Source organism: Rhinichthys klamathensis, unplaced genomic scaffold, assembly GCF_029890125.1.
Source record: "Rhinichthys klamathensis goyatoka isolate OS25496 unplaced genomic scaffold, OSU_Roscu_1.1 h1tg000018l_1, whole genome shotgun sequence".
Classification (NCBI taxonomy): domain Eukaryota; kingdom Metazoa; phylum Chordata; class Actinopteri; order Cypriniformes; family Leuciscidae; genus Rhinichthys; species Rhinichthys klamathensis.
The window spans coordinates 2,116,938-2,182,242 of NW_026606569.1; the positions used below are offsets into that span (position 1 = coordinate 2,116,938).

At 42.4% G+C, this 65,305-nt stretch overlaps 1 protein-coding gene and 1 long non-coding RNA gene across 4 annotated transcripts in view; both read right to left on the minus strand.

Moving 5' to 3' along the window:
• Nucleotides 1-4,823, minus strand: part of LOC130070178 (myosin heavy chain, fast skeletal muscle-like) — a 10,973-nt gene extending 6,150 nt beyond the window's left edge. Inside the window, exons 1-21 of the mRNA XM_056234484.1 lie at nt 4,609-4,823; nt 4,371-4,514; nt 4,131-4,287; nt 3,997-4,024; nt 3,734-3,836; nt 3,492-3,584; nt 3,303-3,366; nt 3,111-3,209; nt 2,931-3,034; nt 2,710-2,848; nt 2,386-2,504; nt 2,140-2,289; nt 1,882-2,052; nt 1,489-1,789; nt 1,326-1,390; nt 1,142-1,229; nt 915-1,032; nt 714-837; nt 473-609; nt 129-384; nt 1-38 (exon numbers count right to left, since the gene is read on the minus strand). The exon at nt 1-38 is cut by the window's left edge and continues 205 nt beyond it. Coding sequence (XP_056090459.1) covers nt 1-38; nt 129-384; nt 473-609; nt 714-837; nt 915-1,032; nt 1,142-1,229; nt 1,326-1,390; nt 1,489-1,789; nt 1,882-2,052; nt 2,140-2,289; nt 2,386-2,504; nt 2,710-2,848; nt 2,931-3,034; nt 3,111-3,209; nt 3,303-3,366; nt 3,492-3,584; nt 3,734-3,836; nt 3,997-4,024; nt 4,131-4,287; nt 4,371-4,514; nt 4,609-4,815 — 2,705 coding nt within the window. The 5' untranslated portion in view covers nt 4,816-4,823. The remainder of the gene's footprint in view (nt 39-128; nt 385-472; nt 610-713; nt 838-914; nt 1,033-1,141; nt 1,230-1,325; nt 1,391-1,488; nt 1,790-1,881; nt 2,053-2,139; nt 2,290-2,385; nt 2,505-2,709; nt 2,849-2,930; nt 3,035-3,110; nt 3,210-3,302; nt 3,367-3,491; nt 3,585-3,733; nt 3,837-3,996; nt 4,025-4,130; nt 4,288-4,370; nt 4,515-4,608) is intronic.
• Nucleotides 4,824-14,702: 9,879 nt separating this feature from the next.
• On the minus strand, nt 14,703-32,552 carry LOC130070707 (uncharacterized). 3 transcript variants are annotated; one of them, XR_008803909.1, is made up of 6 exons: nt 32,410-32,552; nt 31,661-31,773; nt 30,487-30,817; nt 28,756-28,852; nt 28,544-28,598; nt 14,703-14,874 (listed from the first exon to the last, which is right to left on the minus strand). It is a non-coding gene; the product is annotated as an uncharacterized LOC130070707 (long non-coding RNA). The 3 variants fall into 3 exon arrangements; XR_008803908.1 differs by lacking the exon at nt 14,703-14,874 and having other exon boundaries at nt 28,479-28,598; XR_008803907.1 differs by lacking the exons at nt 14,703-14,874; nt 28,544-28,598 and having other exon boundaries at nt 28,631-28,852.
• Nucleotides 32,553-65,305: the final 32,753 nt, after the last annotated feature.

A 65,305-nucleotide genomic window follows, 5' to 3' on the forward strand; every position in this document is an offset into this window, starting at 1 on the left:
TCACACCTCTCCTCAGCGTCTGAGAGACCCTCAGATTCCTGTTAGTAAAAAAGATTGCTATTTCATTGGAAACAACCTTGCTCATTTTGAATGTAACCAATATTCGGTTAATTATAAAATATACTCACAGATGCTACTTGCAGCTGCAGATCATTTTTCTCTTGCAGCAGTGCTACCATCTTCTCTTCAAGCTCCTTCTTTCTGGCTTCAGCCTTAACCAAAGACTCTTTGCATTTGGTAAAGTCCTCTTTCATGGTTGCCAGCTCCTTCTCAGTCTCTGCACTCTGAAGCAGAGGCTTAATCTTGTAATAAACCTTCATCCATGGCCAGTGTTTGACATTCATGAATGAACGGATGTTGTATTGGATGGTGTAAATCGCCTCCCTGTGAATAATTCATCATTAAATGGCATAATCATCATTAAGTTTGCACATTTATCATTGATGTCATCTTTACTCATGACAATAATCACCTCCTCTCCATCATTTTCATATACTCCCTCCTCATCAGGAAACCACGACAGAGAGCCTGAGTCATTGTGACCAGAGCAGCCAGTTTCTCATCTCGCATCTCCTCAAGAAGACCCAGAAGACCAGCTTTGAAGAACACCTGAATTTATGTAAAACAGTACATCAAAATATATTAATTTAAACTGTCTAAGCTAAATGACCATGATCACTGAATCTTTGAAATTTGTAAAGCTAAATATGAACCTTCGTATGTCCAAATCTGTAGTCGTCATGATTAACGTCGATGGATCCCAGGAGTTTCTCACTGGCCTTCTTGTTATCCATAAACTGTCCCTCTGGGATAACACCGGCATTCAGCACCTTGTATCTGTGGAAAATTTATCAAAATACTTATTTTAATTAGGAGCCTTCTAGGAAATGTTATTTTCATGTGGTCCCATTTACCTCTGCTTAAAGTCTCCATATTGGATTCTGCTGGGGAAGCCCTTTGTGCAGATTCTGATACCCTCCAGAACACCGTTACACCTCAGCTGGTGGATAACCAGGAAGTTCTGCATGAGACCTACAACGAACAGTTTACACCATGAACTTGGTAATTTAACTTCATCATGTATATTGAGAACCAAAATATCTGTAAGGTTTTTTTATATATATATATATATATATTTTACCTGGAGTCTTGGACTCATTAGGAATCAGGCAACGCACAAAGTGTGGGTGAGTGGCCCTTAAGTTGGTCATCAGTTTGCCCAAGTTCTCCTGTGGAGAATAGAAAAAGGTTGGCATGCTTTGTATTTCTTTTCTTTTTTTTCCTCAAATAAAGCAATATTGCTGTGATGCCATCTCTATACATACCCTGAACTGAGAGGACACAGTCTGCATGGAGCCACCCTTCTTCTTGCCTCCCTTTTTAGTAGCATCTATTGAGATAAACATACAAAGGACAAGTATAAATGCAAAAACAAGAAAGAAAGTTCAAAACTGAATCAAAGTTTTGTTAAATATATTTTTTCTTTACCCTCAACAACAGGTGGGTAGAGAGTAGCCAGCAGTTTGATAGAAGACTTCTGGTACAGCTGCACAACAGAATCATTCAGTGGATCCTTGTTCTTTTCCAACCAGCCAGTGACATTGTAGTCTACAGTTCCAGCGTAGTGAACCAGGGAGAAGTGGGCTTCAGCCTTGCCTTTGGCAGGCTTTGGTTTCTCGAAAGCTTTGGTCTTGCCAAGATGCTGATCATATAGCTTGTTCTTGAAGGAAGCATCTGAAGCCTTAGGGAACATGCACTCCTCTTCAAGGATGGAGAAGATACCCATGGGCTGTTTATAAAAGAATGTTGTTTATTATCAAAAATAGGCGATTTTGAGAATAGGATCAATGGAAATTAATAAATTCATAAACCATTGATAACCTTCTCGATGAGCTCAATGCAAGCAGCCAAGTCCATGCCAAAGTCAATGAAGTCCCAAACAATGCCCTCCTTCTTGTACTCCTCTTGCTCCAGCACAAACATGGTGTGGTTGAAAAACTGTTGCAGTTTCTCATTGGTGAAGTTGATGCACAGCTGCTCCATGCTGTTATACTGGAGGACAAAAAATGACAGAAACATTTACTACCTTCTGAATATCATTCATTTTGACATAAAAAGAGATAAAAGAATCATTCTTACATCAAAGATCTCAAAGCCAGCAATATCCAGCACGCCAATGTAGAAATTTCTTTGTTGTTTTGTGTCCAACATCTGGTTGATACGAATGACCATCCACAAGAACATCCTCTCATAGATAGATTTGGCCAAGGCGCTAACAGAGTTGTACACCTGTAAGTAGAATAGAGTGGACATTTTATTCTGTTTCTGCAATAATTAGCCAGAATTTTAGGTTAAACACATGGCATACTGGAAATGTTACTATACCTGTGGCACGGTCTGACCTTTGGTCACATACTCATTTCCGACCTTGACTCTGGGGAAGCACAATGCCTTCAGCATTTCAGAAGAGTTCAAACCCAGAAGGTAGGCGATTTTGTCAGCCTCTGTTAAAACATTTGAAAATAAATTATCTTTGCTCTATAGAGTCTTTTGTGTAAAATTATAATAAATCAGGCACCAGGTACTTTCCATTTTATTTTCAGATTTATTGATATCCACGCAACTTCTAGTTTATATTTACACTAAACATTTTATACAAAGTCGATGCAACGGTTACTATTTTAAAGCCCAGGATAACACAAGTCTCACCCTCTGTGCCATCAGGCTCAGCCTGCTCCTCGCGCTGCTTCTGCTTGAACTTCAAGTTACCATGATGAAGAACAGCTCCAGTGAACTTGTAGATGCACACTTTATCCTCACTTGTGAAACCAAGAATGTCAATAGCTTCCTGTAAATTACAGAGAATAATAAAATATATGATTTGCCATATTTAAATAGAATATGTCAATATTCAAATAGCAATGACTCACATCAGTAGCATCCAGCTCAACTTTATCATCAATGCTGGCCACTGTGATCTGACCCTGACTGCACATGGGGAAGTCATAGGGGTTGGTGGTGATGAGCGTCATTTCTGTAAAATACACAGCATTTATGAAAGAGCATCTTGCAATATTATCTGAAAGATTTAATGAAATATGTGCACCTACCAATCAGCTCAGGCTTATGGTTGGTCATCATTTGGTAGAAGATGTGGTAGCCTCTCTCATCTGGAAGCTGGAATGACACTCTAGACTTCTCCAGCAGATCTGTTGAGAGAATGTACTTGAGTCACAATCATCTAAAGAGTGGCAGATAAAGACAAATGTTCAGGATGGATCAATGAAATCATGTCCACCTACATGTCTCAATGTCAGCACTAGCCAGTTTTCCAGTTGTGCCGAAATGAATTCTGATGAATTTACCCTGTTTAAATCATAATAGCATAATACATAAATAATAATTATTATAATCTCTTTATAGAAAACTCTGTACAGTAAAATTGAACACAACTGACCATATGTACTGTAAATAAACAGTGGTTAACTTACAAAACGAGAGGAGTTGTCATTTCTCACAGTCTTGGCATTACCATAAGACTCAAGCAGAGGGTTGGCAGCAATGATCTGGTCCTCAAGAGAGCCCTGTGATGTTTGAAGTGTTTTCATTTATTTTCAATTGTTTTTCTATTTCATATGACTAAACCCAATTTATAGGCATTTCACAAGTTTGTGAGATGAGTGTAAATAATCATCTTTTAAAATAAAATATATGACAGTTTTGTATCTCGTACCTTTATTTTACTGGCCTCTTTCTTGATACCTGACACTGCAACTGTGGCAAAGTACTGGATGACACGTTTCGTGTTCACAGTCTTTCCAGCACCAGATTCTCCACTGGGTTATAAGAGATTAGAAGACAGAAAATTGAAAGACATGTTGACTTTTCAAAGTGTATTCAATCTTTAATTTTATTTTGTAAATATCTCCATAAATTTTCCATCTATGTTATACTTTTCATTTTTGTCATGGTCTGAAATTAAATTAAAATACTTACGTGATTAAGACAGACTGGTTTTCTCTATCTGTTGATTGAAATTTGTAAAATATCCGGTAAATATTTATTATATTAACAGCAACATCTAATTCATCTTAATGAATTCTATAGAATTCAATTCCATAATGTCTTACCAGTCTGCATGAACTGATAGGCATTGTCAGAGACAGAGAAGATGTGGGGTGGGGCCTCCATACGCTTTTTGCCTCTGTAGGCAGACACCACTTCTCCATCATACACTGGGAGCCACTTGTAGGGGTTCACAGTTGCGCAGAAGAGTCCAGAGTAGGTCTGAAATGAGCAGAGACATGGTCAGATTCCAACAACACAGAAAAAATGAACTTAAATGCTTTTTATGTCGTTTCAGAACTCACGTAGATCATCCACGCAGCATAACGCTCTTTGAGGTTATACAGCACAGTGGCTTCATTGAGATGGGTCATCATGGCCATGTCCTCAATCTTGTCATACTTGGGAGGATTCATTGGATAGACATCTTCTTCCTTAGCAACTCTCTCCTATAAATTTGATAAATCAGATATTAGATATAAAAGAAAACAATGTAATATGTAAGTTAATGAGCCTCTACATGAAATGGAAATTCAAATTTACCTCCTTAGTATCAAGCAAAACAACTGTGACTTTGCCACCGTCTCTGCTCTTGATTGTTCCCTTGAGGTACAACTCTTTGGGATCAGTCACATAGCAGGCAGCCTTGGCATCAAATGGTCTGGCCTGAGCCTCCATTCTCTCCCTCTCAGGCTTACGAAGGTAAATGGCAGCTTTGCCATAAGCGGCCATCTCTGCGTCCGTACTCATGGTGGCGGCTTACTAAAGAGAGAAAATACCAACTTATCCATTACAAATTTCATAAATATTCAACAAAGGCAAGACATATAAAATATAAAACACATGAATAGTGTTAAGAAAGAGGCATATTCCTAAGTTTAGGCTTACACGTGAATACAGACACATAAAACAATAATAGATAGACATTTAGATAGCAAGCAAGAAGCAGGTAAGGGGCCCATTAATGGCACAAATGTCGATTGAACATGTCTTTCTGGTGATGAAATTGAAATGCTGGTGTCAGGGGACGGCACATACAGTGCAATATGAATTTTGGCATATATGAAGTTTCAGGACAATACAGAGATTTTCACTGCCAACTATTAGTCTTTCTTGTGGACTCTCAGCCCAAGTGCATCCTCCTGCTACAAGTATATACTGAATGAAACGGACATTACATTGCATGTGTGTACTCACTAATGCTCACAAAGAGAGCTAAAGAGAAGTTTTTCTCCTCTGTAGATATGTGTGCTTGAATTTTTTTCTCTCAATGGATGTATAAGATTTCCTAACAAATATTAAGAAATTTCTGTGACAGATTTTTTAAAATTATTAATTCAATATTTTATGATAAAATTTAAGACATTTCTAATGATTTATATTTATTCAAATGTCATCATGGATTATAATACCAACACTGCATCCCAGTGTCGAATGTCCTCTATATTTGGGCCAAATTTGTATAACATTCCCAAAAGGGGTTTTATTGCTCTCATAGACTCAAAAGTGGAAGAAGAAAAACAGAATTTAATTCAACACAATAAAAAACAAATACAATAGGTGCCTATGTTTGGCACCTAAAATAAAGGGTCAAAGGGACCCCTTCCTTAAATTCATCTTACTAATACATTTTAAACACATTTCTATGTAAATAAATTACATACGTTTTTAAAAACAGCATGCTTCTCCAGTTTCCATCTATAAAACAGACTATAACAACTGTTTTCATCTACCATAATCCACACTCTGAATTTAAAACTCACTTGCCTTTTGTCCTTGAGACCAGATGAAATGTTCACTACCCTTGGATTAAAAAAAATCAATTCATTAAAATGTATTAGTATAAATAAAAACACAATTACTTTGAGTACAGATGCATAAGTGGTGATGTTAAATTCATTTCAGTCACAGTCAGCATAGGCTCTTACCTCTTGATGGAACTTCTGAGGTCTTCTCTACATCTCTTCTGTTCTACCGTCTTGGCTTTTATAGAAGTTGATCATGCGCACTAAGCAGAATCTATTCATGGGCAACCTCATATATTTTGATTTGATGAACTTTCTTGACCCATTTTTTTGACCCATGAACTTTCTTGACCCATTTTTTTGACCCATGAGCTTTCTTGACACAATAAATGTATGGACAGACTCACAGACATCCTACCTAATGAAATCAGTTATAAGTCAAGCATTTAATCCTTCAAAATATATGCGCCACACCTTCCATCTCAAAGTTCATGTGTATTATAATTATTTATTTTTAGTCTATTAATATCTTACTCTGACATATGACACACACTGAAGTAAATAAATCCTTTTTTGGGATGAGGGTACATTCAGCCACCCCTCCCCACCCCCCTTTTTGAATCGGAAAACATTTCACCTTTACACCCATGGAAGTTCTTGTAGCAGGCTAATGTGGCTAAACAATAAAATATGTTACAGATCTGACAAGATATCTAGTTCAAGAATATAGAAGAATATAGAAAAATACTGTAAAATATGTCTAATGGAGTGAAAACACACAACAAGTGTCCCTTTCAGTCAGTCACATTTGACATTTGACTAAATGGGATCACGCCAGGGAGCTAGTCATCTTCGAGAAGTATATAAAAGAGCCAATGGACATTGGCCTGCGTGAATTGCATCACACGCTTCGCCCCGCATCGCGGGTATAAAAACGGAAGTGGATGCACGCATCAGTTGTCTTTCGCTTCGGAGCCGATCGGGTTACTGATGTAATCAGTAATCAATCTGGGTGCGGTAGGGCTCTGTCCCCATCTGACGGTCACAATAGATGCATCACGTGTTTGGTACTTAAAGCACGCTGAAGCAGCTTTCGTCGATGATTCATGTTCTCATTGTGGGGACATGATCATATCAGTGTTGAGATCAAGACTCGCCTTCGTTAAAAGCGAGGGCGCAGTCCCCACGCCTATGCCCCTCTCTAGAGCATCCTCTGGGTCTACCTCCCAGGGGAAGCGTGGAGCGCGGCAGGGTGCGGTGATCTGAGGATCACGGTGTGGGGAAATCCGCACGGCAAGCCCAGTGGATCCCTCCCTCCTTGATTATACCGCAGCTGGTGGAGCTCCTCGAGGAACGTGCTGGTCCCTCTGTAGTGTACCGACCAGTCGTTTCATTCGGGGACCCTCCAGAGGACAGGATGTCCATCGCAGCATCGGAGGGAGAGTTGTGCTCTGGAGATGATGACTCGACTCCGTTGCCTCCCTCTGGGAAGGCAACCCTGCTCGAGCCAGATCCTGAGATTTCAGCTATGCTGAAAAGGGGTAGGGCTCGTCTGGAATTCTCCACCATGTCCCGAACCGTCTCGGTTGGATGATTGGTTTCTCGGGGCGGGGCGGGCCGGGCTGGTTCTCGGCCCAATGCCCCGGTGCCTTTCTTCCCTGAAGTGCATGAGGAGCTTACTAGGTCGTGGACGGCACCTTTCTCTGGCCGAAACCACCTTGGTAGTTCCTCCTCCCTCACTACCTGTGATGGAGGTGCAGCTAAGGGTTATGAGGCGATCCCGCCACTGGAGCGGTCTTGCGATTCAACTGTGTCCGGCGACCGCCACCTCATGGAAGGGGATCCTTGTCTCCCCTCTAAGGCCTGTAAGTTTTCGTCTGTCCTTACGGGCAAGGCGTAAAGAGCTTGTGGGCAGGCTGCATCTTCACTGCATGCTATGGCGCTGCTTCAGGTCTACCAGGCCCAATCACTCATGGATATGCACGAGGGTTGCTTAGACCGTGAGCTCATGAGTGAGCTTCGCACTGCAACCGATCTTGCCCTACGGGGCACGAAAGTTTTAGCTCGTGCAGTCGGTCTGGCGATGTCCATATTTGTGGTCCAAGAGCACCATCTCTGGCTCAACCTGGTGGATATGAGGGAAGCAGACAAGGTTCGATTCCAGGACTCCCCCATTTCACAGGTTGGGTTATTCGGCGACGCAGTGGAGAACTGTTCTTTGCTGTCTAAAAGCAGACATAGGCCATCCTGAGTTTCCCCTGCAACTAAAGTTTCGGCTTCAAGTGCGTTCGAGGACCCGTTCACGTCTTCTCTGCCGCTACCTAGAGACAGGTGTTTTACAACTTAGGCCTTCAGACCTACCGAGCTGGATCCCTGTCTCTAACCCGCTGCCTCACTCTGAGTACGTCTCTGATACATTAGCCCCCTGTGTTGGTCTGTTGTAGCATCGAGAGTGCTCCCGACCAACTAAGCCAGTTCTTGTGTCATCAGACTCGGCTAAGACGATTCAGTTCGTCAGGCACCCGCCTAAGTGCACATAGTTTGTTACACATCTGTGTACAGATAGTGCTGCCGTATGTACGGTCATCGCTTCCTACTGGTGAGGGTTGCGATAGAGCCGTTCCTCCAGCCAATATGAAAATACGCTTCTAAGTGAGGCCTATTTTTCATTGTTCTCAATGTATAGTGAGTTAGACCATCAGGGATCTGTGTGCTTGTTTCGGGCCCTTTTTCTAAGCCCCTGTTCAGGTTACTACACAGTACACATTACTAATGCCATCCCTGTAAATGGTCTGCAGCGTGGGACCTGAAGGACACGTATTTCAGATATCCACTCCTCCGTAAACATGGGCCATCCTGTGTCTTGCATTGGGGGGGTCGAAATCTCAGTACAGGTCCCCTTCCTTCGAGTGCTACATAGCCAGTTGGGTCTACAGGTCAACTGGGAAAAGTAACTTGTCTACGGACTGAGCTTTTTTCCAGTACGGAGGGGGACTTGGTTTTCACGTTTCTCATGAAATGTGTCCGGTCAGTGCTAGCGGTGAGAAAGGGTCTCACTAAATACATTTACATGTATTCATTTAGCTGACGCTTTTATCCAAAGCGACTAACAATTGCTATATATGTCAGAGGTCGCACGCCTCTGGAGCAACTAGGGGTTAAGTGTCTTGCTCAGGGACACATTGGTGTCTCACAGTGGATTCGAACCCGGGTCTCTCACACCAAAGGCATGTGTCTTATCCACTGCACCATCACTAAATAGATTTCAGAGGCTCCTGGGGCATGTGTGAGACGCAGCCGTATATAAACAGCTTCCTCCATATGATGACCGCTTCAGCACTGACTTTATAACCAAGTTCCTAGGTGGCCGTGGCAGAGCAGAACGCTCTGTGTGTATTAACAACAGCTGGTGTGCTGCCAAACTCTCAGCAGTGTGCAGACTTTTTTGCTTCTCCGGGCTAATCGTCCCTAGAACAAATGTCTATTAACACTAGCTAACAGGGTCCACGTATAACGGGCATGCAGTCAGGAGGGCTTGGGCATACCTCACACTGCATTGGGATTCAGTTGCCTCGAGTTGTTAGCAGTTTCCTTGCTTGATGCTGCTGCTCAGCAAGATGCACTGCCCAGTACAGCGACCGTTGCTCACAACGCTTCCCTCGCATGTCACAACTCGCCCGCCATCTCCTCCTTTGGGGTCATAAGCTCCTGAGGTCGCTTCTTCCACTTAAAATTCCGGCCTGCTCAATTGTGCCGCCCAGGTGGCTTTACGATAGCCAGGGTCTATGCAATGTGTGTTAAATAAAACCCCAGTGAGCCCTCTTGCACATCACTGTGTTAAGTACAGGTAAGAGGAACAGGTTCTTTAGTTGCCCCGTCATGGCCCAACTAGGACCTTGTCCCCTAGACAGCCTTCCTGACCCATTCCTCTGAGACTCCAGGTTACATTGTGGTGGTTCAGCTATCTACCTCTGAAAGAGCCTAATTACTATTACTTCTGCGAGAGCTCCCTGTAACATGAGGCTTGCTTACGATCTGAAGTAGAACTTGTTCGTTGTTGGTGTTCTTCTATTAAGGACCCCCTGAGAGTGTTCAATCACTTCTGTGCTTCCTTCATGCAGAAGAAGGGTCAGAGTGCGGCTGCTCCGCTACACCCTCAACTGATGTTGCCCTTAAAGCACATCAGGATGCAGTTGAGATATATGGAGTACGACTTGGTTGTCAGGTTCCTGAGTGGTGCAAGGAGAGGAATCTTCCTTGTGCCCCCTCTTACCTTCTTGGGACTTATCTCCAGTGCTACTGCACTCTTGAGACCTCCCCTGAGTACGTCAGGTAGTTGAGTTAAAAATCTGTTGTAAGAAACAGTTCTCCTATTTGATTGCTCTATCTAGAGCAGTGGTTCTCAACCCTGTCCTGGCGTACCCCCAACACTACATATTTTCCTTGTCTCCCTAATCAAACACACCTGATTCAACTCATCAGCTCATTATCACATGGGTTAATGAGCTGATGAGTTGAATCAGGTGTGTTTGATTAGGGAGACAAGGAAAATGTGTAGTGTTGGGGGTACGCCAGGACAGGGTTGAGAACCTCTGATCTAGAGGGTGAGGAACATTTTCGTTAAACGAATCGTGCCTGGTCTCGGGCTGGCTAACTCTCACTATTGAGACCCTGGCCTGAATATGTGCCCAAGGTACCTCTCCTTTAAACGGGACCAGGTGGTGAGCCTGCAAGTGCTTCCCATGGAGGCTGCCCAGCCCTGATTTTCTCTGTTCCTCCCACACTGCGGTTATTAGGACAGAATACAAAGTCGCAGGACCTCTCCGGCTCTTGTCTGTCCCGGAAAACCAGCAGTAAGGAAGGCGGTTTCCATGCTAGGATTAGTGTGGCCTTCATCTTGGTGAAATTCCAAGGTGCACCGTGCCCACCTGGGTAAGGAGCTCCTCCATAAAGAGAGTTTAGCTCCTTCCTGGGCATTGACATGAGTGCCTCGCTGACAGATTAAGAGTTGTGGGCAGGGCGACACAGAACATTCGCTAAGAAGTTAGCTTATGTGTTTAGGCCGGTTGCTTAGTAGGCTCCCTTCACTCGAAGCCAGCTTTACCTTAGCCCGGTTTTTAGTGTCGGCTTGCTGCGCCATTCCCCTCCTATGGACTTTGATAAGTGAGCCTTTTGCTCCAGTGAGTTCCCCCTCCGAGCCCTGTTGAGTTCCTCCTCACCGCCTTCGGTGTTGGACATGGTGTAGCTTCTGATACTAGGCCTATCACTTGTATGCTTGTGTAACTTGTGTTAGGTGGGGCCCATATGTTGTGATCCCATGTGTTCCTTCCATGGTTTACTCCCTGCGGCTAGCCCGTGTCTTCCCTGGCAGAGCCCGCTCTGCCGTCACTGACCGGTTGCGCCTCCCCCTGTTCTGGCTGGAGCCACCTCAGTGACATGCCATATATTGTTCTGCCCGCTAAGTCCATATGTGTATCTCCACATGTACCTCCTTAGCAGGTTGTGGCTTCCGCAGCGTAGACCTTCCAACGAAAGGTACGCTTTCCCAGTGATCCTGTGGAACAGCAGTGACTTCCTGGCCTGAGTAGTGGTAGTGGCGTGTTAGTGGGATCCCATTCAGTAGTAGTGGCGTGTTAGTGGGATACCCTTCAGTCGACATGATTGACTACGTCGAACGTGACTGACTGAAAGGGAACGACCCAGTTACTTGCGTAACCCTCGTTCCCTGTAGGAGGGAACGGAGAGGTAGTCCCATTGACACTACTACTGGACCACTGCTGACCGGGTTCCGCTCGGCTCCTCAGCGAAAAACAACAGATGCGTGCATCCATGTCCATATTTATACCCGCGCTGCGGGGCGGAGCGTTGTCCATTGTCTCCTTTGTATACTACTCGAAGATGACTGGCTCCCTGGCGTGATTCCATTCAGTCGACATGATCGACTACGTCTCCGTTCCCTCCTTCAGGGAACGAAGGTTACACAAGTAACCGAGACGTTTTTCTTTGTAGAAGAAAGCCAGTAGTGAAAAAATTGGCACATTCCCATCCTGCAAAAATCCCTTTGTTATAATTTCTGCAAATATTCAAAGATTGTAGACATTTCTTGGTCTTCAACAGCTACAGTCTAAGCCACATGAAGACTAAAATGATTAAAAACCACAATATGTTCACCCTTGTGTGGTCAAAGCCAGCAAACAATGCTAATTACTTTACATGTTGTAAAAAGAATATCTGGTATGCCGTCCCTTATATCTCTCGTAGTACATCACTAGATGTTCAGTTTTTGTAAAATGTTTTTAAATGCAGTTGTCACTACCTTAAATTACTGAACTTGGGTGACCACAACCATCCTCTCACTTGCAGATATCCCAAGTCTCCCGGAAGTTCCGGGAATCTCCCACATATTGATAACGGCTCCTCTTCTTTCAACGCTGGTAGTAGACGTTCTGGAATACGGTAGCACTTACGTCGAGTGGCAGCCCCTTCATGCAGGGTATCAGAGTGGTGTGCCCTGGTTTCTCTTGGCACACCCCTATGCCACAAATCTGTGACTGTTGAAGGGGTGAGAGGTGATCGAGGTCAACAGTGTTTGCTGAAGGAAGTGTGTAAGTATTGTTCTTCCACCTCATCTTCATCCTCCACCTGATGAATCATACACACCTCAGCCACTTGGGACAGCCTCTCATGCCATTTCTTGAGCAAATTAACATTCAGTACCCGACGTGAGTGCTAATTTCCTGAGTTGGCAAACTCATAAGTGGTGGGTCCAAGCTTACGGACCACTTCAAGGGACCCTGCCACTTAGTGAGCAGCTTTCACCAACACCTTTTCTCCAGTCTCAAAACTTCTGACCTTGGACTTTTGACCATAATATTGCTGCTGACATTGCTGTGCTTGAACTAGGTTTGACTGGGATAGCTGTGTCATGCTCTTCAGCTTCTCCTGCATCTGGAGAACATAAGAGAGAACACGTTGAGTCTCTGGGGCCTCCCGGCCTCCCATCCAGCTCTCCTGCAATAGGGACAAAGGACCTTGCACCTCCCGGCCATATAGCAACTCAAAAGGTGAGAAGCCAGTAGAATACTGAGGGACCTCCCTGTAAGCAAACAATAGATAGGGAATCCACTGATCCCAGTCAGGTCCAGATTCACTAACATACTTTTGCAGCATTTGTTTAAGTGTTTGATTGAATCTCTCCAAACAGTCTGAGAGTGATAGGGTGTGGTTCTTAAGCCCTTGACACCCAACAAGCTGTTGTTGTAAAAGTTTAGACATGAAGTTTGATTGTTGGGCCCAGGGAATGGAATTTCCCAACTCAAGCACAATATCCCTTGCCTTCCAGGAGACCACTATTCTGGCATCTATTCCCTTCCCCATTATACACCACACCATCTTTAATAAACATCAGATTCCCCGAACTACCTGATGTCGAGCCTTTGTCTTATATTTCTACCTGAGCCTGCTTATATAGGGGACCAATTACTGAATCCTCTTGCTGCAACAATCCAATCTCCCGAGGGATTTTTACTGGGCCTAAACACTCTTCTACAAGAGGTTCCTCACCAGGTGCCGCTGCAAAACGGAGTTTTTCTAGTCTCTTTTACTTTTTAGATTTCCTAGGCTTACCTGGCTGAGCTTTCAAATCTGCCCCAAAGTAAGGTAACATACTCAGGTCCTCAACATCTTCCTCTTGTTTCTGAGCCCTACCCCGGATCAGAGCTACACTACATTTCTTACCAATGCTTTCATTGCCATCAGTGAGTAGATCTACTAACACCGGTAAGTCTCGGCCCAAAATCATTGGATATGGTAAACCATCTACTACACCTACATCCAATAAATAGGCCTGCCCCGATACATTAACCATAATACTAGCAATGGGGTACTGCCTTTCCTCTCCATGAACACAACAAATCTGTGATACAGACGTATGACTCCTTAAAACTACAGGTACCAAGTCAGAATGCACCAGTTATTGCATACTTCCTGTGTCTACCTGTGCCCTAACCTTTTGTCCATTAAGAACTACATCCACATATGGCAATAGCACTTGAGTTGCCAAACAGCTAGGTCTTGGAATGGTACACACATTGGCCTGGGTAGAAGTGTTACTAGGGCACCTTGACTGTTTGTGACCTTTCTGTCCACAATGATAACATAAAGGTTAGGGTGTCCTACGCACACCAACTTTAAAACCAGGGGTTTGTTTGACTGAACCAACCTTATCACTCACAGACTTGCCTTCATTGATGGCTCGAACTGTAGTCAGGAAGGAGTGCAGGAGCTTGTTTGAGTCTTTACTCCCCTTCCACCGGTTGAATGTCCATGGCCGAGTCTTGCGTCAAGCTGCCACAAAGGTGTCTGCTAAGCTTCAGCAGCAGAGCCAGGATCTCATTCCCTAATCCAGACTTGAAGGTCAGGTGCCAGCATGTGCAAAAACTGCTCCAAAACAATTATCTCTCAAATCTTCTCCTTAGTATGATGCTGTGGCTGCACCCACTTGGAATCATGTTCTTTAAGTCTGGCATACAACTTCTTCGGGGTTTCGTCCTTCTTCACTTCGGTAGACCGGAACTGAAAACGATACGTCTCTGAGTTGATATCATACTTAGCAAGAATTGCTGCCTTGATCTTTTCACAACCATGTCCATGTGCACATATGCTGCTTGCTTGGACTACAAGTTGCTTGGACCATCCTGTAGAAATGAGGGTACTCGCTGGACTTTTGGTTGTGATGGAAGGCCATACTGGGTATCAATGACTGGCCTTGGATCTGGTGTCGTTTTTACGTGCACTTCATGCTGTAGAAGAGAGAACTGATGCTGCATTCCTCTCCATCGAGGCTCCTGTCTGCCAGCCTCTTGCTCTATGCGGCGGTCTTGAGCCTGCGAGATGTAATCGGAATATGTCTCTCAGCTCTGCCAGTGAGACATCCTCAGAGACACTCCCCAACTCAGCATCTGATTCACCATCGTCTCCCTCCATCTCAGCTCTAACAGGTTCCTCAGCCTCTGCTTGCACCGCCCGCACCTTTTTAGGAGCCATTCTGGGCCAACACTGTTGCCTGCATTGGAGAGTAAAAAAAAACAAAAACAAAAAAACTTATTTTTTATTTTTTTACTTATCACTACTGCACTCGTCAGCCACGTCCAAGTGATCTGAGGGAGCTTCGGTATGCGCAAGCGCTGCAAGTGATCTCTCGCGCGTGTACGTCACTCATTGTTTACATAGAGATTTCGGAAGTGTTACCTTTCACTGTGAAGATCTAAACATATTTAGATATACAGGAAATCGCAATGGAAGACGATTTCGATATATCAACAGACAACGTTGAATTTTTTTCGCAACTACGCGAGAGATTACTTCCGGCGCTTTCCGGCGCTTGTGCAGACCGAAGCACCCGCGCCCTCAGATCACTTGGACGTGGCTGTGGTTACAAGAGGTAAAAGCGATATAAATACTGTTCGTTTTCTCACACAAACCGCTCGTTTCGTGTCTTAGGCCATCAATGTGTACTTACATTTACGAGTCATTAAATCATGTTTAATTTGGACTTCTCTGTGCATGCTCTTTGAGGTGGTGACCATAGACCTGCATTATTTGACTGACAGACAAGAACGGTTTGACCTAAAAATATCAAAATTTAAACTACTGCGAAAAACAAAGACACCTTCATTTTGGATGCCCTTGAGGTAAGATAAAACATACCAAAAATTAATTCCAAAGTGAACTATCCCTTTAAATATGAATACACAGACTGTGTTAACTTTTTTTTATTAAGTACAGTACTTTTTTTTACTTAATATTTTAAGTCCAGTACAGTTTTTATTTCACTTTTAGGTGCAATACATTTGAATTGAACCATTATTTAAGTTTTTTATTTATCTGTATGTAAGCAGCACAGTTCAGTGTAAATATTCAAACGGTTTTTACAATGTTTAAAGTTGCTGACAATAATAAATATTCTTATTAGAAATAAAACTGCCTCGTTTTTGATCTGTGCATAACTGTAGCTGAATAGTTAGGCCTACGGCGCTACTGTATTTTTATATCGGTCATTGTGGTGGTACTTGGAGAGCCAAATATTTTCTGAGGTGGTACTTGGTGTAAAAAGTTTGAAAACCAGTGGTCTTGAAGAGACATTTTGTCATACTGTTCAAAATATTTAATCTATTCTCTTATGCAACAGTTTATATCATTTACAATACATTGAAGAGGAAGTAACAGAAGCAACTCAGCCGCGTTGTCCCTGAAACACCCATGCTTAATTAATAAGTGGTAGATTACAATCCTTAGTGGAACCAAAGATTCCCGCCACAGTTTCCCCGTCGGACCTCTAAAATTATGGGACAAACAATACTGCATAAAGTCAACAGGTATTTTATTCACTCATTTCGATCGATAATCATAATAAACTCTTATGTCAGTAAACAGTATCTCTCCCTCTCTCTCTGTGTGTGTGTGTCTGTTTGTGTGCGCATTTATTAACTCAAGTCTATATTAAATGTGCGGTCAATCAAACGATTTCATTTGATGACCTAATCTAAACTGCTTTTCATAACAAAAACATGTTGTCCCATAACACTCTACACCAACAGATACCTTCCCCTGATCCTGCTGGCAAGCTTACCTCATGCAAATACTCAAGAGTCATTACCCTTAGCCTGACCTTTCAGTTAACAAAGCTGTAATTTCAGTCTTCTCAATATGCTTTTCCACATCTTAAGATTCATGTCTGGTATTTATATATTTTTAGTTATTTTGAATTAGGACTTTCTTAAATAGAAACATGAGTTTAGATGCTGGAAAATCCCATTTCTATTCCACCCAGTGAAACACACATGGTCCCTTTGGACTGCTTTAACCCACAGTGTGCCCTTTAACCTACTAAAAAAATCAAGAGAGATTATCTCTGCTTTAATGTATTATCAGCTGTTTCCCACATACAGTATGTGTGCCACATACTGTAGGTTATTTATTTTTACACCCAAGTCATCATTTAACTTGAAGTTTAATGTTGTGTAACTGTGTATATGGAAAGTTATGAGCAAAGACAAGGGATGGTTGTACTGATCTGGGTGTCATCAAGACAACCTATAAAACAAGTAGTAAGCTAATTAGAGAAAGGTTGTTGCCAGTGAGAAGTAGTTTTGTTGATATTTTCTCTTTGGCGGTTCTCTTGAGTGTAATAAGTATTGTCTTTCATGTGTGTCTAGGTCATGGGCTGATAATCATCCCTTTTAAGGTGGAGACAGAAGCTATCTCTAGTAGCTACTCTATCAAGACCGTTAAAGGTACAATATGTATGATTTTTGTAATAAAATATCCAAAAATCTGCACAGTGTGATTTATTTCCTGCACTTGTGTACTTACAAGTTCCCAAAGATTTTTAATTTCAGAGAAATTCCCATTTTAAATAATCGCAAGTCCCATTTTCGCCTGTCAATGACGTAATATCCGCATTATCCCTGGTTTCCGCTTGTACTGCCATAGTAACCATGGCGACAGACAACTGCATAACATCTAGCGGCACGCTCACGCTGTTGTTGTTTCGTTCCAATATTATGGATCATGGCAAGCATACTTTGGGACAAAAGGAGAAATAAAACGAGGATCAATATCGTCGTGGCGTTTTCGAGATGCCGAGAGCTCCACATCCGAGACTAACTTCGACTTGACAGAGACGCCGGTCTTGCATGTACTTTATTAGACAGGTGAGCAAATTTACATAAAACGAATCAATGTTATATAGCTCAACATGATGAAATGTTTGAATATGATCAGTATGTTATTCTAATGTTGATCTAGCTTACTGCTAGTCTCATACAGCCAACTAACTAACACATAGAATAACTTTATAACTTTCAACTCACTCAAATGCAGTGTAGTATTATAGTGTAGTAGACCAAGTGAAAAGGCGCTGCGTTCCTCACACGTTTAATTCATCAAAGAAACTGACCTGTGTGAGTAGTCAGCACTTGCAGGTAGTTCGGAAGAATGAAATGTCCTTATTCCTAGTGATGGCAATTTCAAAACAATGCTTCATTAAGCTTCGAAACCTTTTCAAATCTTTTGTTCCTAATCAATGGTTCGGAGCATGTATAAAACTGCCAGAGTCACGTGATTTCAGTAAACGAGGCTTCATTACTTCATAACTGTTTCGAAACACTTGATGATCTCTGTCAACCCATACTGTAAATCATGAGGAGTCACTGAGAACCAATGAACAAGTGTCTGTGGGTTTTACCTGATCTATGATCAGTTTTATACATTTGTAGACATTTTAATTAGACATTAGTATAATTCAAATTAATAATGGTAGTTATTAGTCTTATTGGCCTGTTTAGCTGAGCCATTCATAGAAAAAACAATTGTGATTGTTAAACCCTGACAATTGATAAAATAACATATATACACTTGATAATTTTATTAGATGATTAGATAATTGCATTTGAAAGATTTTACTTTCAATAAAAAATTTGCAATAGATTTGGAAAAGGTGTTTTTATGCATGTTTGGCCCGGGTTTCTGTTGCATTGTTCTGACCACTAGGGGTCACTGTGGAGACAGGTGTCGGATTGTTTTGAAGCGGCACATTTGCTTCAAGTGTTTCAGTGTTCCACGATGCCTCGATCTGCCCACCACTACTTATTCCTTTATATCCGCTGGACTCGCGTGTGGCGCTGACATCTGTCTCTCATTAGCAATCGCGACCTGCTTCCACAGTCATGTTAAAAACATCAATGTATTCACTCATCCATAAACATTATTAGATCCATAGGCATGACGACAAGTTCCATAATTCCGCTTATGCATCATCAACCTATGCCTTTGTTATTGTAAGAGGTTAGCGACCCCTAGCGGTGAAAAAAAATACATATTGTAGCTTTAAAAAATTGGATTCAGTAAACTACTGTATTTGTTGATAATGATACAGGAAAGCACATGAAACTAGAATATGAACACAACATGATGAATTGCATATTCTGGCCGCATCTGCTTGCCAACACGTAGCTATAGAGTGCATATAGGTGCATATATTAGGCTTATAAAATAAAAATTGATAGAATGTTTGTGTTCTGATGAAGAAATTAACTTATCTACATTTTGGATGGCCTGGGGGTCATCATAGGCAGCCTTTTTCATAGGATACTTTTGATCATTGGTTATGAAAATTGCATTGATCCAGATAAACTGACACTGATGACCTAGGTGTAACTGATGTAGCTAAGTCACAGTAAATCATATACATTTGCTTTCTATAAATGTATAGCTAAAATCACATGGCAGATCAAAACACAACTGTTAGCCTTTCCTGCTCAGCTTCCAGATCATAGTCAGTTGAGGTTTTGCATTGTCCCAGTGGAACATATTCTGACGTGTGTAAATGTAGCCTAATACTGAGTTTTAAAAAACGTATTTTTTTTGTGTGATTTCAGGTCATGTGGAAAGCAGATGACCATGGCAAACAAGGTATGGGAAGATGGCAAACAAGGTATGGGAAGAAGTAACTTAAAAAAATTGTAATGGCCGAGTCTTCTGATTACATATGATTGCACTAAAAGTCAGTAGCACCTCATTGCAGTACACGAGATCTAGGGGGCGGAGTTGGATCCAGATCTAAGGGGTGGAGATGGGTAGGATTAGGGGTGGGGTTAGGGATCAGGGGGTGGAGATGGGTAGGTTTAGGTATATGTAAGGTGGGAGGAGTTGAATCCAGATCTAAGGGGTGGAGATGGGTAGAGTTAGGGATCAGGGGGTGGAGATGGGTAGAAATAGGGGTGGGGTTAGGGATCAGGGGGTGGAGATGGGTAGGATAGGGGTGGGGTTAGGGATCAGGGGGTGGAGATGGGTAGGATTAGGGGTGGGGTTAGGGATCAGGGGGTGGAGATGGGTAGGTTTAGGTATATGTAAGGTGGGAGGAGTTGAATCCAGATCTAAGGGCTGGAGATGGGTAGAGTTAGGGATCAGGGGGTGGAGATGGGTAGAATTAGGGGTGTGGTTAGGGATCAGGGGGCGGAGATGGGTAGGTTTAGGGGTGGGGTTAGGGATCAGGGGGTGGAGATGGGTAGGATTGGGGTGGGGTGGGGTTAGGGATCAGGGGGCGGAGATGGGTAGGTTTAGGGGTGGGGTTAGGGATCAGGGGGTGGAGATGGGTAGGTTTAGGGGTGGGGTTAGGGATCAGGGGGTGGAGATGGGTAGGATAGGGGTGGGGTTAGGGATCAGGGGGCGGAGATGGGTAGGTTTAGGGGTGGGGTTAGGGATCAGGGGGTGGAGATGGGTAGGATAGGGGTGGGGTTAGGGATCAGGGGGCGGAGATGGGTAGGTTTAGGGGTGGGGTTAGGGATCAGGGGGTGGAGATGGGTAGGATAGGGGTGGGGTTAGGGATCAGGGGGCGGAGATGGGTAGAGTTAGGGATCAGGGGGTGGAGATGGGTAGGATAGGGGTGGGGTTAGGGATCAGGGGGCGGAGATGGGTAGAGTTAGGGATCAGGGGGTGGAGATGGGTAGAATTAGGGGTGTGGTTAGGGATCAGGGGGCGGAGATGGGTAGGTTTAGGGGTGGGGTTAGGGATCAGGGGGTGGAGATGGGTAGGATAGGGGTGGGGTTAGGGATCAGGGGGCGGAGATGGGTAGGTTTAGGGGTGGGGTTAGGGATCAGGGGGTGGAGATGGGTAGGATTAGGGGTGGGGTTAGGGATCAGGGGGTGGAGATGGGTAGGATTGGGGGTGGGGTTAGGGATCAGGGGGCGGAGATTGGTAGGTTTAGGTATATGCAAGGTGGGAGGAGTTGGATCTGGATCCAACTCCTCCCCCTGGATTTCGTGTTCTGCAGTGAGGACCATCTCCTAAACGTGGCAAAAAAGTGAATCCGTTTTATACTGTATATTTTCCCATGTGAATATTTCATTCCAGCCACATGATCTGATGGTTGCTGCTCGCATCTCAGCCTACCTGATGAAAAATTATTGCTGGATGAATGACCTTCACCTTCAACTCAACCTTGCCAAGACAGAACTGATTGCTGTGTGATCCTGCTGATTTGCCTTACAACATCAGAAAGATCCGGCCCTTCCTATCGGAGCTACACAACTCCTTGTCTTAGCTCTTGTTCTATCCACACTGGACTATTGTAATGCTCTCTTTGCAGGCCTTCCAGCATCAGTCAAACCTTTGCAACTGATCCAGATGATGCAGCAAGAGTGGTCTTTAACCTGTTAAAGGTAGCCCTATACGTAAACTCACTACTTCAGATCTATGTGTCCTCCAGAAGCTTGTGTTCTGCAAGTGGACGGTGCATTGTGGTGCCATCATCCCAAAAAAACACAAAATCACTTTCACTGACCTTTACCTTGACTGTTTCCTTCATTTTCAAGAAACTGCTAAAGATCCATCTTTACTGTAAACACTTGAACCAAAAATACTAAATCTTTATTTTAATAATAATAATAAAAAATCTTGCTATGTGTACTGTTCTAGACTATCTAGGACTTGTCACTGCACTGTCTTGTTGCTGCTATTGTTCTCTAAATTGGTAAGTCACTTTGCAATCCATCTGGAAACTCTGCTGGCAGACTTTTACCGTTTTTTTTTACGGGATTTTTTTTTACAGTGTACCTTCATGCACAAATGCTTAATGTGACAAAGAATAGGCATGGTGTAAATAATAGGCATGGACCGAAAAAATGCATATGAAAATTTCGGAGGTCCTTGCACACTGAGTCCAAAATTTTCCTATGTGTTTTTTCGTACACGGCATTCGGTGGCTCTGAATTGTCAAAACACCTCAAAATACTTTGCTACAGATGCGAAAAATGCAGAAAATCGAATACGATCCGAAATATTTTATGACTATAAGTATTTTATTATCAATTCTAAGTTATTGTTCGTAATTACAATTTCAAGGGTCGTGTAAATATTCAGGGGATCTTTTAATAGCTAAATCAACAATGTGAAAGAAATGTAATCAGTAGGACTTAAGGGGACATTGGACTTGCATGATGATGGACTTGCATGCTGGTAAAAATTGTCTGATGTTACTTGAGGCCAGGGTTAATGGTAAAGGGGGTTAAAGTGTTTTTAGCTCATCTACCACTCTAGCAAAAACATGTGCTTGGAAAACACTTTTGTTTCTTTAGACATACAGGAAGATACTCATGTTGGTGTTTTGTTTTCTTATACATTGTTTTTATTCATTCATTGTTTTATAAGGCAAAAGAATGCTTCAGGATTTTACGTACATTGTTAAACAAACTTCAGCTTATACAACCAATTGATATACACACTGTGAACATGATCAGGAGAATGAATTAGCTTGCCTAAATTAAAAGCTTAGTTATGATTTGGATGGAAACATTTAAAATAAGACGCAACAGAATCCTCAACAGGTTAAAACAGACATGCTTGATCTGACTGGGTACTGCAGTGACTAGAACTCTCCAGTAGACTTTCTGTCTGTCTACCAGGTACAGTATATAAATAAAGCTTGAATATATCTACTTGTGTTATAATGGGGAAGTTACAAATGAGAAAACCATTAACGCACACTTTCATTGGAAGTGTAAGTGAGTAGGGTTCGCCTTTATTCATTTCTGTGGGTAGGAAAATGACAATGTTGTAGCAGCAAAACTTCACAAAAAGAAGACATCAAAAATGTTTTGCATGCAAGCCTGGAAAATGAACACTTGATCAGAAATATATGGACATCCTCTTATAAATAATGGGTTTGGCTAGTAAAAAAAATGCAAATCTAAATGCTACAGCATAACCTTCCAGAGAATTTTGAGGCAACTCTATGGGATATTTCAGGATGAAGGGTTCACATTCTGTCATTTTACAATTGCTTCTTCAGGCTATCATAACATTAACTGCTCTTATTTGAAGAGATGCAAAGACTCAAAAAGGTGTATTTCTACCCAGAGAGATGACCAACAACCTTATCATCTGGACTCAATTATACCAAAATTCACACATAATGATGTAAAGACAATAAATAATAATATCAATAAAAAATAAAGTATTATTCAATAGGTCCAGTCCTTGGTTATTATTGGTTGAGCCACGTTCAAAGCCATTGTAAATGAATCTACAAACATACCTGTGGCCTCATTACATCAGTATTACTTCAACGCTTTGTCTTGTGTTTTGTGCTGCAGCATCTGTCACTTGCTTGGCAACCATTCCACTTCTGAAGAATTACATTGCTTGGCGGAAGAATATTTTGTTTATCAATAGCTTTACATTTTTGTGTCTGCGTGTTTTTTTTTAATGAAAACTTGCCAGGTATGCATTATAACAGTTTTATAAAGGCAAAAAGGCCATTGAAGATGTGATTTACACTTAATTTAGAACAGCTAAGAGTGTTTTAGTTGATTTAACAACGACCCTTAGCGGTTCTAAATTCACTGTAAACCATGGCTTCTTGGGGCTTATTGCTTATAACAATGTATTGCTTATTACACCATTACCATTAAGGTCCTTTATAGCACAGTTCAAAACATAATTATTTATGGGGAAAAAAAGAGTTGCAAAAATAGTTCTGCAATTGTTACAAGCCAAGGGACCCTTAATCTGGTACTGTTTAAAACAATTTTTTTTAAGAGGGAACATAGTAATGGCCATATAGACTACTAGTGGATGCATGTGTGTGTATTCATATGGCAGAGGCTAGTTGTCACAAAGGCTATGCACCTTTTTCCTAATAAGCCCACTACTTTTTAGATTATTGGAGACACTTACGGTATGGAGAAGTTCCACTCAAAAACACTGAAACAAATCATTTCAAATCAATGTTGTGCAACAAATAATCCTTATCTGTCAGTTGAGGATGACATGGTACAACAAGAATATTTATGGCAAGAGCTCTTTTATCTTTTTACTTTTGAATTCCACTGTATAACAGTATGAATAAAGACAACATTTTATTTTTTATGTTTTGCATTTGTGGTCTGCTCCCCTGATTTATGAAATATCCATGAATAATTCACTGAAATGCACAAAGAATCTCTTGTTTTTCCCCACAAATTCTCACATCTACTTCCAGATTTGTTTTCACAGATGCATTAAAATGTAATTGTATTGATAATGTAGCGTCTGGACGAAATCACAATGACTTATTCATTGTGAGCTTCAGAAAGCTTTTAACCTATTGGACTCATTCATGTAAATCACAGGTCCAGCGCCAAAGAGTCTGCATCAAATTGCTCCAATGACACGTTTGTGGCATGGGAGAGTATAAGCAGAAACACCCACAAACTCAAACTCGTGAGCTTCAAAAAGATCGTGATCACCTAAACACCCCTGTCACGGCAAGCAAGAAGGCCAGGTGGCATGGCTGGACCTCTCAGAGACGCCCAATACACATACACAAACATTCTTCCCATTTAACTCATCATATAAGTCATTCCCAAAATGCATATGATATATTCCTGTGTGTATGTATGTTTCAGACCTCCTTAGCCTAGTTATGACTTTCTAGTTGTGTTAGTTGAACTCTAAACGCTTATATTCAAGCGTAAGAATGTATCTCTACTTTCGAATCTTCCCAACATATCTTTCTTGGTACCAAATTAAACCTCTTGGTTTGCCCTAGGTAAATATATATATAGTAGGTTGTGATAAAATGTATTATACTATGTTTTCCATCCTTTGGAGTTGGAATGATCGATCAATCCTGACACCATCATAAACCATGCAAATTAGGCTGTCAGAAGGAGACAAAGAAAATCTCTCCCGGTCAAAGTTTCTGAGTGTTATTGGTCAGTTCACCCAAAATAGGCGTGGACTCAGTTTACCTTAAAGGACGATGACGGTGGCTCATCGCTGCTTTTTGTCTTGGTGTCTTAGTCTTGTTGTCTTTGGATCTTTGTGTATATTAGTCTTTTCTTTTTGTTCTAGCTCGCTTGCTTTTTCTTGTTTCTGATCAGTCCTATCCTCCGGGTGAAACGGACTCTTCCTCATTTTTTCGGCAACTTTTCTTTCAAGTAAACTGTTTGAACTTCCCGTGAACGAAACGCGCTCCGGAAGAACAGAAAGAACGCTTCAAACTCACGGACACAGCGAGGGTCATCACACACAGACATACACACATGCATTCTTGATCAGCAACAAAGAACCATGCAAGTATTACTTCTATCGAGAGTTAAAGGCGTTTAAGATTGTTTGCCTCTGCTTTAAGGTGATTTGATTCTTTGCTGGCTCTCAAAGGTTAGCTGTTTGTGATATTTGTCCTTTCTGTGATCTGCTCTCTCTCTCTCTCTCTTTATTTACTGTCGTTATTCTGTTATATGTATTCTTTGTTTAAATGTAGTCATATGTTTTTATAGTTTCATTTATTAAAACCCATTATTTGCTTGATTGTCTCTGTCTGCTGCTCACCTAACAAAGTCTTTTAAATGTTCAATCTGAAGCTACAAGCTTTATATTTGAGTAAGCTACTTTAGTTAGTAATCTTATTGGACAGAAAAGTTATTTTTCAGGGCCAGAAGAATAGCCTTTCTTGAGAGTCTATAAGAAGAATAATCCTTCTTGAGAGTTGATAAGAAGATCGTACAGTCGGTTCAGTGTCAGGGTTCTGTCACTTCTGTCTAGTCAATTTCTTGGTTTTGTGAAAGCCCTGACACTCCTGTTTTGTCTTGTACTGTGTAGCACACAGCTTGTGTTTAACACTAGCTGTGTGCTTTCATGTTGTCATGTTTTGTGTGAACACGTGGCTTATGAGTGTTTCTTATTAGCTGCGTATTCATGCCTTGTTTTGTGTGAGCACATGGCATTTGTTTTACTGGCCATGTGCTTGTGTTCTAGTCATGTTTGGTGTGAGCACATGGCTTGTCATGTGTGTTTCCTTGTGCCATGATTATTGATTAATTTTATTGATTCATGATTATTGATTCACCTGTCCTCGCTCGTTACCTGCTTTGTTTGCTCTCCCTATTTATTCTCCGTGTGTCTTCAGTCCTGTGCTGGTTCGTCGTTGTATGTACACTGTGTGTTTCCCTGCTGTGTGTTTCAGTCAAGTCAAGTCAAGTCAAGTCTTGTTTTCCCCCTTGGGGTAGGTTTTGTTTGTTTTTGTTTTAATTTTTTGCTTAATAAATACCTGTTGTCCTGAATGAATGAGCCATCAGAGGACTCTGCAGACAATGGGTACCTTCCTCTTCCCATCTCCCTCCAATGGGGCCTCAGTGAAGGATCCGATGGTCCAGCTCGTCCGGTACATCTCACTTCGTCAAGAGGGTCGTGACATCAATGACTTTGCCTCTGACTTCCTGGCTGTAGAGGATGACCTGGACTACAGTGATAATGCTGATCTTAAAAAGGGTTTTAACACCTGCCTCACAAAGCCCCTCAGCCCTTGGGAGATGGGAAGGCTGGGGCACCTGGCATTTTTGGAAATTTGTGTACTGTTTACAACAACATGGGAAGGAGTCCCTTCTCAGCACAGATTCCCACCAAACTGACTGTTCACCCCTTCCACCTACAGTCAGTGGAAGCACCAGCCCTCCTATGACCTGTAGACGGAGGAGGAGGAGGAGGAAGAATGAATCTGCCACCTCTACCGAGGAAGACGCTGCAGCACTCCATGTGGAGGTGGGGTGCATTGCAGCTTCCCCGGCGCAGGAAAAGAGCTCCTGTCGCTTCCCTTAATCGAGAGGTCCTGTAGGACCCGACTCCGGTGGTCCCAGAGCTCCCTGTTATGGCCATGGAGGCCATCTCTGAGTAGCCTGCTCTTCCTGCCTGTCCTGACGCAGTTGAAGAGGCTGCCCTCTCCCTGTACGTTGCTGCTGTTATGTGTGTCTGGGCCACACATGCCTCCCTCTTGGCTACCTCAGCTCCATCTTCTCCTGAGCCACCCGTTTCCACTATCAGTCCTGCCTTGGCCAAGAGGGTGGTCTTCACCTTTTATGCAGTTGCTGTCCTGCATGCCTGGGCAGCACACACCTCACGTCTGACTTCCTCCAGTGCTGTTGGCACCCCAAAGGCCGTCCCAGAGCAGCCCGCTGCCATCCTAGAGCCCGCTGCTTGCCCGAAGACCGTCCCAGAGACCACTGTTGGCCCAGAGACTGTTCACGTCGTGCCTGCCGAGCCAGAGACTGTTCACGTCGTGCCTGCCGAGACAGAGACTGTTCACGTCATGCCTACCTAGCCAGAGCCTGTGTCTTCGGACAAGATGGCCACCTCTGTCCCTGGCCGCCTGTCAAGCCTGCTCCGCCCTGGCCGCCTGCTCAGCCGCCACCACCCTGGCCCTCAGCCAGGACTCCAGACTCACCGGAGTCTCCCTGGTCTGTCCCTCCGGCACCGCCCTGGCCCTCAGCCTGGACTCCAGACTCACCGGAGTCTCCCTGGTCTGTCCCTCCGGCACCGCCCTGGTCCTCAGCCAGGATTCCAGATCTGCCGGAGCCCTTTCTCATTAGCTGCGTGTTCATGTCGCGTTTTGTGTGAGCACATGGCTGTTGATTGGTTTTACTGGCCATGTGTTTGTGTTCTAGTCCTGTTTAGTGTGAGCACATGGCACAAGGAAACACACATGACAAGCCATGTGCTCACACACAAACTCTCCTGTCATTGTCTAACCCCGCCCATCTTGTTACCTGATTATTTATTCATTTGCTCCACCTGTCCTCCCTCGTTACCTGCTTTGTTTGCTCTCCCTATTTATTCTCCTTGTGTCTTCAGTCCTGTGCTGGTTCGTCGTCGTATGTAGACTGTGTGTTTCCCTGCTGTGTGCTTCTGCCAAGTCAGTCTTGTTTTCCCCCTCTGGTTAGAGGTGGTTTTTTTTCTTTCTTTTTTTTCTTAATAAATACTCATTGTCCTGCACTTGAGTCCTCGCTCCTTTCACCTACCCAACCTTGACATTCGGTGGACGAACAGATTATTCGATGTGATTCTGAAAATTTATCTATTCTAGCATATCTGTATATTAATAATTGATTATAATTTGTTGTAGTTAATCATCCATATATAAAGACACAAATACATTGGCTATGTATTCCCTTTTTGGGCAATTTAAAATATGTATGCAATACTTGATCATAACCATGACTAATTATCAATTATATATTCCCCTCATTTGAGCAGATTTGTTACAATAATAATACAAAAAAGAATATTGATTTTTATGAGGAGTGTTTACTGGAATGCTTCTAAAGCAGAAAAACACAACATACACTGTATTGTCTGTCAAAATTATGGAATTCACTGAAATATTATCACTTAATGTTCCAGTTAATAAACATTTTTGATTAAGGCAACATATGTTACACAATACAGAGATATATTACTACAGTGAATTTTTTTTAAATTTACTTTTAATGTACAATGGTTGAAGGGGAGTAGAATAATATCTCATTGTACCTAGTTTTTGAAAATGGATATTATTGCATTCACAGAGCAAACCTTTTGCTGATTGTTTAACAGAAGTTACTCCCAAAATTTGAGCAGAGTCACGGGACGGAGGAAAAAGGTGGATACATTCTTACAACCTGGTACAACCCTACTGCATAAAAGCTTTTTGTCTAGCAATGTTATCTATGACACCTTTTTGACACATTTAAATATCTCTTTATTCAGTTTTTTTGTATCAGTCATTGAGTAAACTTGCCTAAAGGCCAGGCAACTTAAGGCAATGCTTAACTATATCACTGACCTGAAAAGGTCAACAGAAAACTTGTTCTTACATGTCACATTGATTTATCATACTCGCACATAAACACACAGACAAACTTCTTCAGATATCTCACCCAGATACTTGTATAGCCTTCACATTAAGAATCCAAATGCTGGGAGTAAACCATACTGTAAATACAACACAATACAAAAGACATTGCTATCATTATATAACTTATTTATTGACAATTATGAAAAAAATCACATTTTATATCTGCATTAGGTACACATATTAGAAGGTGATGAAGTTTACCCAATCTGCTCTTATAGTAATACTGAGAGGCACCTTATACTCGGGTTTGAGTGGATAGTGGCAACATCATCTTCAACGATAGTTAAGATCCTCATCTTCTCCCCTTGTGAATGTCTTCTGGCTCCGTGTCCTGCAGTAGAAAATAAATCAGCATAAAATTAGGGTAAATTTTTTTTTTTAAATTGAATTACATTAGACCACAGAGTGTTCCTAATAGGCCATAAGGTGAACTAGAAAAAAGTGGCTAAAAAATGATTTTCGTTCCCACAGCTGGGCACTACTTTTTAAATTAATTTTTGCATAGACAAAACCATTATCGACTCTGTTAAAAGTTCTCCGCAAAATATCCTGCAGTTTTTTGTCACAATCCATAAATGTATATAATTGTGAATTGGAAAAAAAGAAAATCTTATGCTACTGGTTTTGTTTGTAACTTTATTTAAATTCATTTTAACAAAACAAAATATCTCTCAATCTGGCATTTATACATGTACCTAAACATTTGAGGCAGGTTTTGGTGAATTATATACTTAAGTGTGAATGTAGACCATGAAATATGGCACATTTGTAGAAACTTAGAAATTTTGGCACCAAGCAAAATTAAACATAAACATTATAAATTTAGCAAAACTGTGATGTTTTATACATCAACATTTTCAGTGGGTAGGCTACTGTGTACGAGTTCTCAAGCACCAGGCACTGTAAATGAGACATTGTGCATCATGGGACATGGTTGTCAGTCTAGACACGAGCCTTGCCCAACTTCAACTAGTAGAGGGCAGAGACAAAATACCAAAGGGGTTCTCAAAGAAGGTTCCTACAATACTTGTGTGGGACAATACAGTGGGACAGTGCCTGGTGTCTCGAGTGTTGTGCTAGCAACGATATAGATTGAAGCTAGCGATGTCAGGTTAATATGTGATGTAAACATGATAATGTTTGTATGTTTCTGCTATTCTCTGATTCTCACCTTGCAAGCGAAGCCACCTTTTGACGCAGTTTCTGAATGTATCCCACTGTGTGCGTGTAAAATCCTTTGTTTCTTCTTTCTTTATGGACGTGAGATGCATGCAGCATTGTTTAAAATAACTTTTACGACTTTTGAAGGAGGTCTGGCCGTAATTTCCTCTTCTTCACTACTCGATATTGACAAGGGCGCAGACATCTTGGACTAATATTTACCTGTCGTCCAAAAAAAGCTGCCACCTTATTGGTCTAGCGGGAGGCACGTGACGATTGTTCCCGCGAAGCCTCATCACCGATGAACAAAATATGATTACGCGAGGAAAGAACTATCGCGAGGAAAGAACTATTGCCGACTTTAAACAGTAATAAAAAATTAACTGCAGGATTACACATGGAGAACTTTTATTTTCTCGCCCAACAACAATAGATCTTTTTATTAGAATTAAAAGAATTTAGTGCCCCATATATGGGAACGGGATTGAACATAAATCGGCTTTACCTTATGACTATAAAGATGTGATCAGAGCGAATGTCTCTGGACAGTGTTGTGAAGCAGTTATTTTCCATTGTCTTTGCTTTGGTAAAATAACAACTTGTTGAATTTGTGCTATCAGATGAAGTCAAACTGATCAATGAGAAAGTTTCAACTACGATTATTCAATAAAGTAATTTTTACCATGACTTTGTCTGTTGATGATCAATTTTGTATATCACACAAAACCTATCTCCAAACAGCATCTGGTGAATAGGTGAAATATATCAGGTGTGAGTGTATATGCTGATGACACATCTTCTTACCAGGCAAGTCTTAAGGATGTTTCCAGACTTCCCCTCATTTGGCCTCTGTCCATCATGGCCTCCTAATCATCCCCATACACTGATTGGCTTCATCACTCTGTCTCCTCTTCACCAGTAAGCTGGTGTGTGGTGGGCGTTCTGGCGCAATATGGCTGCCGTCGCATCATCCAGGTGATGCTGCACACTGGTGGTGGTTGAGGAGATTCCCCCTTCCATGTAAAGCGCTTTGAGTGCCCAGAAAAGCGCTATATAAATGTAACGGATTATAAACAAAGGCAGATCTTTAAGAGTTGTAGCCTTCCTTTGAGCAAGCACATTGGAGTGTCTGTGTCTGAAAGACAGAAAAACAAATATGGAACAAGTTATGTCCAAAGAGAAGCATGTAGTAAAAATAATACAGAAATTGATTAATCAAATGTGAAAAATAATCAATGCATGGTCTTCACTGTATTAATTCAATATTATTTTTCTTAAAGATACAAAAGTAATTATAAGAGCAGTGAGCGATTTTGTCTTACCCTAACCCTAATTTTGTCTAACCCTAACATCTAGCCTAATATTTGTTTAATTTGTATCCAATATTCACTTTAAAACATACTGCACACATACTATTATTTAATATACAGAGCTACATATTTTTAACATAACACATTCGTTTTGCATATATAGGCCTATATATTATTTTTTTTTCCTCTAAATTGTATTGAATTATATTGCACTACTGTAGAATGCCTGAGCCTCAACCTAAGCATGTACAAATTGTAACTGATGTTTGCATACATGACAAATAAACTTAAAATTAAATTGAATTGAACGGACTGCGGTCACTTTAAGAGCTCATACATGGATCTTATACTGAAACATCTGGGTTTTCTGTCTCTCAATCAGCACAAGCACCGCATTTGAGTCTTTATTCACGAAATACTGAGCTTAACATTGTTAACATCTTTTAACACCATGCACGTCCTTGTCTTTATTTTCTCATTCAAGCATGTTTCCTCACTCTAGTCTAGGTAACATTAACGATAACGGTAGCAATGTGCTACGCAGATAATCTCTAGCAAGAAACTTATCGTCACCACGAAATATATCTTTTAACATAATACTATATTTTATCAACAAATGTGTGCAATTTATAGCCTATTTTCATTCATAAAGCTTAAAGAAAACTTACCGCAATCAGATGAAATCCAGTCCCTTCAATAGCGTGGTTGAAGGAGGAAACCCCGAGTAACGTACAGCGAGACAGCCTTCGCATGTGCGATGACGGGAAGTTAAACGTACGAACTATAAAATCAAAATATTACGTTTTCTCAACTCAATTGTTTGTGTTCATTGGACAAAATATTAGTACACTTGCAGTTAATAGTTTTTATAAGTAAACTCAACATTGCACTCAAAAATGTGCCCACTCAACTTAAAATTTTAAACTGAGTTAACAACTTGCAAGTTGGATTTTTTACAGAACAAGTTCGCATGGGCATGCACCACTGACATTTTTCCCCCGAAATTCTAGTAGTATGTTACTTTTTCCATTTTTGAGCTTTTACTAAATGTATTTCCACAATTAACTTACTTGCTTAAAAAAATTGCTAAAGCATTTTATAAATAAAAAACATAAAAAAATAACTGTAAATTAAAATTAACAGTAAATTTTTTTCCTGGCCAATAATGATGTTTGTATTTAATGTTATATTTCTATAAAGAAATTGGAAGAAAAATATAAATATATATATATATATATTAGTACAGTTAGATAAATGTTCAATGTTTACTGCCAATTAGTAGTCTTGCGAATATTTTTTTTACCATCATGCATTCAATACTAATTGGCTTTGAGTAAATATAAATTACATTTGTCATTCCATGCAAAAATCAGATGTTATTGAAGAAATTAAATCTGCTATGAGTTAAGGTCTTTACCGCATTCAAAGCCATTTCCTTAATGTTTCAAAACTTGCTTGGCATCCTGTTTGCACGTTCCTGCAAATGTTGCCAAATGCCAACCGTGACGCCTGCCCTGTTGTGCCCTGCAGCTCAAGTCTTGTCCGAACCAAACAGTCTACAGAAACATGAACTATATATATATATACTTGCTGTCTTGGCCATTTCTCTCAAAGGATGTGTAATATATGCCTGTGTGATGTAAGTGCCTCAAAAGGAATTCAGAGGGTGGGGTCAATCCTTGTTCAATTATGGTAAATAATCATATAAAAAATATATATTTAAAAAAACATACATGTAAAAAATCAACTTCTGTTCTGAATGTTGTCAATGTCAGTAATTTTTACAACCCTGTCTGAAACTGAATTAAAATGTAGTCACTTTTTTCTTTATCTGAGATAAAAAGTGGAGAAATATGAGACATTTTCAAGGTATGGTAGTGGCAAGATATTTGTAAGGGACTGTAGTGGGAATGACCTGTACATAGATGTGTATGAAAAGTACATCCAGGCCTAAATTGCAATGCCCTCAGAGTGAATGAACTGTGTGATAGTACTGTCAGTAACATGCCAAAACATATTAGAGAAGTATGCAACCAGGCAGGGCTAAACGCATTCAGATGAGAGGTTGACAACTTCACACCTGCTGTGTTTTTAACTGTTTTGGAATGGCTCTCATTGTGTAAATAGTCCAGCAGCTCATCGAGGCTTCTCTACAGCCACTAACAGCCAACAAGCTTCTCATCACTCACAACCCTAAATATCTGAGGGGATATAGTGTTTAGCTCAGAATTAAACAGATAAAGCAGAACATGATTTACACACAGCATATATTGTGTTGTGAGATCCACTTTTTTTTTTTTTTTTTTTTTACAAATTAAAGAAAAGTGCATTAAATGTTTTAACACTTGAAATGTCAAAACTCACTGAACCGCCCTCATTTAGAGTTTATACATTATTTTGCTTTGTTATCATTTCTAACTTGTTTAAATCAAATTTTTATTTTGTTTATAATGTTTGAAGGAAAAATATTTAATAGTGTTTTATCAAGACAGTCATCAAGACATCCAAAGTTTTCTTTTATTGGTCGTGTTCATACAAGGTCCTGAATTATGACACTTGGGTACAGTGACCCCAATCAGACGACTCCTGTGCTGACACGTGAGAAGCGTCTGAACCGGACACCCACATTCCTCTATCTGGTTTCCGCTGTCAAAGCTACATTTATTTCTGACCATGCCAACTGCTAACATGGACCATAAGGAGTTCGAACAAACAGCTGCAAGCTTAGATCAGCACCAACTAATTCCCTAGCATAATTTAAGGCGGGCGTACACGGTGCGAGTTCGGACACTCGGGAGGTCGTGAGATTTGCACACGTTACGAGTCAGTTAACTTGATAATCACGTCAAAGCAGCTGGCACACGGCACGACGGTCCTGCACAAATTTTATCCCGAGCCAGCGGCAATCACGTGAACTTTTGCGTTAAACACAGAGACCGGAGCTTTCAATGTTGCAAGCAACTATAGCTTCAGATAGAAAAATGACAGAAATGTGTGTGCAAATGATTTGTCGAAAAGCAGAGAACTGTAGCCATTCCTTTCAACATAAACAACATAAATAGAGAGATAGAGAGAGATAGAGAGAGAGAGAGAGAGAGAGAGAGAGAGAGAGAGATAGAGAGAGATAGAGAGAGAGAGAGAGAGAGAGAGAGAGAGAGAGAGAGAGAGAGAGAGGGAGGGAGGTGTGTGTGTGTGACAGTGTATGCACACGCTGTATGGTTGCTACCACTGAGCTATAGTCCCATCGATCTAGCCTGTGACGTGGTTGTGTATGATTTGGCAATAGAGGACAATCGGGCCGACTCCCTGAATTGCACCAATGTCCAATGCTATACCGAGAATTGATATTGGTTTTTATACTCTATTGCTATACTAAAGAAACGTTAGTCACAAAAACAGACAAAACAGACACCCCTCGTTTTGTTTATGCTTCTTTGTTTATTATATTAAATAAACACATAACTATATATAAAATTACAACTAAACGTATTAAAGTTTCGTTTCAAAGACGAGAGGACAGTACATTTTGAAGACTCTGCCATAATCCCGTTTTCCTCGGTTTTCCTCCGCTTTAAATCTCCCCAACCGGAAACGCAAGAGCATCCTTGCATCAAACGCGGAAGTTATGCGTGCATATAACCCATTGCCTCTAGTGGAGGACTTTAAAGATTACTCCTCTTTTCATAGTTTCTATGCTGCTGCAGTGAAAATGAATTACTCATGGGTCATTAGATTTTTTATATAACAAAGGGTTTATGAATTCCTAACAAATTTCAGTCTATATTTTAGACTATTATTCTATATTTTGAATGCAATTTTTATTTTTTCACTTTAACATGAAAATGTTAAAGACATTTTAATGTAGACTCCAAGGGGAAACAAAAAACAGTCATCCTGTTGACTGATACATTTAGACCACATTTCAGAATAATAGTAAAGACAAAAAAAAAAAATAGAAGTATGGCTATTATGCAGTGTATTAAAATACACTGCTAAATGCCAACCGTGACGCCTGCCCTGTTGTGCCCTTCAGCTCAAGTCTTGTCCGAACCAAGGGGAAGCCCACGGGAAGCAGCGATTTGAACAAGGTGTCGCCCAGCCCCCAACTCTAGAATATCTGTCAGCGAAGCAACGCATCATATATACACATATCAATCAGTGGGCTAACGGTGAAACTGGCTTCAAGAGAAGGGAGCCCACGGGAAGCAGCGATTTGAACAAGGTGCCGCCCAGCCCCCAACTCTAGAATATCTGTCAGCGAAGCAGCGCATCATATATTCACATATCAATCAGTGGAGTGATCAATCAATCGATCAAATCAATCAGCGCATCATATATACACATATCAATCAGTGGAGTGAGAGGCAGTGATGAAGTACTCGAGTCCTGGACTCGGACTCGAGTCCGACTCGAGTCCTTATTCTCTGGACTCGAGTCCGACTCGAGACTTCATTCTCTGGACTCGTGACTCGACTCGGACTCGCGGACTGATGACTATACTTGGACTCGGACTCGAGAATATATAAAATCGGACTTGAGCATTCATCAAATGAATGACGTTGTTTCTGACTAAATAGGTTATAAAAAATTGATATAAGATGTCACACTTTTCCTGTTTCGGGGTCCAAGACCGGCCGTGATCTATTTTTTCCCCCACAGACACTGCTACCGCTCGCTCTCCTCGCTTGACAACACACTCACTGACGTCACTCACTTTACGCTGCATTCTCGTGAGAGAGTTAACGTAACACTCATTTAACACTAGATAAGTTCCTCTACATCTAATCAGCAATTTCGATTTTGGCACACTTTGCAGCAGCTGAGCTGACCACTAAGGAGCGAATGTACAGTGACGTGACATTTAAAGGTACCAGATTTAAACTGTGGTTTCGTGCTATGGCTGGCGCTGAGCCAAAATCAGACGCGCTCAGCGCTTAATTCCGCGTATCATACAATAACACAATTATGTTTATTTTAGCTAACAAACTAGACGGCGACCTTGACTATGTCACACATCGCAACCACTCTTTTCCTGCGGAGTTACAACTGCTTATAGCACTGCATTTTCTGGGTTTTTTTTGCCACAGTTACATTGGGATTTAGTTTGCTTTTCAAAATTTCAAAATTGTTTTTCTTTTACCATATTCGTCAAGAAGAATGCATTTCTCCTCCTCTGTCCAATTAGGCTTTCTTTTTTGTTTTCTTTATCCATTCCAGTTGACTGATCATCCAAAAATGTATTTAAACAATTAAATAAATAATTGTGCCACAGCTAGTTGACAATGATTTGAACTAAGGTCAAAGGCAATTCTAGTGATATCATACACATTTTTAGCTGCAAGAAAGAGTGCCTGAAAAATGTTGCTTGATTTGGCTTAAGTGTTTATAATTTCGACTCGGACTCGAACACGGGACTCGAGACCTCGACTCGGACTTGAACTCAGGTAATGGTGACTCGACTCGGACTCTTCTTTGGTGACTCGGACTTGGACTCGGACTCGAACACTGGGACTCGAGACTCGACTCGGACTCGACAGTTGGTGACTCGACTACAACACTGGTGAGAGGTATCTATTATTGCCTGTATCGATATTTGGTTATTTTCCAGAAAATGTATAAAAAGATCACATATTTTATGGTAATCTTTTAGTTTGCCGTTTATACTGTAGGTTATTCTTTCCAATGCAATACAATGAGACAGATCTTTTAACCAATGATCAATGTATGGACCTTCTATGTTCTTCCAGTAAAATGCTACTAAACGTCTTGCAAGAACTAGACGTGTCAATCATTTTAGTGTGATAACCTGATAACGATAGACTTACAGGAATTAAACCCAAAGCACATATTTCAGGGGTCATTGGAATTGGTTTTGAAATAGTTGAAGAAATTAGTGCTGTCACTTTTTGCCAGAATGTCTTGATCACCTCACATTTCCAGATACAATGGAAGAATGTATCCTTATGTTTTTGGCATTTAAAATCGATATCTGGGATTTCCGGGTTAAACCTATTAAACTTTTCAGGGGTGACATATGTACGCATTACCCAGTTATATTAGATCAGCTTAAATCTAGTGTTAATTGACAGATTCTGGGCTTTAACACATATCTGGCTCCATTCTGAATCTGGAAGGTCATATTGCAGCTGCTGTGTTTTTAACTGTTTTGGAATGGCTCTCATTGTGTAAATAGTCTGAGTTCAGCAGCTCATCGAGGCTTCTCTACAGCCACTAACAGCCAACAACTGTCAAGCTTCTCATCACTCACAACCCTAAATACCTTCAGGGGATATAGTGTTTAGCTCAGAAATAAACAGATAAAGCAGAACATGATTCACACACAGCATATATTGTGTTTTGAGATCCACATTTATTTTTATTTTTTTTACAAATTAAAGAAAAGTGCATTAAAGTCCCTGTAAAGTCAAAATTGAGTATGTGTTTTGAGTTTGTCACACCACAGAAAAATGTGTTATTAGCCACCCAGCCAAATTTGAATGATAAAAAAAGCCAGCAAGTACATAAAATAAGCTATCAAAATCTTGAAAAAATGAGCAGTAATCTCTGCTCTCAAACGCTGGGGGCGTGTCCACTGGCTGCGCTGAAACCACGCCCACTCGCGGGAAAGCTGCCGTCGTCGACTCGCCACACTCAACTCTACAGCCGGAATGGATGCTCGCACGGTGGGCACGCACTGCCGATGATGGCACCAGTTGTCCGCGCGACGGGAGGATGAAGGCTGAGGCGGGAGTCGGTTCGGCCCTATTCACCAGTAACAGCGGATTATCAGTGAATCCCAGACAGTTATCTCCGACGAAAGTTTATAAAACGATCCCGTGTAAAATGATTACTAACAGAGGCGGGTTTTGGCGGTGATCCTCAGCTCTCCATCAAGGTTGGCTCTTCACAAAATTAATCCACTTCTTCTTGATGTAATCGTTTTTCGGAAATTTAAACAAGGAAACCGATCTGTTTTGTACGTGATCCGGTGATCGCATCCAGGTAGTACGCATTTCCGTGACGAAGGCATAGCTAGTAGCTAGCAATCTGTAGGCTGTGTTACTAATAATAGTACTGACAGTAACTCGCGATTGAGCGGCAAACTGATGTGAATGTGCTCTACAATATTGTTAGGAGCGGCCAGCCTCAGGGGCTCCAGTGCGTCATCAAGTAGGTGCGTGTCCAGGAGCTCAAGGGCTCCAGTGCGTCATCGAGCCCTGTTTTAGCCCCGCCCAGAAAATCCGGAAAATAGCAATGGTGAAAAACGTACTCGGTTACTAACGTAACCTCGGTTCTCTCTAGAGAGGGAACGAGTACTGCGTAATAGCTTACGCTAGGGGAAAAACTCTTTTCCGCGAGATATTGAAGCCAAAAATTATCCTTAATTTTTTATTAATGTAAAACGCTTTGGAGCAGCAAGCAGACATAGGCGAAACAGCTCGCGCGCCAATTGGTTGCTCTGCAGCAAATGCAGCAGCCTATCGAGAGAGACTCTGCGTGACGTAATGACCAATGGGGGCAATTCGCGCCCATATCGTCACGTCCCGCCAGAAGGGGCGTGGTCTCACCCTATAAATATGCTCGTTAGGCTGATACAAGCTGGTTTTTATCGCTGAAGCGAACCAGAGCGTATTCCAAGCACGGCAAGATACGCAGTACTCGTTCCCTCTCTAGAGAGAACCGAGGTTACGTTAGTAACCGAGTACGTTCTCTTACGAGAGTATCTCTCGTACTGCGTAATAGCTTACGCTAGGGGAACACAATGCAACACGCCGTGCGTACAGGGATCCAACACCAAAGTCCCGGGGGCCGAAGCCCAGGGCTCATGTAGTGCATAATCACCATAAACTCACATAGAGTGGAGGAAGAGAGGCTGGAAGCGTCATTCCCTATAAAAAAGCACCCAGCGGGGCTATCATATGACAATAAAACGCGCAGCCAGGGTGAAAGCTTTCAGCCTGATCTGGGTGGCCATACGTGTGTCAACACTCATGGGGCTGCAGTAAACTCAGCATCTGGGCCGCACAGCGGGGCAGATAGCACTGAATTTTAGACCGCCAAAAGCTTAGCTTGTAAGGCGGGTACCTCCAGGTTATAGTATTTTATAAATGTAGACGGCGAGGCCCAGCCCGCGGCCGTACAGATATCTTGCAGGGAAACCCCGCTCGACCATGCCCACGAAGAGGCCACGCCTCTCGTGGAGTGCGCCCTGACACCCAAGGGGCACTGTAGGCCCTTCGCAGAGTAAGCGAGCGCAATGGCATCCACTATCCATCTGGATAGGCTCTGTTTTGAGGCGGCGAGTCCCTTGGAACGCCCGCCAAACAAAACAAAAAGCTGCTCCGTCTGTCTGAAAACAGACGAGCGTGACACATAAGCTCTCAATGCCCTGACGGGGCAAAGGAGACTCGCATCCTCCTCCTCACTGAGAACCGGAAGGGCGGACAGGGAAATTACCTGGGCCCTGAACGGTGTATTGAGGGATTTCGGGACATACCCGTGCTTTGGTTTGAGAATGACCTTCGAGTCATTAGGCCCAAACTCCATACACGACGCGCTTACTGAAAGCGCCTGTAAGTCCCCTATGCGCTTCACTGAAGCGAGAGCCATGAGAAACACTGTTTTGAACGACAGGTGTTTCATGTCCACCAGCTGGATTGGCTCGAACGGGGCGCCTTTCATGGCCTCCAGGACCGTGGAAAGGTCCCACGTCGGGACTGAAGGGGGCCTGGGAGGGTTCAGCCTCCGAGCTCCCCTAAGGAAACGCACGACTAAGTCGTTTTTCCCCAGCGACTGGCCAGACACCGGTTTTGCAAACGTTGCTATGGCCGCCACATATACTTTGAGCGTGGATGGGGTCCTGCCCTTATCCAGTAGCTCTTGAAGGAAGGAAAGTACTTCCGAAACCCCGCATTCCACAGGTGAAAAGCTCTGGGCTTGACACCATGCAGAGAAAACAGACCATTTCGAGGAGTAGAGCCGCCTGGTAGACGGAGCTCTAGCCTGCGCGATCGTGTTTAACACTCCTTCTGCGAGGCTAGCGGGTACCCGTTGATGGCCCATGCGTGCAGGGACCACAACTCCGGGCGAGGGTGCCATATCGAGCCCTCCGCCTGAGAGAGGAGGTCTCTCCTCAATGGTACAGGCCATGGGGCAGTGCTGGTCAGCTGCATCAGGGCAGGGAACCACGTCTGGTTTGTCCAGAGCGGAGCTACGGGCAGCACTGGGCATCCGTTCTCCCTGATTCGTTCCAACACCTGAGGCAGGAGCGAGACAGGAGGAAAAGCATATAGGGGGCAGCGGGGCCAAACATGAGCCAGCGTGTCCTTGCTTTTCGAGAAAAACTCCGGGCAATGAGTGTTTTCGTGGGACGCGAATAGGTCCACCTGTGCTCTGCCGAACGTTTTCCACAGCAGCTGGACCGTCTGCGGGTGCAGCGACCATTCCCCTGCTGGAACATTGTTCCTGGACAGTCTGTCTGGTCCCACATTCAGGTGACCAGGCACGTGCGCTGCTCTCAGTGAGAGCAGGTTGTGCTGAGCCCAGACCAGGAGGCGTTCCGTCAGCCTGTGAAGGTTTCGTGACCTGACGCCGCCCTGGCGATTTATGTATGCCACCACTGACATGTTGTCCGACCGGACCAAGACGTGGTGGCCTGTTACCTGGGGACAAAAACGCCGTAGCGCTTTGTCGACTGCTATCATCTCCAAGCAGTTTATGTGAAGGAGCTTTTCCCGTTCTGACCACAGGCCAGCTAGCGGTCTGCCCTCGAGCAGCGCTCCCCACCCCGAGGTGGAGGCGTCCGTAGACACCACCTTCACACTCGAAGCGGTCCCCAGACTCACACCTGACTGATACCAGTCGGTTATTTTCCAAGGTTCCAGAGCTGAAACACACTGAAGGTCGACCCTGAGGCGAAACAGACCCGCTGTCCATGCCCTGGGTGGAACCCGCGCTTTCAGCCACATCTGCAGTGGGCGCATGCGGAGCAAGCCCGACTGGAGTACAGAGGCTGCTGAGGCCATCAGCCCCAGCATTTTCTGAAACCTTTTGAGCGGAACTATCGCGCCGTGGCGGAAGGATTTCGCGCCGCGCTAAATATTTAGCCCGCGCTCTGGTGACAGGCGTGCTGTCATGGACAGCGAGTCCAACACGGTTCCCAGAAAGGAAATTCTGACTGGGAGACAGTGAGCTCTTCGCCCAATTGACTGTGAGGCCCAGCTCCTCGAGGTGCTCGAGTAATGCGGCCCTGTGTTCTATGAGCTCCGATCGTGATCGAGCCAGAATCAGCCAATCGTCCAAGTAGTTCAGGACTCGCATGCCCTGAAGTCTCAGGGGTGCGAGCGCCGCGTCCATGCACTTCGTAAATGTACGAGGTGCTAGGGACAGGCCGAACGGCAGGACTGTGTATTGATATGCCTGGCCCTCGAAGGCGAATCTCAAGAATCGCCTGTGATGGGACGCTATTTGTATTTGGAAATAGGCGTCTTTCAGATCTATCGACATAAACCAGTCCCCGTGGCGCACTTGCGCGAGGATTTTCCTGGTCGTAAGCATTCTGAACTGGCGTTTCACAAGCACTCTGTTCAGCTGTCGTAGATCTAAAATGGGTCTGAGACCCCCATCCTTTTTCAGTACCAGAAAATATCTGCTGTATAGGCCCCCTTCGCTCTGAGCCTGAGATAAAGGTTCTATAGCCCCTTTGCTCAGTAGTTTCGCTATCTCGGCACGAAGTAGATGAGACACTTCATTTTTCACCGTAGTTTCGACACGCGCCGTATAACGGCGCGGGCGTCGAGCGAATTGTAGCGAATAGCCTCTCTTTATAGTGTTCAGCACCCATTCTGATACCCCGGGAAGCTTTGACCACGCATCTGCGTGAATAGCTAGAGGCAGAATGAAATCCGGGCTCCGGCCGCGACAAAACGGCAGCTCGAGAGCCCGGGCATACTGGGAACACAACACCGTGTTTACAGCGTTCGAGGCGGGGGGCGCGCTGGTCACAGCGGGCGGCCTGGCCGCGCTCAGCTTTTTTATGGCAGATTGTGCAGAAAAAGCGAGCGGGGGAGATCCCGTAGGAATCGGCGTGTCTGTGAGAAAATGTGGGCGCGGGGCTGCGGGCACATTTATTACACTGAAAACATTGTCGGTCATGGCCGACTGAATGTGTGTTGGTTTCGTTTTTACAGAAACCAAGGGACACGCAGCATGTAGTGTGAGCGGGCATGGTGACATGGGCGCGTTTACTACATTGTTTGCACAATCGACCTGAGTCGATTTTATTTGTGCTAGCCCTGCACCGTGGCGGGCTGTGTCTGGGTGTGGGAATGGGCACTGGGTGGGCATTCTTACAACACTCATAACACCATCGGCCGTGGCCGGATTGTTTGTGCGAGCCCTGCATTTTTGCGGGCTGTGTTTGTGTGTAGAAATGAGCCCTGGGTTGTAGGCATTTTCAATACACTCATAACACCATCGGCTGTGGCCGGAATACCAGAAAATACACCATTTATGTGATTTATCTGGGTCGCCGTGGGAACAGCATTTGTGTGCAGGCAAGCGGGCATGGTACTGGCTTGCTTACTGCAAAATACACTGGAACAGTCACATTTTCTGGAACTGAACGAGCGAAAATTTCAGTGGAAGTCTGGCCACGGCGAGACTGAAACACCGATTTCCTAGGAGGCTAGGAAGACTTGTGTTGGTTTCGTTTTACAGAAACCGTGGTAGTGTTTGTGGGCACTGGGTTGTGGGCACATTCACTACATTTAATGCACAATTGACATGCATCGATTTCATTTGTGCGAGCCCTGTACCGTGGCGGGCTGTGTTTGTGTGTAGAAATGAACACTGGGCTGTGAGCATTTTCTTACACTTATAACACCATCGGCTGTGGCCGGAAAACCAGAAATACAAAGATTACATGATTTTTCTGGGTCGCCATGGAAACGGCCTTTATGTGCAGGCAAGCGGGCCGTGGTACCAGCTTGTTTACTGCAAAATACACTGGAACAGTCGCATTTTCTGGAACTGAACGAGCGAAAAGTTTCGGTGGAAGTCTGGCCGCGGCGAGACTAAATTTGTATCTGCTGCGAGAGCCGGGATCGAACACGGGTCTCTCGCGTGAAAGCTTCAGGTTCTGCCACTGGGCCACAGGGAGAACTACACTCTCGCAAGCAGATAAGAGAGTGTCATCACAGTTTTGTGTGTGGAGGAGAAAGCTCGGGAGCGCGCTGGGCGCGGCGCTTCTTGCGGCGCGGCACCACGGCGGGCTGGTGAAGGCTCGGAGAATGATGGCAGGCGAGTCCTCAGAGTCACCATGGGCAAAAACTCGCAATGAGGGCATCCGCCGTCAGCGAGCGCGAGAGCCGCGTGATCCTCACCCAGGCAGGAAACACAGATGACGTGCCGGTCTCCATCGCTGAGCGGGGCGCGGCACGAGCCACAGGAAGGCATCTTTAAAAAGACGCAGCTCTTTTTGTGAGAGAAGTGTGAGTCGCGTCAAGTAAGCGAGCAAACACTCTCAACAGAGTAAATACACACAGAGTATGAAAGGATATAGAACGCCGGAAAGCGCAGCAGGTACGGCAGTTGAAGGCGGCGAGGCCAGCGACTCCAGAGCTCGTCCCGCTGAAAGGCTTGCTTCGACGGCGCGGCTTCTCACTCCGGATCCAGTGATGCGTGTGCTTCGCTGAAGAGGTAAAAATCAGCTTGTATCAGCCTAACGAGCATATTTATAGGGTGAGACCACGCCCCTTCTGGCGGGACGTGACGATATGGGCGCGAATTGCCCCCATTGGTCATTACGTCACGCAGAGTCTCTCTCGATAGGCTGCTGCATTTGCTGCAGAGCAACCAATTGGCGCGCGGGCTGTTTCGCCTATGTCTGCTTGCTGCTGCAAAGCGTTTTACATTAATAAAAAATTAAGGATAATTTTTGGCTTCAATATCTCGCGGAAAAGAGTTTTTCCCCTAGCGTAAGCTATTACGCAGTACGAGAGATACTCTCGTAAGAGAACTGTTTAACGGTCTAACTCCACAATTCAGTACTTCACAGTTCACACTCTTTGTAATATGTTTTAGCAATACATTTCTAACATTTATAATGTGTTTAGATTTTTTTTTTGAAATTGCCTTTACAGGGACTTTAAATGTTTTAACACGTGAAATGTCAAAACTCACTGAACCGCCCTCATTTAGAGTTTATACATATACATTATTTTGCTTTGTTATCATTTCTAACTTGTTTAAATCAGTTTTATTTTGTTTATAATGTTTGAAAGAAAAATGTTTAATCGCTTTTTATCAAGACAGTCATCAAGATTTATTTTATTGGTCGTGTTCATACAAGGTCCTGAATTATGACACTTAGGTACAGTGACCCCAATCAGACGACTCCTGTGCTGACACGTGAAAAGCGTCTGAACCGGACACCCACATTCCTCTATCTGGTTTCTGCTGTCAAAGCTACATTTATTTCTGACCATGCCAACTGCTAACATGGACCATAAGGAGTTCGAACAAACAGCTGCAAGCTTAGATCAGCACCAACTAATTCCCTAGCATAATTTAGTTAACTGCAGCCCTGAGCTTTTTATATTTGTATATTAAATAATTTATTTCAAATAAATTATTAATCGCAACACGTTATGACAAATTAGGTCTGAGGCCTTCATAAATTCACTTTCTTGATAACCAACCTAAAGGTAACGTATAGTTTAATTTAATGGAATAGCTTCTTTTTTGTGTATTGAATTACTCAGAATCATGTTGCTGAATTGCCTCTAGTGGAGGACTTTAAAGATTACTCCTCTTTTCATAGTTTCTATGCTGCTGCAGTGTAAATTAATACTTATTATGACTCATGGGTCATTAGATTTTTTACTAACAAGGGTGTATGAATACCTAACAAATGTCAGTCTATATTTTAGACTATTATTCAATATTGTGAATATAATTTTTATTTTTTCACTTTAACATGAAAATGTTAAAGAAATTTTAATGTAGACTCCAAGGGGAAACAAAAAACAGTCATCCTGTTGACTGATACATTTAGACCACATTTCAGAATAATAGGAAATAGAAAAAAAATAGAAGTATTTTTAGAATACTAGAATATAAGTATGGCTATTATGCAGTGTATTAAAATCACAAAACTAGATTCTTTATATTAATGGGTCCGTTATGAGTGCTTTTTCTTCACTCTTTTCTAAATTAACTACTTAATTTTTTCTTAAATTACTTTTATATTTATTATAAGTCTAAATTTCAAGCACTGAGGTACACATCTTTAGATCCAAGGGTCAGATTATTTGAAACATGCAGTGTATCAGAACTTTTGGCTGGAACTGTAAAAGAGATTTAAATATAACATTTCTTTATTTAGAAATCTTAGCTTGCCCCCTCGTGTGGTCAAGTAGTGTAACTGGATGGCGAAAGCTACTCGCTAGCAACCATTTATAATGGGAAGACAGAGTAGTCTTCTGCCAAGGGGTGTAATGGGAGCTTTAATAACAACATTCGCGATCCAAGTATCAGTAGGTTGTTTGTCTCATTGGAAACATTACCACAGTGAATTTTAATACTTTAAATCCTATAATAAGAATATAACCCACCTCACTCTCCTTGGTTCCCAGCTGCATGTCATTTCCAATCACACAAACCTGCACGTCATCATCACTCCCACTTCAAAGCCACACTCCTCACCACAATTCATTGTCCAACCTCGTTTGTTGTACGTGGACTATTCCCCTGTCTCCAGCGTCTTCCTTCCCTCTGTGTCTCCACCAAGATCACCCTTTGGACTCCACTACCCTGCTCACCTCATCCCTGCACCTTTGTATTTCAATAAATCACTGTTCACTATCAAGTCTTCCTCTCCTGTGTCTCCATACCGTAACAATGTGTCCGCCAAAGCAGGTTTTTAAAAAAAAAAAGTTTTTAATGGGAGCGCCACAATTTTAAAACGGCAGCAGCTTGATGAGGTGCTGAACGTCTATTTCACGCTGAGCGCTTTGGACACATGGCCTTAATAATAATTGAACTGGAGAGCTCTGCAATTGCATTCTTACTAGTAAGAATTAAATTACTTAATTGGTATCTGTAGATTTTGAATTCAAAGTGAGTAAAAAAAAAAAAGACCAAAAGTGGTGCAAAACCAAAAGAACCAATATTACAGCGCTTTAATATCAAGCACAATCTTGTTATATTCATGATGAAAAGTATCCATCGATGATGGGTGCTTCAGAATCTGGGCTGAAGCAGTTAGCCATCCGGGAACTTCTCGCCTACTCTTTTATGAGTACTGAGGTTTCGGACTACTCCTTTCACGTACTGTTTTCTCCTACTATAAAGTAGGAAAGTAGGTATATTCGGACGAACTATAAGTATACGCACGTCCGAATCTCACAGGAATTACTACGTCACCCAGGTAATTCTCGCCTACTCTTTTATGGATACTAAGAATTTGGACATACTTATTCGTTCGCCGACTGCTTTTCCCCTACTATATAGTAGGGAAGTATGTGGATTCGGACGCAGTGACGTAAGATCTGGCTCTGTGGTGGCTCTCTAGCCTGTGGAAAGGCAAACAGGTTCTTAGAAAGCTCGTCAGTCGAAACAACTCCGAACTGGCAATAGCTCTGAACTAGCACCCGGTTTTTGCTGGTGGAAAAGGGGTATCAGTGTTACACTTAAGGTGCAGTGTGTGATTTTTAGCGGCATCTAGTGGTGAGGTTACGAATTGCAATCATCAAAAGTTACGGCGGCCAACAGGAGATGTCGACGCCGGTTTCACACTGCACGCGTTAGCAGAGCAGAGGCAGCGCAGAAGCAGTGCGTATGATGAGCGGGAACAGCAGACGCCCGTTTTGCTTTCACACTGGCAATGTTTAAACCGTGGCTTGTGTACAGACAGAGTATACTCTATATCGGGTAAGTTCGCATTGCCTTATTTCCTTTTCAAATATATTTAAGAGAAAAGACTTGTCAAGAAGCTTATTTTATTATTAATTTCGTTTAGGTAAATTTTGGTTCATCTTTGTTTTTGTTGTCTTTGTTTACAGTGTAGTGCGAGTTGTTGATAGAAGGAAGGCCATCACAGACTTTGGGTTCACTCCATTAACCGACGCAGGAGAGAACATGGTGCAAATTACCATCTTGTTGTCGAACTGCGTCTTGACCTTGACCGGCACCTAAACTACTTCAGGATGAGTGCAGAGCAAATGGATCACATTCTTTCTAGGGCTGTCAAAATTGCTCAAAAATGACGTTCGAATATTCCCTCTAAAAAAAACACATATATTCGAACATCTGGTTGCGCATTTTGTCAATGACGCGCATTGCGTCAATAACAGGACAAATTAATACAAAGAGACACAACTACTTGTATAGGTAGTTTATTTAAGTTTAAACATATTTGACAACGTATTAACTTACACAAAACCAAGTAAATCAACTAATGGCCAAGACCGCAGACCTTACTCTCGCTCGCACTCGCAGGCACTCTTTCTCTCTCTCTCTCTCGCCCTCACGCTCTCTGCGCATAACGGTTTAAATGAACAACAATAAACAAATGTTGAGTGCTGATCAAGAGTTTTGTGCAAGCAATTTAAGGTCGCGACTCTTGTCCTAAATATAGCAGGCTTCATTCGGTGATTGAAACAAATATTATCAACATTAATTGAAGTTTTACAGTATATAGAACCGACATTGAACGCTCCGAGCGAGCTGTGCTGTGGTAAACTCATGGGTAAACTGCTGCTAGCTTGCTACTATGGCTATTTCGAGGGCGTCTGGCCACGCCCCCTTGGCGGGCTCTGACGTGTCTGATGTAATGCTAGCTCATTGGTGCACACGTTGGAGGCGCCCGTGCCATTGGATGTGCAGGTGCCGCAGCACAGAAAATGAGTGAGCCAGACACTCACTGTGCTAGCTGTGCAGCTGGAAAATGCGTTTCCTCACTGTGGTAATGGTTTAGTGGGATAAGAATGGGGGTTTAAGCTTCATTGGGGTCATCAGGTGGGCACCCCCCTTCTTTGGTGTTTCAATGATAGGCCCACGACACCTCCAGAGGGCTCATCGGCAGCACCTGGCGTCCCAGGTGTGCCCCCCTCTGCTTTCAACCCTCACATGCCGCAGGTGGTATTAGGGGCCCAGTTGGAGTCTCCCCTTTTTACCCATATCCATCGGCTTGCTTCTTCTGCTGCACCTGAGAGGGCTTTGATGGTTTGGCGTAGGGTTTGGCCTCGCACTCCGAGTTCCTTAAGTAGCCTGATGGTTGACTTGCCCACAAAGCCTCTGCAGCCGACTTCCACTGGGAAAACCTTGGATTTCCATCCGCGTTGCTCAGCATCAGCTGCCAATTCGGTGTACTTAAGTCTCTTGCGCTCAAATGCCTCCTCTACAGCATCCTCCCAGGGAACGGTAAGCTCTATTATGTACATGATGTGGAGTGATGGGGACCAGAGCACGAGGTCTGGTCTTAGGTTCGTTGTGGCAATCTCAGATGGGAAGTAAAGCCTTTGGTTCAAATCTGCCACCAATTTCCAGTCTCGAGCCTTTCCGAGCTGGCCGCTAACTGTTGTTGTATAGCCTTTGGCTGTCTTTACCCCTTCTCGAATTAACTCCCTTACATATGAAGGATGGAATGATGGAGGAGGCAGGGCATTGTTCTTTAGTCGTCTGCACTCCAAGGTGGCTGCTAGGCACTTCAGGACATGGTTGTGCCGCCAGGTATAGCGGCCTTGTGACAAACTTGTCTTGCATCCAACCAGAATGTGTTTGAGGTTTGCGGGGGATGGACAGAGGGGGCACGTTGGGTCTTCTCCGTACCACTGGTTGAGGTTTGAGGGGGAAGGCAGGACGTCGTACGTTGCACCTAAGATGAAGCTGATGTGAAATGCTTCCATGCTCATCAGCTCCCTCCAAGGAGTTGTAAGTTAAAACATTTATTGCACTAGTTTCATACTGCAAATAAATAACTTTGACTTGGGGACATCAACTAAAAAAGGTTTATTAAAATTATTGAACCAGTATAACAAAGTCATGCAGAAAATTATTATGAACATACATGCTTAACAATATGGTTACATGAACAATAGTACAAAAAATAACCCTTCAAAAAACTATTACACTGAAACTGTTAAACTATTTACAACATATGGTTGGATTAAATAAATACAAAAAAAAACTTTTGTAATGTTAAACTGTAATACAGTTGATGGTAAATGGTGGAATGTTGTTCAGGCATGGTGGAAATTGGGGGAGGTGTGACGTGGTGGGGGTGATGGGTTTGTTCCTCATGGTAGGTGGGTGTGGGGTGAATAGGCTGAAATCCAGATGATTGTGGGTGCTGGCTACCTCTGCTAAGGAACACTGTAGGTGCTGCTGTCGCTTGTTGTCTCTGACCTTCATCTTCTAACTCCAGGTCAGCCAGGTTGGTCATAACCTCATCTGTATTTGCGCCCTGGAACGGTTTCTGGGAAGCAGCCGATTCAGTTTTGAAACTAAACTGAGGGCAAAATAATAAATTTCGTCCTCCTGTCTGGGGACATTTGGCGGTACAGGAGTAGTGAGTTGTGTTATTATGTCCAATAACTGTTGCTCGGTTGTAGTTGAGGAAACTGTTCTTCTCCGCTTTAGTCTGTGTTGTTGACTGTCAGTCATCAGTGCTTTAACCCTGGGATGTATGGTGGGGGTAGGGGTGTCAGCTCTGTGAGCTGTTATTTGTAGTGTGGAGGTGCTAGGCAGTGGTGTAAGGGTAGCCGATCTTTCGTCTGCCAGTAAGGGTGTTGCAGGCCTCTGTATGGCAGGAAGGGGACTGAAAGGTGTAGTGAGTTCAGACAACTTTGGCTCCACTTCCTCCTCAGCCAGTCATGGCCAGAGGTTCCAGCTCAACTTCCTCCTCAGCCGGTCATGTCCAAAGGTTCCAGCTCAACTTCCTCCTCAGCCAGTCATGTCTAGAGGTTCCAGCTCACTCTGCAAAGTGTGTCTGGAACTACAATTAAATAAATTAATATATGAGATCAAAATATATGGCACCAACACATAAGTATTGTTGTACATTACACACAAGTAATAATATACTCATGCTCAGTGAAACAATATGTTGTACTAATTGTCTATAAAGCTCAGTGAAACAATATTTTGTACTAATTGTCTATAAAAGAAAAAAAGAAACTAAATAGCAAGGTAAAACATGAGGTCAACAACAATGTCATACTTACTTTCTAGGCTGCATGTACGGCAACAGAAATGACACTTCCATTCCCTGACTGTACCACCTGCAGAACCACTAGGGTTGGGTACCGAAACTCGGTGCCAATAGGGAACCGGTTCCGACGTAAACGGTAGTAACCAGACCGAATAAGAAAGAAAATTTCGGTGCCTGATTTCGGTGCCTAACTTCATTAGGCACACACGCGCACACACACACACACAAGGTCTCTCGCTCTCTCTCTCTCCGCCGTGCGTGTGCTACACAGTTTGGAGCACAGTTTCTTCTGTCTCGCATGCGCGCTCTTTCTCGCAAGGTTTGGCTGCATTTCACGTGTAAAATTACGTGTCAGAACGCCCTCTGGGTGTGCCGATAGTCTGAATCCCATATAGAATCAAGCCAATTCATTGGCTGATGGCGCCGCATCGACGCACTTACGTCGTCATACTATGCTGTCGCGCGCGCGACATCTGCTCCTCAGATTTCTCTGCCGAAAAAGGAAGCTGGTCGGCAGCGCGAGGAGCTTGGCTGCGTCCCGTTCCCTATTGAGAGATATGTTACACCAACCAGAGATGTTCTCTTTCATAGGTTCACTCAACGCTGCGTAGCTAAGAAGCAGTGGATTTGTATTTGTAGGCTGCTGTATCACGTGCCGTTTGAACTGACGCGCTACAGCGATCTGTCACATTTCAAAGAGCCAAAACGTTATTTATTGTGTGAATCTCGTAAAAATATTGACAGAATCTGACAGCTGTGGATTTGTTCCATATCAAAAGTAACCTTCTCTGTCTTGTCTGTCAGTGTCCTCTTTGTCCGCGATTTTTCTGTGTGAAAAGGGTCATTTGCGTGAGTCTCACGGTCAATGCGTGAGAGTTGGCAGCTCTGCCTGCTAGTAATCTCTATTAATCTCCAGTATTATTACATTGTTTGATACAATATTGTTTCATTTGATATTATGTAAATATGAATTTTTATTTTATATTGGTTTTATTATTACCATATGTTACTTGTATTTATATTGTTTAAAGATTGAAGTTAATATTGTGTCCAGTTTGGCCCTGTAAATTAAAGGGTATTATTTTTTGATAAAGTGTGTGCGGTTTCATTTTCTTAAGTACCGATTTAAGAACCGTTTAAGGACCGGAACCGTTTAAAAAATACCGAGTAGGTACTGGAATCGGATAAAACCCAAACGATACCCAACCCTAAGAACCACTGGGCAATTTTTTGTTTCTGACAAAAGCATCTCTCAACAACTTCCATCTTCGCTTGCATTCACTCACTGTTAAATAAATTAAACATATGTATATACATGTGAATTTTCCATGTATATGTTAAACAGAAAAAAAACAATGTTATATTTATTTATGTTTTCCACAGATTTCTGGGAACTGAAGAGAGCTTCACCAGCCTGGCCTTCCAGTACCGTCTAGGGATAAGCACCGTTGCTGAGTCTGTCCACATGACCTGTAGAGCATTTGAGCAGCAGATGATGGCATCACAGTTCCCTTTCAGTCGAGAACGTCAGACGTAGTTCGACGTCGACTGAATGGGGATTACGCTAGGGAGCCTGTCTTCTTTATACTACTATTTAATTAAGCCAATTCGACATTGGCGTGCGTGATTTCACGCTTCGCCCCGCAGCCTGGGTATAAACACGGAAGTGGACTCACGCACCAGTTGCCTTTCGCTTCGGAGCCGATCGGATGTCTCTGAAGAGTACTATTGTTTACAAAACAAGCAAGTGTGTCTGTGTTCTTGCGGGAAGACCTCCCAGTGTTGTTGTTTCTACAGTGTGAGTGCAGCGGTGATCGCAAGCTTCTCAGAAGTGAGTGCTTCACTGTTTCAGTTCGCTGATTTAGTGTTGCCGCGGTCATTCCCTGTGTGCTCCGGCACTGGTGACGGTCCCTTTTCCTAAAAGAGCAACAAGGGTGCGTTTGCGTCTTTTTCGGCAAAAAAATATGTAATTCCGCCCGTGCGTTTCTGGATGCATTCGTTCCCTGTCTCTCTGTAACGGTCACAATTGTTGCATCACGTGTTTGGGCTTATGCTGAAGCAGCTTTTGTGGACAGTTTATGTTCTCATTGCGGGAATATGACTGTTGCGGTGTTGAGGTCGAGACTCGCCTTCGTCCGCGAAGCGCGAGTCCCCATTACCACGCCCCGCCTTCGGGTGCCGCGTGGGGTTGGTGACAGGAGGATAGTGTTGGATGTCTTGCCCGGTAACCATTCCCTGTGGGCTCCTCCCTTCCACCGCAGCCAGTGGAAGTCCTCTGTAGAGCGTGCTGGTCCATCTGTTATGGATGGACCGGCCGTTTCACCCGGGGCTCCCACAGAGGACAGGACGCCGATTGCAGCATCCAAGGGTGAGCTGGAATCTGGAGATGACTCGACTGCGTTATCTCTGTCTGGGAGTGTAACGTTGCTTGAGCCGGATCCAGAACTGTCTTCTATGCTGATTTGGGCCGCCGAGGCTGTCAGGCTGGTGAAGGTTTATGAGGCTATCTCTCCAGTGGAGCAGTCTGTTGCGACAACAGGTGCACCTGTGTCCAACAGCCGCTGCATCTGGGGGATCCTTGTCTCCCCTCGCAGGCCTGTCAGCTCGCGTCAGGTTTGACGGTCAGAGCTTATGGGCAAGCGCCCTTCTCTTTGCATGCCATGGCGCTGTTGCAGGTCTATCAGGCCAAGACACTCATGGACATGCACGAGGGTAGTCTAGAACATGCGCTCATGAGTGAGCGCATGTTCTAGACAGTTCCCTTTCTCGACTGAAAGGGAACTGTGCACCTAACAGCTCTCCGCCGCCCAGGCGCAGATGGAGGTCACCCGACACATCCTTCCCCGGCAGCCCGCTGCTGCCTTCACCCGTCCGCCGGGGGAAGATCCTGTAAAGAAAGTCAAATTTGTAGTTTTCTTATGTCTCATTCGAACTACAGAAACGCGACCCGGTCAGGCAAACTTGCATAGTGTGGTTATAGCAGATATAGGGCTGCAAAGTGAATCCAGAAGTGCCTTTCACCTTGTTATGACTTGATGAAGGTAAAACATTTTCTTTAGTGTTGCTTTAACTCAATGTCGGCTACTTGGTCGTCTTGTAAAAAAAAAAAAAAAAAAACTTTAAACAAAATTTTCTCACCTTTCTGAACATTTGTCTAAATTAACTGAAGAAATGAAAATAAACTACTTTGCCATTGAAAACAAAACTGACCTATTTTAATGGCTGCAACATAGGGTATGCTGTGTAATGGGGAAAAAAACAGGCTCCAGTCGGACTCGGGCTGAAAATTCTGATAAGCTGTCGGACACGGGTCGGGTTAGGGCCTGAGCGTCTCAGGCCAGGGCCGGGCTAGGGCCTAGATTTGAGTCCCATGCATGGCTTTAGAAAGTACTACCACCTGTTATTAATAAAATAAATGGAAGTGATTTGGCAAGTCAACTGTAAGGTTACATTTGCCAGCATATGTCCCAACATTCCAAAGAACCAACAGGAAAAGAAATGTGCCTGTACTAGCAGCATACTTGTAAGAATCGAATTTCTCCCACCCCTACCCCCACCCCTCACCCCCACCCCTACCACCTCTACCACCTGTTAGAAACTTGGGTGGAAATAGGGGATGCAGAGAAGCTTACGATGTGCGTGAAAAGCTTTGCAGCTCCCTTGAGGGTAGAGTGTCCTGGCAAGACAACATGGTCTAGGGTTTAAGACATTTTTTACCAAAGAGAACATTGTAAAAAACTATTTTACACGGTAAATATTGTGTATGCCTATATTGCAAAATGGTTAATAGCCTAACTTCCTGCTCAACTTGAAACCTGCATTTACTTGTGTGTATATACGTATGTATCATCTGGTTCTCTTATTTATGTGTGCTTACTGTGTTACAAATTGTAAATAAATGCTATTTAATCAATTTGTTGTTTATTGGAGTTAGTGGAGTTGTTTAGCATGTATGACAGCGTAATTAAATTACACCTTGATGACGTAAAAAAGATAAGCAGGGAACCCAAAAAAGACCTCTTGTCTCGCTCCTCTCGAACAGAACCCAGAATGACTTAATCAAAGCTTTGGCCATATCAGTAAAACATGTCATCCGAGAAGAAATTCAAGAGAGCAAAATCTTCCCGATATTCTGGATGAAACGCCAGATGTGTCCCACACTGAACAAGTTTCTTTTGTTGTGAGATATGTACACAACATGAAAATAAAGGAGCGATTCATTCAGGTGTGCAATGTGCATTGAACAATCGGAGATGCTCTTGAAAATCTTGTGATGGGTCTACTGGAAGACAATGACCTGAAATAGAAAACATTCAGAGTCAAGGTTATGATGGGGCTGCAAACATGAGTGGGCACTATAAGGGACTACAGCCCGAGACTCTTAAGGCAAAATCCAAAGGCTTTCCATGTGCACTGTCAGCAGGGGCGGAGTGGCAATCGGGAGAGTCGGGAGTTTCCCCGGTGGGCCGGTAGTGTTTCGAGGCCCGCGAGGGCCGGTCTGATAATAGTTATACCATGTTAAGTGTTATAGCCATGCGCACTTGAGGCCCAAGCAAGGAAAAAAACCCCCGTTTTTTTACATTTTCGATAACGGAGCATATATTTGCACTAAGTGCCTGTCTTTTTAGCAAAAAGACGCCAGTCATGAAATAGCTACAGTGGCGTGGATGGTAGGGTGCTGTGTAGTACTTGAAAGCAGCTTTTGATGCGTTCGACCCGAGTTCGAATCCGCCTTTTGCCGAACTCTCTCTTCCCCCTTTTCCCAACATATATGAGATGTAAACTGTACAGCCTATACCATAAAGGTCTCTAGCGTTATATTTTGACAACGAACTAAAATTGAAACCATGATATGGCTTTGTGCCTTTATAAAACAGCACAAGACTTTAAGTAGCTATATTGGCATTCTGTTTGTGCTGCGTGATTGAAAGAAAAGTGCGCTCTTTGCTCACGCGATCAGCATGGTGATCTGGTGTTTTCTCCTAAATAAAAGCTCAAGGGTTTATTTCTTGCAAGTGAAGAAATTAGGACAAGAGTATTTTAATTTTCCTATACTATAGTGTAATGTAGGCTAAAATATACTTTGGAAATATTCATTTTCATTTATACAGTACATTTATAGGCTATATGGATTTTATGTCATGGGAATAATTATATAAATCATTATTACATTATTATAACAATTGTTTGGCATCCTAAAACACCATTGATAATGTAATGTAGACTGAGACTCTCATAACTAAAAAGATGCTTTAATGTCCAGGTACAAATCAATGCTTTTTCTTTGTTCAATGAGCAGTTCATGGGTTGAAGCTCTTAATTTTGACCTCTCAAAGAGCACCAGATTGATGCATTTAACCTTAAAATGTACAAAATTTTCTTGCGGGGGAGCATGCCCCCGAACCCCCGGCACAAAGGTCCACCCAACATAGTTTTACAAAATCCTATGTGAAAGAACAACCATTTATGAACTTTAATCCAGCAGAGTACAACAAAGTTCCTTTTAAGTCATTAAAACTGTAAATGCCATATTAAAATGTCCTTGGACAAAATATACATTTGGCCTGCCTAAGAGGGGACCTACAAGACATTGTGCCCAGGGGCCTTTGAACCCTTAATCCGGCCCTGCCGGCGACGAGGGCCGGTGGTCTACGAAATTTCCCGGTAGATTTTTTGGTCCCACTCCGCCCCTGACTGTCAGACACACTGCCTTAATCTAGTATTGGTAGAAAGTGCGTAGTCAAACATCTGTTTTGTACATAGCAACTTTTTCAGTCTAGTTGAAAATCTTTACAATTTTATGGCCAACTCATCAAAACGGCTCTCTGCATTTATTGAAATGCAGAAGAGGAAGCACCCCGATCAGCGTCCACTGGAGCTGAAGAAACTGTCAGATACTCGGTGGGCCTGAAGAGACAGTGCACTTAAAACTTTGGTGAAGGTCCTCCCATCTGTCATGCAGTTCCTTGAGGAAATGACACAGCAAGATCCCCCAGACTCCTCAGCTGGTGATGCAATGATCCTTCTTAAAAGCATCAATTTTGAGTTCTTCTTGTGTCTGGAGATGAACTGTCCAATATTTCAGGTGACTGCAGTTGCATCTGATGCATTGCAGCAGAAAGACATGGACCTGGCTGCAGCATACAGCATTGTTGGTGGAGTTTTAAAGAGGCTGGCCTACAGCAGAACAGAAGAAGAGTTTGAGAACATTTATAAACAGGCTACAGAGAAGGGGGCCTGGGTCCTCCATCTGCGGTCCCTGGTCAAGCTAGGAGCAGCAACTGTGGAACGTTCCTTCTCAAAACTGAAGATGGTGAAAACCAAACTTTGCAGCCTTTGCAAAGAGGAGAGATTGTCCGACCTTCTTCTGTTGGCAATTGAGAAGGACATTCCAATAAATGACAATGATGTCATTGGCATTTTTAGGGACATGGCCAACAGGGAATTGCTGTTATAAATGCCTACAACAACTCATCCCCCACTTATTGGTAAGGTTAATACTACACTGTGATTTTTAGTGGGTGCCAACAGAATGAACACACAGATTTTAGTTTCTTTATTAAAATTTTTGATTAGACATACAAACAATCCAACTACATCTCAGAGTCACAATGCAATCATGATCACAGTATTGTGTACTGTAGACACACAAGCACACACACACCTCTGTCTATATAGATTTTTCTGTCTCACTCTTACCCCTGCCATGGCCACCATCATCCTATCCCCCATTAATGTTTTCTTTTTCTCAGATAATTTGACTTTTTTTAATCTGGTATCTTATTTTTTTCTACCTGCAGCTCTTGGTGTGCAGCAGCCTCTGTGAGCATCTCTCTCTTATGTTCTTGTGGCAGTCAGCCTTGGCAAAAGCTACAGCTTTACAGCAGGTCAATGAGCTAGTGAGCCAGTTCCAAACACTGTCAGCAATCTTTACATCTTGTCATGGTCACATAACAATTGTTTAATCAGCTAATATATCTCCTATATGTTAATGTCTACAATCTCAGATCAACTCCAGCAGTATCAACACAGCAACAACAACAGCAAAGGCAGCAAACTCACTTAAGATTTTACCAGAAAAGGTTTCACATTCATGTTAAATATCTTGTATAGTATTAATTGCTGTATATTTTCTGTTTGCTTTGTTTTTGTTGTATAAATTTAACTCTTGTATTTTTGTAATTCAGTTTTTGCCAGGAAAATAGCCACAGATGCTGACATGGCATTAAATAAAACTATACTGTACTGTACGAAACATTGGCCACGTTGATTTTGTCCAACACAGTTTACTATAACAGCTGTTCTTAATTATTCTGTATAACAGAGAAGAAAAATCCATCAGGTTGGGACAATTTAAGACACTTCAGTTTCTAATCCCAGAGTTATTCATATAATATTAAAATTAATTATTAATATAAATATTAATATAATAATATTTTTTTAAACTAAAAAAATTTTAAACTTAAAATTGTCTGTTCTGTTGTTTCTTTTTCAAAACTGCATCACAGCATTTGCTGCCGTATCAATACAGAATCATCGCGTATCATCAAGGAATGTGTCACGATATATTGCAGTATTGATATTTTGAGCACAGCCCTATTTAAAATAGTTGTATCAGGTAGCTACCTTCTTAGTTGACGTGCGACTTTACATTCTCCTATGTGCTTATTTACTAGCCTCAGAGCCGTTGAAAGACTGACTAGCCCCGTTTGACATGCTAGCTAACGTTAGCTAAAATTAGCTTGTGGTAGCTTAGACTGCAGTTAGATTTTTGTAGTATGCAGTTTGGGACTACAAATACAAAAATCTATCTGCTTGTTCAGGTACTTGTTAGTAATGGTACTGTGGAAGTTTTTATATGTTTTGTGATATCTCTAGATATCCATTAATAATGCAGACACTTCCATTTCCGTCGAGCTAGCTATATTGCAGGCAACACTTTGGGAACGTTACAACATGACCTACATGGGGTATTTACTCTACGGTCTACTGCTACTCCCCACTCTCGGTTAACTCCTTATAACCAGCACAATGGAGCCCCCTACTGGTCTTAGGATGTAATAGCATCCAACAGTCACTACATAACATGGTTAAATGCTTCCACATGGTTTTAGTTGCATGCATGCTTCTGTTGTCATAGCATACTCATACCACTCGGCTAGCAAAATGGGTTCAGGACAGTGCTAAAACAATTTCAGTGTTATTACTTTGTGCTCTTTCTGTCTTTCTTTATTTTAGATTAAGCATTCCAGTGTCTTGCAAAGAGCAGAAATGGCATCAGATGATGGTGGTGACATACCCACCCCACCTCCTCTCAGACAAGCAACACTCAGCACCTCAACAATCACCCTTAGGAAAGTAAACTCCTTGGTTCTCGAGTTCATAATTGCAGATGTGTAGCCCTTTTCCTTAGTGGAGAATGCCTCATTCCGTGAGATGATTGCAGGAATTAGTTGGGGTAAGACACCCATGTGCAGAAAAACATTGATGCAGCGCATTGAAAGGGGATCTCAAAAAAATGAAGGAGGCACTTACTGAAACTCTTCAGGATGTTCAAACCATGTGCACAACAGCAGATATATGGACAGGTCATCATAGGAGTTTCGTGGGAATCACGTGTCATTGGATTGAGCCAGAGACATTAGATCGAAAGTCTGCTGCGTTGGCATGTGAAAGGTTAAGGGGCCGCCACACCTATGATGTCATTGCTGATGTCTCTGCAGTTCTTCAGGAGGAGCAAGAGGAAGAGGAGCTAAACTTTTTTTTAGCTTTTTTTTTTTTTTCATAGTTTCCACCATTCTCAGCCTAAAAGCCAAGTTAGCTGAAAAGTTGACCCAAGTGCAGTTCTCAACCCACATCCTCTTAGCTGTTATAAAAGGTTTTACCTGCTAGCCTTTGTTGTTACATTACCAAGAAGTAATGTTGGCTTTTCAATATAACATTGTTTCATGTTATATTAAAATTATATTTGGTGGCGTAGTTTAAAAAAATATATATTATTTTTCCATCATCACATTCAGTTTGAGTTTCTGTTGGACCATTATTAGTGTTTCATTCTTAACTAAAGAACATTATTGTGAATATAGTCAGCTGTAAAAATCTTAACATTTTTTATGGAATGTTTCATATTATCCTTTTATGTTTTTATCCTGTAAGATCAGGAAAATGGTAAGGGACAACGTCATAGTGGTGTGCGGGAATAAGGACACACTGAACCTTATAGCTCGATTTAATTTCATTGTCATCACTGTATTTTGTAGAAATTGTTTACACACTGTAACTTTTTTCTGTTTGTTTTTCGATTTAGTTACTATTGAGGGTTTATCACATAAATCAAAAACTGGTCAATGAACTTAAGCAAACATTTTTTCTATATTTCTGGTTTTATTCCCACAATGCTGGCACTTTCTAAATACTAATTCAAAGTGAATGACTTGAAAATCTTGTCTTTGATCTCACACACAACAAAAATCATCTTAAAGTTCTTATATGAGATGAAGTTCTGTCCCGTGGAAAAAAATGAAGTCATACCACCTGAAGAAAAACATTGAGTGCGTTGAAATTTGACGTCATGAAGAAAAACATTGAGCGCGTTGAAATATTTCTCTTCTTTAGCATTGTCCATTTTTTCTGGAGAAAAAAAAAAGACAAAACCACTCCAAACAGCATTCTTTTTAACCCATACTACCTTTTGGTGGCTTCCCAATTCACCCCAAGAAGTGAGTAAATGATCAGTTCCTACATTGAGCTTAAAACCAAGCGGTTTCTCAATGAGTCCAAGTTTTTGAGGTAGCTACCAAGACAAACATAAGCTCCCCACTACCCCAAACTGACTTGCTTCTTCGTGCCAGCTTTCACCTTATATTCCAAACAGGTGAGCCTATATAGCGCCCTCTAATGGCTTGTAGTGTTTTTACACCATTCCATTCTTACCTTACAAAAATAATGGTTACAGATATTTCATTCTGTTACAACACAGATGACTAAGTTTTTGTAGTTTAGTATTATCAGCATGAATGCAACATTCATAGAAATAGCTGCTCTGGAAAGCTGAGTTTACCGGCACAAAATAAAAACATATTATGTTGTATTTTTATAATGCACGTTACAAATTACATATACACAACAGACAAGATTATTTAGCAGTTTCGTTTAATTTCCAGAAAATTGGTAGTATATTCTGGCACCTTTGATTTTGGCAGGCCAGACATCAATCTGGGTGGGCAAATGCCATCCTGGCCCTTATGTGGCCTTGTCACCACTGATGTGAACTAACATAACTTTCTCAATTACCTAAATATTTTACTATTTCTCTTCTGGCTAGAAGTAAAATATTGTTGGACTGAAAAATGTACACACATTGAAATTTGTGCATGTCATCGCATGTTAACCCCCTGGGGTCGGCTATCGGTGGTCGGTGAAATTTCACGCGCAAAGAAAAGTTTTATTTTTCATTCTATTTATTTTGTACTTTTATAACACAATAGATGCTTTTCAGTTTTGTAGTGAAGGATTCTGACCAAATACCTTTTGTTTTTTATCAGCCCCACAAAAAAATATGAGCAATGCAAGGTGTTTACTGCTTAGTGCTTAATACACAGGGAAGCTGTACTGTACCAACTAGAGGACTAGATGCTGCTAGGGGGGACAAACTGTAATTTGCACTACTGTCTGTTCGAAATAGATGAAAAGAAACCTAGCATTGGGGATTTGTTGCTTTTCCCTGTTGTATCGAACTGTGACCCCAAAACCGAACCGTGACTACTATGTACCAGGGATGGAAATGAACTTTTTTGTCCACCGGCCACTGTGGCTGGTGGATTTCAAAATCTACCAGCCACTCAATGTTTTTACCAGCCACTTTCTTGTTTTTAACCGACAATGTGTAACTGCATGTGAAAATTAATACTACAAGAATACTTAAGCAGTTCATTTAATCTCAAGTTTCAATAAAATACTGACATTTTCTCTTTCTCTCACCCTCGGCCTCATCCACCTAATCTGTCATTTATTTTTGTTTTGATGATAAATTGAGCCAGCCTCAAAGTAATTAACCTGTCCTGTGATTTTTTTCTCTCTCACACAACACTCTCCAGACACGGATTTATGAGCTATAGTATGTTGGTTGCCTTTACATTAGAATAATATTTAATATAATCTAGATATGAAATGGAATAAATAGCATTCAATACAAAATGAATATGTCTCATATATTGAAATCAAGTTTTATGTGATCAAATATTTGCTTTGTTGTGCATTAGAACCACATCAGGCATTTAGTACAAAATAATTTATTGAAGCATCCAGATACTTCACCACGTGACAGCAGCTAGGCTCCTGATTGGTTAACGCGGCGCGAATTGACGCTAAAGTTCAGATTTTTCAACTCGGGCGGCAGACGCGAATTCGCGTCAAACGCGTGAATGCCCAAAAGCACTCAATAAAATCATGCGCGCGGAACGCGTCAGACGCTCGAACTTGCCGCGCGAATGAGGCGTATTCGCATCTACCATGGCGCGCTCTACACCTCATTCGCGCCGCAAGAATTTTTTACGCGCGTAACGCGTCTTTGCATTGACTTAAGAAATGAAATCACTCGCGCCAGACGCTCTATTCTCGTCTGGTGTGAACGCACCATGATGTTTTCTCTGCAGACCTACGCCTGCGATGTAACGCCACATTTTGTTTGAAGGTGTGCCTCCTCTAAAAGTGTCCGCCGTCCGGGTGAAACAGTATGCTATTTTTATTTACCCGCCACGGTGGCCGGTAGGTGAAGCGAGTTTACCCGCCACAACACAAAATCACCCGCATTTGGCTGGTGCTAATTTCCATCCCTGCTATGTACTGTTACACCCTACACTGTATATATATACATTTATAAATGCTGATTTATATGGAACATTGAAAAATAGGACAGATTTGGCACACATGTAATCTGATGTTATCTCAGAGCAACTCGCTGCTAATGTGGCTCGAATCAACCTCTGCATGAGTCACCTTCTGTTCCTGCTCACACGACAGTTCCTGAGCCTCATACACCCTCAGCAGGGGAGAATGATGAAGGAGCCCTACAGCTCAGCACAGCCTCACTGAGAATCATCGTAACCGTCTCTCATGATCTCCAGGTGTTGTGTGCCATGATATCGGGCCTTCTACACTTTCTCTTTCTCTACAGCTTTGTGTGGATTTTCATTCAAGCGGTGTTGCTCTTCATCTGTGTGAAGAACCGATCACAGCTCACCTCTAAAAAGAGGGAGGTGCTTAACAATAGATTCCTGTCGGGCTGGTTCCTGAAGTTTACAGAAGTGAACAGTGGGTTGTTGTTGTTTTTTAAATAAATTTGATTAGAAGGAAATCAAATTTTATGTTTGATTATGTGACATTTCTGATATGAGATAAAAGTACAGCTTTGACAAGCTGTATTAGTGTCGCGCACAAAATTAAAATCTGTAATATTTCTACAGTTAACACCTATATTTTTGGAAAATTCAATTCAGTTACTATATTGTGTTTGCCTTTAAACAGCTGATGAATTGAAGGAGATAGAGGTTTTATATTGAGTTTTCTGGGTCATTTTTGTGTCATACTAGCAGTAATGCAGCTGTTGAAGTCAATAAATCTAATAATCATTTCTTCTTCTTTGCAGTTAAACATGATTCTCTTCATCAGGATCATCATCAGTCTGATCTCTCACAAAACTAAACACTGAAGTTTCACAGATGAAACAAACATTCTAATGTAACAGATCTATAAAAACACATATAGTCAATAAAGACACAGGAAATCTCCTTTCTCTGTAGGATTAGCGTTTAAAACATTGGCTCAGTTTGTGGTTTTTGGTGGAGCTGGAGATTATCTTCCTGATCTGTTGTGTCCTCAATAAAGAGGTCATACATTTTTCCCATGCTACTCTATAAATAACCCATTTGACTGTCTCCAGAGACATCATAAGAAAGATATGTAGTATTTACTTCTGAAACTCCTTCTTAAACACCTTTTCTTAACCGTTTATTACAAACAAAATTAATTTTAGGTTCATGAGTTTCAGAGGTTAAATTCATCTTATGGTACGGCTCTGCTCTCTGTTATTGAAGCACTGAGACTGGCAAGAGCAGATTCTAAATCATTTAGGGCTGGGCGATATGGCCAAAAAAAATGTATTATGATAAATTTTTTTATATCAGTCGACATCGATAATTATCACGATAAATGTCAAATCTTTATTTCTTTCAAGTTTAAAGGCAGATTTTTGCTCCTAAGTGAAAGTTGTAGAAACCAGAGAGTTAATTGTGGTTTTAAACTACTCTTTATTGTGAGAACATATCATGACAAACACTTGCCAAACAGGTGAACATTTCACAAACCTGAGGTAAAACATCATTTGTCATTTTTCCTTAACAAAATAAATATCTGAATAGAAAAATATATTTCTTAGTTTCTGTATGTGCTAATGGGGGATATTGTTAAGTTTGTGTTGCCTGACTTTGATGGCACGTATCTTCAGCACAGTTTGCAGTGCAGGCTGCAATATTAGTATTACATGTTTGTCTCGAAACGCATATTTGACAGTGAGTTGACAGTAAATCTGCATCCTAACTCAAGCTAATACTACTATGTTAAATTTATGTTCATTAACAAAAACAGTAACATCTGTTGTTGTTAATGAACATAAAAATGTAACTGCCACATTTTATTTGGTAAAATGTAATATTCTGAGTTTTATTCAAATGAACCATTGGTCATCCAGCATCATGCATTTAGATCATGATAACCACAGATAAAGCCAGGCATAGCCTATAGCACCTCACTATCATGGCAAAATGTAACTTTATAGTTTCTATGTTATTTGTATGAAAAAAAGTAGCCTAAATACATTATTAAATACTGTAATTATATTCCATTAGTCATTTAAAACATTGTCTACATTAATAATATAATACAATTCAATATGTATATCCCACATTTAATGATGCAGTTAATATAATAATTCATTACATTTATATAGCGCTTTTCTAGGCACTCAAAGCGCTTCACATGGAAGGGGGAATCTCCTCAACCACCACCAATGTGCAGCATCCACTTGGATGATGCGACGGCAGCCATAGTGCGCCAGAACGCCCACCACACACCAGCTTACTGGTGGAGAGGAGACAGAGTGATGAAGCCAATCAGTGTATAGATATATATGGGGATTATTAGGAGGCCATGATGGACAGAGGCCACTGGGCAAATTTGGCCAGGATGCCGGGGTTACACCCCTACTCTTTCGAAATTTTTAATGACCACAGAGAGTCAAGACCTCAGTTTAACGTCTCATCCGAAGGACAGTATAGTGTCCCCGTCACTATACTGGGGCGTTAGGACCCACACAGGCCACAGGGTGAGCACCCCCTGCTGGCCTCACTAACACCTCTTCCAGCAGCAACCTGGTTTTCTCTAAGAAGGTCTCCCATCCAGGTACTAACCAGGCTCAGGCCTGTTTAGCTTCAGTGGGCAACCAGTCTTGGGCTACAGGGTGATATGGCTGCTGGCAAGAAATGTCTGTCAGTGTCTGACATTTGTCAGAAATGTCTGACAATATTACTAGGCTAACCTTAAAGTAAATCCATGGTAAATGGATTCAGTATCAATTCATATTCTGACTGTATCACAGTGTTTCTCCTGTTTGTCAGCGCTGTTTCATCTGCCTTTAAACTGGTTTAAATCACTGAGACATGTGTGTTCTTCGCTGAACTCAAGCGCTTCTCACTGGATCTCGTGAGCGAGACGATCAGAGTAAACGCGTCTGCTCTAGTGAGCTCGCGCTGCGCTGCCGTTTGGACTTTGAGCCGAGCGGATAAACAGTTCGTGAGGCGCACGCGGTTCAAATGAGTTTCGTTCCGCATTTGGCGCATAAACATTATCGAACATTTATCAAACTCTTGATATCGCAATAATTATCGTTATCGTTTTATCGCCCAGCCCTAAAATCATTAGTATTCATCTTTCTGGATCTGTCTGCTGCTTTTGACACAGTTAACCACTAAATCCCCCTGTCATGATGACAATGGGTATCTTGGAGGAGTGAGGTATCTAAGTCACAGTATATAGCTAGTGGGGT